At 51.0% G+C, this 69,595-nt stretch overlaps 7 protein-coding genes across 7 annotated transcripts; all 7 read left to right on the top strand.

The window, feature by feature from the left end:
- The first annotated feature begins 17,915 nt into the window (after nt 1–17,915).
- On the top strand, nt 17,916–29,736 carry LOC138355059 (putative mediator of RNA polymerase II transcription subunit 26). The gene is made up of 2 exons (XM_069309772.1): nt 17,916–18,344; nt 29,383–29,736. The coding sequence occupies exons 1-2, from the start codon at nt 17,916–17,918 to the stop codon at nt 29,734–29,736; spliced, it is 783 nt and encodes a 260-aa protein (XP_069165873.1).
- Nucleotides 29,737–30,812: 1,076 nt separating this feature from the next.
- On the top strand, nt 30,813–31,445 carry LOC138355058 (putative cyclin-dependent serine/threonine-protein kinase DDB_G0272797/DDB_G0274007). The gene has a single exon (XM_069309771.1). The coding sequence runs from the start codon at nt 30,813–30,815 to the stop codon at nt 31,443–31,445; it is 633 nt and encodes a 210-aa protein (XP_069165872.1).
- Nucleotides 31,446–31,709: 264 nt separating this feature from the next.
- On the top strand, nt 31,710–41,752 carry LOC138355057 (platelet binding protein GspB-like). The gene is made up of 6 exons (XM_069309770.1): nt 31,710–32,233; nt 32,582–33,445; nt 34,960–35,628; nt 37,070–37,738; nt 39,180–39,848; nt 41,290–41,752. The coding sequence occupies exons 1-6, from the start codon at nt 31,710–31,712 to the stop codon at nt 41,750–41,752; spliced, it is 3,858 nt and encodes a 1,285-aa protein (XP_069165871.1).
- Nucleotides 41,753–43,455: 1,703 nt separating this feature from the next.
- Nucleotides 43,456–50,171, top strand: LOC138355055 (platelet binding protein GspB-like). The gene is made up of 7 exons (XM_069309769.1): nt 43,456–44,152; nt 44,243–44,532; nt 45,111–45,766; nt 46,649–47,425; nt 47,468–48,196; nt 48,239–49,125; nt 49,261–50,171. Exons 1-7 carry the CDS (start codon nt 43,456–43,458, stop codon nt 50,169–50,171), a joined length of 4,947 nt encoding a protein of 1,648 aa, XP_069165870.1.
- Nucleotides 50,172–50,467: 296 nt separating this feature from the next.
- Nucleotides 50,468–50,992, top strand: LOC138355054 (ras-interacting protein RIP3-like). The gene has a single exon (XM_069309768.1). It carries the CDS (start codon nt 50,468–50,470, stop codon nt 50,990–50,992), a length of 525 nt encoding a protein of 174 aa, XP_069165869.1.
- Nucleotides 50,993–51,015: 23 nt separating this feature from the next.
- On the top strand, nt 51,016–54,725 carry LOC138355053 (ice-structuring glycoprotein-like). The gene is made up of 4 exons (XM_069309767.1): nt 51,016–51,195; nt 51,399–52,118; nt 52,479–53,716; nt 53,843–54,725. The coding sequence occupies exons 1-4, from the start codon at nt 51,016–51,018 to the stop codon at nt 54,723–54,725; spliced, it is 3,021 nt and encodes a 1,006-aa protein (XP_069165868.1).
- Nucleotides 54,726–55,564: 839 nt separating this feature from the next.
- On the top strand, nt 55,565–59,605 carry LOC138355052 (osteocalcin 2-like). The gene is made up of 3 exons (XM_069309766.1): nt 55,565–55,747; nt 55,842–56,297; nt 59,483–59,605. Exons 1-3 carry the CDS (start codon nt 55,565–55,567, stop codon nt 59,603–59,605), a joined length of 762 nt encoding a protein of 253 aa, XP_069165867.1.
- Nucleotides 59,606–69,595: the final 9,990 nt, after the last annotated feature.

The raw sequence follows: 69,595 nt of genomic DNA, 5'->3' as shown, positions 1-69,595 counted from the left end.
ACAACACCAGCAAGTACAACACCAGCAAGTACAACACCAGCAAGTACAACACCAGCAAGTACAACACCAGCAAGTACAACACCAGCAAGTACAACACCAGCAAGTACAGCACCAGCAAGTGGAGCACCAGCAAGTGGAGCACCAGCAAGTACAACACCAGCAAGTACAACACCAGCAAGTACAACACCAGCAAGTGCAGCACCAGCAAGTACAACACCAGCAAGTGGAGCACCAGCAAGTGGAGCACCAGCAAGTACAACACCAGCAAGTACAACACCAGCAAGTACAGCACCAGCAAGTGGAGCACCAGCAAGTGGAGCACCAGCAAGTACAACACCAGCAAGTACAACACCAGCAAGTACAACACCAGCAAGTACAACACCAGCAAGTGGAGCACCAGCAAGTACAACACCAGCAAGTACAACACCAGCAAGTACAACACCAGCAAGTACAGCACCAGCAAGTGGAGCACCAGCAAGTGGAGCACCAGCAAGTACAACACCAGCAAGTACAACACCAGCAAGTACAACACCAGCAAGTACAACACCAGCAAGTGGAGCACCAGCAAGTACAACACCAGCAAGTACAACACCAGCAAGTACAACACCAGCAAGTACAGCACCAGCAAGTGGAGCACCAGCAAGTGGAGCACCAGCAAGTACAACACCAGCAAGTACAGCACCAGCAAGTACAACACCAGCAAGTACAACACCAGCAAGTGGAGCACCAGCAAGTACAACACCAGCAAGTACAACACCAGCAAGTACAACACCAGCAAGTACAGCACCAGCAAGTACAACACCAGCAAGTGGAGCACCAGCAAGTGGAGCACCAGCAAGTGGAGCACCAGCAAGTACAACACCAGCAAGTGGAGCACCAGCAAGTACAGCACCAGCAAGTACAGCACCAGCAAGTACAACACCAGCAAGTACAACACCAGCAAGTACAGCACCAGCAAGTGGAGCACCAGCAAGTGGAGCACCAGCAAGTACAACCCCAGCAAGTACAGCACCAGCAAGTACAACACCAGCAAGTACAACACCAGCAAGTACAACACCAGCAAGTGGAGCACCAGCAAGTGGAGCACCAGCAAGTGGAGCACCAGCAAGTGGAGCACCAGCAAGTACAACACCAGCAAGTTCAGCACCAGCAAGTACAACACCAGCAAGTGGAGCACCAGCAAGTGGAGCACCAGCAAGTGGAGCACCAGCAAGTACAACACCAGCAAGTTCAGCACCAGCAAGTACAACACCAGCAAGTGGAGCACCAGCAAGTGGAGCACCAGCAAGTGGAGCACCAGCAAGTGGAGCACCAGCAAGTACAGCACCAGCAAGTGGAGCACCAGCAAGTACAACACCAGCAAGTGGAGCACCAGCAAGTACAGCACCAGCAAGTGGAGCACCAGCAAGTGGAGCACCAGCAAGTACAGCACCAGCAAGTGGAGCACCAGCAAGTACAACACCAGCAAGTACAACACCAGCAAGTACAGCACCAGCAAGTACAGCACCAGCAAGTACAGCACCAGCAAGTTCAGCACCAGCAAGTACAGCACCAGCAAGTGGAGCACCAGCAAGTACAACACCAGCAAGTGGAGCACCAGCAAGTACAACACCAGCAAGTACAGCACCAGCAAGTACAGCACCAGCAAGTACAACACCAGCAAGTTCAGCACCAGCAAGTACAGCACCAGCAAGTACAACACCAGCAAGTACAGCACCAGCAAGTTCAGCACCAGCAAGTACAGCACCAGCAAGTGGAGCACCAGCAAGTACAACACCAGCAAGTGGAGCACCAGCAAGTACAGCACCAGCAAGTACAACACCAGCAAGTACAACACCAGCAAGTGGAGCACCAGCAAGTGGAGCACCAGCAAGTGGAGCACCAGCAAGTACAGCACCAGCAAGTACAACACCAGCAAGTGGAGCACCAGCAAGTACAGCACCAGCAAGTACAACACCAGCAAGTGGAGCACCAGCAAGTGCAGCACCAGCAAGTGGAGTACCAGCAAGTACAGCACCAGAAAGTACAGCACCAGAAAGTGGAGCACCAGAAAGTGGAGCACCAGCAAGTGGTGCACCAGCAAGTGGTGCATCAGCAAGTGGAGCACCAGCAAGTACAGCACCAGCAAGTGGAGCACCAGCAAGTACAACACCAGCAAGTGGAGCACCAGCAAGTGGAGCACCAGCAAGTACAGCACCGGCAAGTTCAGCACCAGCAAGTGGTGCATCAGCAAGTGGAGCACCAGCAAGTGGAGCACCAGCAAGTACAACACCAGCAAGTGGAGCACCAGCAAGTGGAGCACCAGCAAGTACAGCACCAGCAAGTACAGCACCAGCAAGTGGAGCACCAGCAAGTACAACACCAGCAAGTGGAGTACCAGCAAGTGCAGCACCAGCAAGTGGAGTACCAGCAAGTACAGCACCAGAAAGTACAGCACCAGTAAGTGGAGCACCAGAAAGTGGAGCACCAGCAAGTGGTGCACCAGCAAGTGGTGCATCAGCAAGTGGAGCACCAGCAAGTGGAGCATCAGCAAGTACAGCACCAGCAAGTGGAGCACCAGCAAGTGGAGCACCAGCAAGTGGAGCACCAGCAAGTGGTGCACCAGCAAGTGGAGCATCAGCAAGTGGAGCATCAGCAAGTGGAGCATCAGCAAGTGGAGCACCAGCAAGTGGAGCACCAGCAAGTGGAGCATCAGCAAGTGGAGCACCAGCAAGTGGAGCACCAGCAAATGGAGCACCAGCAAGTGGAGCACCAGCAAGTGGAGCACCAGCAAGTGGAGCATCAGCAAGTGGAGCACCAGCAAGTGGTGCATCAGCAAGTGGAGCACCAGCAAGTGGAGCATCAGCAAGTGGAGCACCAGCAAGTGGAGCATCAGCAAGTGGTGCATCAGCAAGTGGAGTACCAGCAAGTGGAGCACCAGCAAGTGGAGCATCAGCAAGTGGAGCACCAGCAAGTGGTGCATCAGCAAGTGGAGCACCAGCAAGTGGAGCATCAGCAAGTGGAGCATCAGCAAGTGGAGCACCAGCAAGTGGAGCATCAGCAAGTGGTGCATCAGCAAGTGGTGCACCAGCAAGTGGTGCACCAGCAAGTGGAGCACCAGCAAGTGGAGCATCAGCAAGTGGTGCACCAGCAAGTGGAGCACCAGTAAGTGGAGCACCAGCAAGTGGTGCACCAGCAAGTACAGCACCAGCAAGTGGAGCACCAGCAAGAAGAGCACCAGTAAGTGGAGCACCAGCAAGTGGTGCACCAGCAAGTGGAGTACCAGCAAGTGGTGTACCAGCGGAGGAGGAGATAGGTAGGCAAGCGACGCTATAATCAACGAGGAGAGTGTCTGGTAGCTGGCCAAATTACCGTCTTCGTAAAAACACATCCGTGCACCAATGGACGTTAGCAAGGCGTGGCACCTTCATTACGTCTCAGACATATTGTTCGGCACATTATCAGGTTCTATAATATATTTTTTTTGTAGCTACATCAAACTATTAGAAAGGACGATATGTCGTTACGAGGCATGTCTTTACCACCAAATTTGTAAGTCGCTTTCTACTAAACTATTCATATTAATTTTCCATGAATATTGGTGGCGTCGTGCTTTCTTAAATAGATTTTACATTTAACTCATATTTCAGCTGGAGTACCAACGCAAGTGAGGCGGATACTTCCTCGACGCTCACGTGTTCCTAGCCTGATGAAACACGATTATAGGCGACTGGTACATCAACATATGGATCATTTACGTCTATTCATCTTAGAGCTGTCCTTATAGTTTTAATAATAGATAGACCTTAATACCAATTTATTTAATTAATAACATTTACTTGCATGTCAATTTATATGTGAATATTTGATTAATGTGTAGTATTGCATTATTACATTATATTGTACATTATTAATTCTATTTACTGATTAAATCCCCCAAAGTCTGTGGAGGGATTTTGTTCCTTAAATTATAATATTACAGTTCATATATTATACAGTCTTAGATTTCATTTATATTTTATGCGAGATCCATAAATCACTGGTTCTCAAATTTATTCCCGTTATCTAAAGGGTGGTCCTTCGAAGGAATTCATGATTCTTATTAACAATATTTTGAGGCCAAATTTCCTACAAGTACAGCACCAGCAAGTGGAACACCAGCCAGTGAAGCACCAGCAAGTACAGCACCAGCAAATACAGCACCAGCAAGTACAGCACCAGCAAGTACAGCACCAGCAAGTGGAGCACCAGCAAATACAGCACCAGCAAGTACAGCACCAGCAAGTACAGCACCAGCAAGTGGAGCACCAGCAAATACAGCACCAGCAAGTACAGCACCAGCAAGTACAGCACCAGCAAGTACAGCACCAGCAAATACAGCACCAGCAAGTACAGCACCAGCAAGTACAGCACCAGCAAGTGGAGCACCAGCAAATACAGCACCAGCAAGTACAGCACCAGCAAGTACAGCACCATCACGTGGAGCACCAGCAAGTACAGCACAATCACGTGGTGCACCAGCCAGTGCAGCACCAGCAAGTAGTGTTATGGCTCCCCATATAATATTATGAGGTAGTGAACCTACAGCATATCTTGAAACCATAGCCTGGCCAATAATAAATAGAAGTCTAGGGGAGTTAAAGGCTAGCAAAAACGTATTACAGTTTACTGGGTTATATAACATAAGTCACCATAACACCACAAGAAAACTACAATCTCTATAACTCACATTCTATTACTTTATCCATCTTCTTAAAGTTTTGCATGATCATCAACAGGCCTCAAAACTGGCATACACTCATCACAAGCTGGCACCAGGCTCTATCCTGGAACAGTGGGACCCTAGTGCCTATTATGATGATAATACGAATACAGGATGGCGGTGTCACAATCACTAACAAACGAGGTTGAGGAATCAATATCATACAAACCACAATGGCATCACTTAGGATCCTCAGGTACCCACCTCAATATACATATAAGAGCACCTACCACCTGGTATAAATGATGTACAACGGTAGAAATGATCCATGGTAAACACTACTGCTTAACATTAAATATCCTAGCAGTCAATTAACACAAATAAGGCCACTAAACACGGACCAGAGAGACATACCTCCACCCGACTAGGAATATCAAGGAGTAGTGACCGCCAAGGGGCCCAGCAAGCCGAGAGCGATACTGTTTCCAAATCTACCAGTCAGCTGACTTTCCTCTTTCGAATATCACAAGCTTATAAGCGTATATACAGACATTTCTTAGTAATTAACTTCTAATTCATAATATAACGAAACAAGGTTACTATACACAACCTTATATAATAATACATATCAATAAATCACTACATAATAGATTATATCATGATATATAAATAAGTCAACAGGGAATTCATATTAGTAAGACATGGTTACACTGGCAGGGGACTGTATGCAAGGGGGAAGATGGGAGGAGGGGGGTGATTAAGGGAGGATTTCAAAACATTACCGGTCAGCCGTTATACATAAGTATACATATATAAAAAGCATCATATACCAAAATAAGTAACAAAACCTTGTCTCTGTGGTATATATCTCGCAGTACTAGAATGAAAATTACTGATATACAAGAGGACAATGCAATCTGTATAAATAAAAATGAAAATGTTCGTTTGTTCATAATCGCTAATCTCCGAAAGTTCTTCACCGATTGCTTTGAAATTTTCACACAACGTTCCATTCGTACCCGAGAGGGGTTTTATATACATATTATATAGATGTCATGTCTGTGTCGGAAAAAAACATTCTTTTTTTGAAAAACTGTGTTTTTTCATGTGAATGAAATCTTTGAAACCTCTTTACCGATTGCTTTGAAATTTTGATACAACGTTGCATTCGAATAAGAGCGTGTTTTTATATACTTACTATATACACACCTCACCAGTGACAGGAAAAAACTGCAGTTGATAGTGGGAGTTGCTCCTGAGCTACCGTGCAGTGAGGACGTGTCGCCTGCTGCTCCGGTGGTTTGAGTCGGTTCTCACTACGTGAAGAGAGCCATGGGGAAGGCTCAGCGCAAGAGGGAATGGAAGCAGCTTTCGGACGAGGAAGGACGGTGGACCAATGTGCAGCAGGCCCCAAAGAAAACTGCTATCGAGGCTTTACCACTTGCTTCTACCAGCAAGTCAGCGGACGTAATGGACCTAGAGAGGACAGCATCAGTCACACACCAGCCAGTGTCAGTCAATGCTTCTCTGTCCGCAACGCTGCCGCGGGACGGCAGTATGAGTCAGGAGAGGACACCACCGGTTTCACGCCAGCCAGTGTCAGCCATTGTTCCTCTCTCCACAGCCCAGCCGCAGGACAGCAGTATGGGACAGGGGAGGACACCACCGGTCTCACACCAGACATCGCCAGCCTCTGCACTTCTTCCAAAATTCAAGATCATGCAGACCAACCACTTTCCTACAGCATATGGAGTAGTAACGGCGATGGAAAAAGAACAACCAGAGCTCAAACTTTCCATTACTGTCAACCTGAAGGGAGAAATAATACTGACACCTCAAGACCAACAGACTGCACATTACTTAGAGAAGGTAAGAGTCCTGCAGGGGAAACCTGTGTGCTTGGTAAAGCTGGACCCTTCAGAACGACGCACACGAGTCGTGCTTTTGGGATACCCACTCGACTTTCCCCTGGATCCAGTGCTAGAACACAAGCAAGTCCTGAATGCGGAACGTTGCCACACAAAAGTAGACAAGGCAGCGACGCGTCAGGTTCTGGTGACCGTCTTGGGACATGTGCCAGAAACTTTCGGTCTTGGAAATTGGGGGACTTACCGACAGAGGCCATACGTCCCGGAACCCCTACGCTGCTTCAGGTGTCAGAAATACGGCCACCATCAGTCACGCTGCACAGGACAGGAGAGGTGCGGAGTGTGCAGCCTGAGACATCCAACCAAAGACTGTATTGCCAAGCACAAGGCAAACCAGACCACAACAGCCAAATGTCCAAATTGTGGAGGCAAACATCATGCCTGGAGCACAACCTGCTCTGCACGGAAACAAAAAGTGCAGACAGCTCAGGCCAGGATCACCACACTGCCCAGCAATACATACCCCAACACCAACGTCTGGAACACTCGTGCACAGCCACAACAGCCACCCGCTCTCACAGAGCAAAATTTCCCGAATCTGTCAATTCCGAATCAGACATTACACGAAAGTGTTGCAGAAGTCCAGCAAATGCAAAAGAGCAGAAAACACTTACTTTCGGAATCTCCTCACCAGCTATACAGTTTTACCGAGGTCCAGCTGAAAACCATCGTGAAGATCATGGCAGAGACCATTATCAATTGCCTACAGATGACGCGGACCGCCTCACAGCAACAGACTCAAGACATCACTTGTGTGATAATGGACAAGATCGTGCAGCAGACCACAGTTACACGAGAACTAGACAGTCTCCGACAGGATGGAGCACGAGAGGACAAACGCCGCAACTTGGACATACTGACTACCGACAACAGTCGGATAGTCAAGACTCCGGAACATCAACATTCGCAAACGCAACTGCAAGAAGCAGTGACCACCCACGATCAACAGAATCTTCCAACACAGGAGACAGACAACAACAGCCAATGCAGTCTGATATGCAGCAACGCCAACAAAGACGTATTGAACAGCAGAGATGCACAGGTTCCACCAACACAAGAAACGGCCACGAGCAATCAATGCAGTCCGACTTGCAGCAATACCAACAACAAAGTGATGGACCACAGTTCTGCACAGATTCCAACACTGCCGGGGTTGACCACGGACAATCAATGCAGTCCGACCTGCAGCACTTCCAACAACATAGCGATGGACCACAGTTATGCACAGATTCCATCAATGTCGGGGATGACCACGAACTATCCATGCAGTCCGATTTGCAGCGACACGACTTGCGAGGCGGAGAATATAGAGGTCGATTCCGAGGAGGAGTTCTCGTAGAACAAGCAACACCAACCGAACCCGTCGTCTGGCCATTACGAATTCTGCAGTGGAACATACAAGGTCTTGGAAATAAAAAACACACACTTCAGGAGGCTGCAATCAGCACGAAAGCAGATATAATCGTTTTGGAAGAAACTTTTTTCCCAGCCACGAAATCCTTCAGATTAGCTGGATATCAGCACTATGTTCTACCGTATGAGCAGGGGAGACTAAGAGGATTAATGACCCTAGTCAGAAACACCATACCCAGCAAGAAAATAGACTCAGTTTCATGTGGGGATGGAGTAGAGGTATTAGCAGTTACAGTGAATATGGGTAATTTTGAGCTCCTCATCTACAACGTCTACAAGCCCCCTAGACGTAAACTAGAAGCAGAGGCAGTGCTTGCCTTGGCCACGCAGGAAAATTTAATTCTTGCTGGAGATTTTAATGCTCATCATCCAGAGTTAGGTGCAACTGGGCCAGCCAATGCAGATGGGCGCCATTTAGCTGCAGCTCTGCGAGAAGAACCTGAAATTACACTTCTCAACACTGGGGAACCCACTCACATTCTAGGAGGTTCCTTGATCTTACATTCATCTCAACAGCACTCCAGCAACAGGCGAAGTGGGAAGTAGACCCGGTGATCACCAGTGACCACTATGCTACTGTCACGACACTAAACCTGGCACGACCTCCTACACCTCCTGCGCAGCCTCGGTGGAATTTAGGAAAGGCCAATTGGAATGTATACCAGGAAGAACTTGAAAAATGGTATGCAACGTACACGCCACCTGAGGATTTGAACATTCACGAGACCAATCTGCAGGAAGCCGTTGCAGCTGCTGCGAACACAGCTATTCCAATCATTATCACAGGTAACACGAAACGAAAGAACTATTGGTTCTATAGTAATGACGTTAAAGAACAGACCCACAGAGTCAACATCTTCAGAAAACATCTAAAGAGAAACCCCACACCAGAAGGAAGAACTCTGCTACGAGCGGTGATATCTGAAGCAAGGCGAGTTTCTAGAGAAGTAAAGGAGGCAAGATGGTTTGAGTGGTGTCAAACTCTAAATGAACATAGTAGTCTTGGCAAGATATGGGGTCAGATTAAAACTATATCAGGTTGACCAGCCCGGCCACAGGCATGTATTCAACCATTGCAGGAGGCTGAGAGACTTGCTCTCCAATTTGCAGAAAGAACAGCTTCATATCAGCTTCCTGCAATGGTCCGAAGGCAGCAAGAACACTTAAAACAAGAGAGGATGACAGTCATTCATGAGGGCATAGCTATAAATGACGAATGTGACTGTCCCTTCACCGAACAGGAACTAAGCAGAGCCAAAAAAGGTGGCAAGGACACTGCACCAGGTGCTGATAACATTACATACTCAATGATCGCACAAGCAGGTCCTGCTGGAGACCGCAGGATATTGGACGTCATCAATGCGTCTTGGCAGCAAGGCAAACTACCGCCCTCTTGGAAGAAAGCAGACATCATACCGATTCCTAAGCCGAATGAACCTGGCAATTACAGACCCATTTCATTAACATCATGCGTTAGTAAAACTGCAGAACGGATGGTCTTAAATAGGCTACTGTGGAAGACTGGAGTCCTTCATAAACACATATTTGGCTTCACTAGAGGAGTAGGTACTGCAAACTGCATAGCAACATTACTAGGAACAGTTAACTCGGGTCCAGCTATAGTGGTCTTCCTTGATCTGGAAAAAGCGTTTGAACTTGCAAGCCCGCCAGCAATACTACACACCTTAGTTAAAAAAGGTGTGAGGGGGAAAATGCTAGCATGGATTCAAGATTACCTAAGTCACAGGTATGCCAGAGTAAAGTTGCAAGGACAAGTGTCGGACTACCACTTGCACGAGAATGGGACTCCACAAGGAGGAGTCCTCAGTCCTAGTCTTTTTAACATCCTTATGGAAAACCTTCTTACCATGTCCTTTACAGAAGGGGTTACATTGCTAAGCTATGCTGATGATCTAGCATTAGTCGTTACGGGTCCTTCACTTCTAAATAAAGCTCAAGGTGCTTTAGATAAAGTGACATCTGAATGCAGTGTTTTAGGGCTAAAAATATCTGCACAGAAGTCTAAGGCATTGAGACTAGGTGGCAAGGCTCCAGACAGGCACCTACGCATTCAGGACATTAACCTTCAGTGGGTTACACAATATCGATATCTCGGAGTGTGGATTGATTTTAAAATGACATTCAATAAGCAAATTCAATATCTAAAGGAGAAAGCAAAGTCACGAATAAATATAATGAGAGCAATCACAGGGCCCCGTCTAGGAGCGGGACACAGAGTGTTGAGAATGTTTTACATACACGCCGTTCGTTCCCTGGTTGATTATGCAGCACCTGCCTTACTCACTCTTTCTCCTGGTCAGTGGGCAAACGTTGAGGTTCTTCAAAATGATGCATTGCGAGTCATAACAGGTGCTCCCAGATGGACTAAAATCCTGAACCTAAGACTAGAGACAAAGCTAACGTCGATTGAAATAAGGATAAAGGGGATTGCTGCGTTCATGCTGACCAAGATATTGACTAGACCTCGAATCAGTTCACTTAAAGATATGATCACTGGAGCACTAACTCTGGACAGAAGAGCCTCCAATGGCAACAGGTGGACCCATTGTGCGATAAACGCCATCGATACTTTCGATATGGCAAACACAGTCACTGAGAGGGGTGTCGACGACATACATGCAGACTTTGTTATTCAAGCCCCTTGGGAATCTCTGCCAGCAGACTTTCAGATTATGGCTCTTGACGGAAAGAAGAACCAGACACATCCTCATCTGCTCCGTCACTTTGCACAGATGCATATAGAAGTAAACAGGCATCCGACAGCTTCACTTACTTCACGGATGGGTCAGTAGACCAGCAGGGACAAGAAACCGGAGCTGCGGTTAAAGCAGGAAACTCTGTATATAGTTGGAGGCTCTCAAATGGGTGTTCGACTTTACAGACTGAGATGCTAGCCATTCAAAAGGCTTTGGAACATGCTCTTGCTGAACACCGACAACATGTTATCATCCATACAGATTCGAGAACCGCCATTGAAACCTTGCAACAAGGACACATATGTGATAACATCCATCTGATCACCAATGTCTTATCATTCATGCACACACTCCAACGACAAGGCCGACGGGTACTTATCAACTGGGTGCCAAGTCATGTGGGACTATTAGGTAATGACATTGCAGACGAAGCTGCAAACCTTGCTACTAAGAGGAGGAATGTAGACATTTACATACCAGAGTCTCTCCCAGATGAAGAAAGTGATTCGAAACAGAGCAATGCGAAAGATGTTGTGACGGTAACGCGTTGGTGTTCGGCTGTTTAAGGCTAGGGGTATGGCCTCGTCACATAGTTATAAAAAAAAATAGAAAAACTGGAACTTCGTCTGTGGTAAGGTAAGGAGAAGACACACAAAACACAAGTAAAACTTTAACAATGAAATTTTAATTACGTTAAATAAATCAAAACATGAAAATATGGACAAACAAATATGTATAATAAAATCAATCAATCAAAATAATAAGAATACTTAAATGACACAATGAAAAGTTACGTTAAGGCAAAATAACAAGAAGTGCAACACAAAGGTAAGTGGGAGGTGCTGGAATATTGGCTTAAAGCCACCACCTCTCTCAGTACACGCTAACGTCTAGCTGGGAGGAGTGCTGGCTACGAAAGCACGGAACATTCTGAGGACTGATGTTGGGGCGACCCCAGACATCAGGTAGTATTGGGGGCGAGTGCAGGTGCAGCCAGACCGGCGACCAATCAGCGGAGCCGTAGCGATCAACGGGTAGTTTGGTGGTTGGAGTTCGAACAGGTGGCTGGTTGCATACGTTTCTGCTCACCCTGGCAAGCCTTGCTGGTGCTGGTGTTGTTGTCGTTGTTGGACATTTCTTCCATAGTCTTTTTATATAATTGTGAAGACGTAATTTTGGAGGGAAGAGCAGGCTCAATCTCTTGAAGGAGATTATCGTCACAACTCTCCCCCGAAGCCTGCGGTTCTGGAAGAAGTACGTCGTTATGTGGTGGAGTAATGGATGGAGTCGCTTCTACTTCATAAACTCTGGAGAGATCATGGGCTAAGATGTTGTCAGACTCTTGGTATAGCGTGTCTCCAGGTTGAATTTCTGCAGGTAGCAAGCCCATAGTAGAAGACGTTGAGATGAGAAGTGGGCGTGCTGCAGGAGGTGTAGGGTGGTGTGGTCCGTATTGATGGTGGACCGAGCACTTTTCAGGTGTGGAGTGAAGTGCTGAAGCTTCAGGATGAGGAAGAGTAGCTCCTTGCCAATTGTTCCGTAGATCCTTGTAGCAGTAGTCGCTGACAGGTGTATTCTTCTCGCCTCGTTGCTGCATCACGACACCACCCACGTCGGTACCATTGGCGTCGACATGGAGGATGAAGGGCTTATCTGACGAGGTGAGAGTGGAATTAGAAGAGGGCATAGGAGCACGATTATTATCCTGAAAGCATTTGGGAAGATCATTAAGGATTTTGGAATTAGAAAGCGCCGACTCCTTGTCAGTGCTTTCGGGAGAAGAAGCCGGGATGGTCTCACTGTGGATGTAGGGTTCTGTGAAGGTAGAACAATTAATCAAGACAGTGGGAGGAGTACCATTATATTGCTTCAGGAGGTTGACGTGGCACAGCTGGGTCTTCCGCCGCCTATCAGGAGTCTCTATCACATAATTATTATTATTCCTGCACTCTTTGACGCAGTAGGGTCCTGAAAATCTGTTTTGTAAAGGTGAACCTGGGATAGGGAAATAAGCAAGGACGAAGTCTCCCGGCTTGAATTTTCTTACTTTGCTGGTCTGGTCGTAATGAGTCTTCATTCTCACCTGGGCTTTCAATAGATTATCATGGGCAAAGCGGTGGACTCTCTCTAGAATGTGTTGAAGGTTTTGAAGAAACTGGGGCACATTCTGATGCTCACTGAAGGTGGCATCTCTGAGAGAGTCTTTGAAAGCCTTAAGGGGAGTACGGCACTTACGGCCGTAGAGCATCTCATAAGGAGATACTCCTAGGGACTCATTGGGGAGACTTCTGAAAATACACATTATTAGGTCAATCTGCTTATCCCAATCCTTCGAGGTTTCACTACAAAACTTTTTCAAGAGTGCTTTGATGGTCTGATGACTACGTTCAAGAGAACCCTGTGAAGCAGGATGATAGGGGCTGGACAATACCTGTTTGATGTTGAACTCCTCCAGTGTCCTTTTGAAGAGATCACTGGTGAAGTTGGTGCCACAGTCACTTTGAATCTCCCTGGGAAATCCGTATTGAGTGAAGATCTTCAATAGATGTTTGATAACCGTAGCAGCCGTGATGTTCTTCACTGGAACTGCTATGGGAAATCTGGTGGTAGGACACAGGATGGTTAGGATGTAGGCGTTACCTGAACTGGTCCGAGGTAAAGGACCAACACAGTCTATTATGAGTCTGTGGAAAGGTTCCGCAGGCACCTGTATGGGAATCAGTGGTGCTCTGGGAATGGAGACGTTCGGTTTGCCTGCCATCTGACATGTATGACACTGTTTTACGTACTGTTTGACGCTATTTACCATACCTGGCCAGTAGTGGTCTTGACGAATCCCATGGTAAGTCTTGTTGAAGCCGTAGTGGGAGAATGCTCCATGGGCCAGGTGTAGAATAGTGGGCCGCAGGCTGGTGGGAATCACAAGTTGTTCGGTGTTGGCCCAATCGTCCTCCTCCTTCAGTTTACTGGGTCTATATCTGCGGTAGAGCAAGTCGTTCTCTAGGAAGAACCCAGGAATACTGTCGGGTTGAGTCTCAGCCTGGAAAAACAATGGTGTTAAAGTAAGATCTTCCCTCTGCAACTTACGGAACTCCAACTTGGTCAGATGCGGGGGTAGTTTCTGAGGGTCTTGAGGGACAGCGGTAGCAGTAGAGTCAGCTGGCTGTGGACGTGCGGCTTGTGCACGGGTGGTCACGAGAACCGGAGGAGAAACTTCATCACTCTCTTGAACCTCTGCTGGAACATACTCAAGAATAGGGTTACTTGGCACAGAGTTACACACCTGGGGTTTGTCCATGACGATCAGGTTGGTCGGTTGCAGGTCTTCTGCCAAGTCGTTGCCTAGGAGAAGTTGCACTCCAGGCATGGGAAAAGGCTTTTCCCTGACGGCGACTTGGACTTCCCCGTTCACGTAGGGACAATCCAGGTGGACTCTGGCGAGAGGGTATGGAGTGGTAGCAGTGAGGTCAGTGATGAAGACTGTTTCCCCGGTGTAGACTATGTTGGGCACAGCCGACTTCAAGATGATCGATTGTAGAGCCGCTGTGTCCCTCAAGATCTTCAATTTGAAACGTCCCTCCGGATTTGAACCGTTGGCAGAGACAGTTCCAGTATACAGGTGGTTACTGAAAAGAGAAAGATCATTAACATCAACACCAACATTCATCACAGGCTTACCGGACTTAGGAGGAGTTGGTTTGGGTCGTTGTTGGTCAGTGGTTCCCTTGTATTGAGACTTACCACACTTGTCTATGGTATGTCCATAGAGTCTACAATATTTGCAGTACAGTTGTGAACCAGCTTGATCGGGGCTCACCTTCTCGTAACTGTACCACGACTTCTTACTGGAGGATGGTTCAGGTGTCAGCCGGTGGATGAGGCTGTAAGTGTCAGCCGACTTAGCACACTTCAGGTAGTCGGTTTCTTCTTTATCTGCTAAGTAGAGGCGGACAGGAGGCGGCACACGTCTCAAGAATTCTTCAACAAGCATCAGGTTGACGAGTTCTGTAAAAGTAGAGACATGTGCTGCTTCCAGCCATTTCATGAAATACCTCCGTTTCGTGTTAGCAAACTCGAGGAAGGTAGTGGTACTTGCCTTCAGGTGGTCACGGAATTTCCTTCTATAACTTTCAGTAGAGAGGAGGTAGGCGTCCAACACTGCTTGTTTCAGAGTGTAGTAGTCATTCTCAGACGCCAAAGTACTGAGTGTGACTGCAGCTCTACCTGTAAGATGGACTCTGAGAAGTGTGGCCCATTGGTCGACAGGCCAACTGAGTTGATTAGCAAGGGTTTCAAAGGTGGTAAAGAACACATCAACTTCTGCTTCTACAAAGGATGGCATTAACTTACTTGCATGTGATATATTAAAACTGACGGGAAGATTGGCAGTAGCTTGCTGGCGTTGAGCGAGGTGTGAAGTTTCTAACGTGTATTCCCGTTGACGACACTCAAGAGCCAGAGTCGCTTGTTGCTTGTCATGTTCACGTTGCATTTCCAACTCGCGTTGTTTGGTTTCAAGCCGTATGCGTTCCCGCTCCTGGAGTAAGGCAATCTCACGTTCTTGTTCTTCCCTTCGTATGGCAGCTGCTCGTTCTTGTTGTTCGAGGGCTTCCCTTTGCTGTTCGCGGGCTTCCTTTTGCTGCTCACGTTCAATCTTAGCCAGCTCTAGTTTAAGTTTCATCGTTGCCAAGTCAGTTTTATCTGCAATATAGTAAGTTTCATGAGTTTCAGAGTCTATCTTACCTTGCTCTAAATAGTAATCCAGCAACAGGTTGTGTAGGTCATTTTTGTTGGCTTGATAGGGAACTTCTAGTTGATACTCATGTGCAAGAGTTTGTAGTTCAGTCCTCTTGGCACGACTTAAAGTCCCTATTTCACCTGCTGGATTTGCACGGAAAGTTTGGAGACGAAACATGGTGAAATTAGCAAATAAAGGTACACGAATGTTCAATAATGAAATGTCAGAAACAGGACAACGTGGCAACTGGTACCTATCCTGTGTGATCTTTAACAATTAACGTTAAGTGAAAGATATTAAATTAAATCAAGGGCGCAGGAAATCTTGTACCCGGTACTCATGTAAGAGAATAAGGGCAAGAAAATCCTACTAACAAATGAAACAAAGTTTCGAAAACAAATGAAACAGTTAAATGCTTCAAAAGTAAAATTGGTAGTCCAAGGATGTAGGCATACCTTGCCAAGTCTCTATAGGACATAAAGCAAGTTTTTCCTACTGAATTTAATATGATACTTACAGAATTAGCGAACTTTTGTGCTCTGAAAAAATAAGCTAATTCCCTACCGTTGTATGTATCATCATCTCTGACTGACGTGTAGGGGTGCGAGGTGTCAACTGGTGACGAGAACTGCTGCTGAGGTCCCAATTCAGCAACTAAAGTTCGAGCTAGAGGAACTATGGCCCTCTTTGTCCTCCTACAGTCAGATTGCAGAAGATTGGGTACTCTTGACCCGGGGCAGACCACAGTACCAGGGTACCAATATGATGATCTGTCAGAATGAGAAATATTCAAGGGACATAGATGGTAAACACGAGTAATAACATGGAGGGAGAGATGACCAATTAAGAGTATGACTGAGGCCTACAGTCACCACGTAATCCAAAGTTGTCTCACCTTCACTATATGTTACTCTCGTAATGCACAATACACCGCACCTTATAAAAAATGAAATTGAATGAAAAATAGTAAAGCTACGTTAACAAAGTTAAATACGCTTACCATAAATTACCACTTATCACCAGTACCTGAGTGAAGCTCCTAGGACAGGCCCCCATATAACTTGTGACGGTAACGCGTTGGTGTTCGGCTGTTTAAGGCTAGGGGTATGGCCTCGTCACATAGTTATAAAAAAAAATAGAAAAACTGGAACTTCGTCTGTGGTAAGGTAAGGAGAAGACACACAAAACACAAGTAAAACTTTAACAATGAAATTTTAATTACGTTAAATAAATCAAAACATGAAAATATGGACAAACAAATATGTATAATAAAATCAATCAATCAAAATAATAAGAATACTTAAATGACACAATGAAAAGTTACGTTAAGGCAAAATAACAAGAAGTGCAACACAAAGGTAAGTGGGAGGTGCTGGAATATTGGCTTAAAGCCACCAACTCTCTCAGTACACGCTAACGTCTAGCTGGGAGGAGTGCTGGCTACGAAAGCACGGAACATTCTGAGGACTGATGTTGGGGCGACCCCAGACATCAGGTAGTATTGGGGGCGAGTGCAGGTGCAGCCAGACCGGCGACCAATCAGCGGAGCCGTAGCGATCAACGGGTAGTTTGGTGGTTGGAGTTCGAACAGGTGGCTGGTTGCATACGTTTCTGCTCACCCTGGCAAGCCTTGCTGGTGCTGGTGTTGTTGTCGTTGTTGGACATTTCTTCCATAGTCTTTTTATATAATTGTGAAGACGTAATTTTGGAGGGAAGAGCAGGCTCAATCTCTTGAAGGAGATTATCGTCACAATGTACAGTGACCACAACACAGCAGTTGCAACATCAGAATCTGCGGGTTGGTACAAGGATTCAACCAACTACGAACCACTTAGTTTGATGAACGGGGGCAGTAGAACAACAGAAGTGCACTTACATCGCATCAGGCTTGGATACCCATGTGCATGGGAAATAGGCTTACGGGTTCCGGAAGGTGAGAGGAAATGTCAACACTGTGGAGAACTGCCCGTCAGACCACTGGAACATTATCTAACACTGTGCACAGTTACAAACCCAGGAAGTACAGGAAGTGAACAATAAGGAAATAGATATTACACAGTATACATGCTAGTAATACATCAGATTCCTAAATGTAAACAATACATCATAATATACATATCATCTCCTATACAGCAATACGCAATACGTAGAGCACAATAATGTTTACCAAGTTACGTGACATTAGGCTACTGCTATTCACTAGATTTCCAATATATATGCACAAACGAATGTCAAAGACTTGAAATATGTAAAATGGCATTGAAATAAAATATGCATAGTTACATTAGACATACATTGGCAATACACAATTTATACTAGTATATTGTCAAAAGAAGATTAGATAAACACAATATTCGTGATACTAGGCTAATCAGCCAAGATACCACTATACAGTTTGAACACTTCATACACAAGCCACAGTATGATCATACTGGAGTATGTGGGTCATAGAGCACAAGCAAGTACAGCACAGGCAAGTGCAGCCTCAACAAGTGCAGCCTCAACAAGTGCAGCCTCAACAAGTGCAGCATCAGCAAGTACCGTACCAGCAAGTACCGTACCAGCAAGTACCGTACCAGCAAGTACCGTACCAGCAAGTACAGTACCAGCAAGTACAGTACCAGCAAGTACAGTACCAGAAAGTACAGTACCAGCAAGTACCGTACCAGCAAGTACCGTACCAGCAAGTACCGTACCAGCAAGTACAGTACCAGCAAGTACAGTACCAGCAAGTACCGTACCAGCAAGTACAGTACCAGCAAGTACAGTACCAGCAAGTACAGTACCAGAAAGTGGATCACCAGCAAGTACAATACCAGCTATTACAGAACCAGCAAGTACAGCACCAGCAAGTGGATCACCAGCAAGTACAGCACCAGCAAGTGGATCACCACCCAGCAAACACAAATCATCTACACAACGTTCGCCTATCTCTTCCCATAGGTGTGGGAATGATTTACATTGAGAATGGTGCAGGAGAGCCTTTGAGAAACTTTTACTCAAAAAATCCAAACACAAAGGTTTAATTATAAATTGTTTTTCTACAATTATTTTCTTCCAAATGTAAAACAAATAGTTTTTACATGTTTAAATATAAAATTTATGGTGTTTTTTTGTAAAATTCATTAATAAATTGTGAATGATATATATTGGATGAGTGAAACCTTTAAAATCCATTTAGTTATAATATGAACAAAAAAAAGTAGTTTTCCAAATTTTCTAAAAATCGCTCTTTTTAACACAATTTGACTCCTTATGCATTCCACTAAACACTAATATCATGTTTAAATATATAATTTATGTATTATTCCCTAAGATAATTTATATAAATTATAAAAGTTGCTGGAAAGTGGTGAGAAAGAATCTGAAAACGTTTTGTTGTCTTATATTGGCGTGTTCTTATTAACTAGAGTGAGTAAGAGTGAGCGAGAGTGGGTAAGAGTGAGTAAGAGTGACTGAAGGTGAGTAAGAGTGCCAGAGAGTGTGTAAGTGTGAGTAAGAGTGAGTATAAGTAAGAGTGAGTAAGAGTGACAGAGTGAGTAAGAGTGAGAGTAAGGGTGACAGAATGAGTAAGAGTGAGAGTAAAGTGATTGAGAGTAAGGGTGAGTATGAGAGTAAGAGTGATTGAGAGTTAGAGTGAGAGTAGGAGTGATTGAGAGTTAGTGAGAGTAAGAGTGATTGAGAGTAAGAGTGATTGAGAGTAAGAGTGATTGAGAGTAAGAGTGATTGGGAGTAAGAGTGATTGAGAGTAAGAGTGATTGGGAGTAAGAGTGATTGGGAGTAAGAGTGAGAGTAAGAGTGAGTAAGAGTAAGAATGAGAGTAAGAGTGATTGAGAGTAAGAGTGATTGAGAGTAAGAGTGATTGGGAGTAAGAGTGATTGGGAGTAAGAGTGAGAGTAAGAGTAAGAATGAGAATAAGTGTGATTGAGAGTAAGAGTGAGTAAGAGTAAGAATGAGAGTAAGAGTGATTGAGAGTAAGAGTGATTGAGAGTAAGAGTGATTGAGAGTAAGAGTGATTGGGAGTAAGAGTGATTGGGAGTAAGAGTGAGAGTAAGAGTAAGAATGAGAATAAGAGTGATTGAAAGTAAGAGTGATTGGTAGTAAGAGTAAGAGTAAGAATGAGAGTAGGAGTGATTGAGAGTAGGAGTGAATGGGAGTAGGAGTGATTGGGAGTAAGAGTGATTGAGAGTAAGAGTGATTGAGAGTAAGAGTAATTGAGAGTAAGAGTATGAGAGTAAGAGTGAGAGTGAGTATGAATGGGTAAGGGTGACTGAGAGTGAGTAAGAGTGACAGAGTAAGAATGACAGTAAGAGTGATAGAGAGTAAGAGTGACAGAGAGTAAGAGTGACAGAGTAAGAGTGACAGAGTAAGAGTGACAGAGAGTAAGAGTGACAGAGAGTAAGAGTGACAGTAAGAGTGACAGAGAGTAAGAGTGACAGAGAGTAAGAGTGACAGAGTAAGAGTGAGTATGAGAGTGAGTTAGGATGACTGAGAGAAAGAGTGAGTAATAGTGCATAAGAGTGATTGAGAGTAAGAGTGATTGAGAGTAAGAGTGATTGAGAGTAAGAGTGATTGAGAGTAAGAGTGATTGAGAGTAAAAGTGATTGAGAGTAAGAGTGATTGAGAGTAAGAGTGATTGGGAGTAAGAGTGATTGAGAGTAAGAGTGATTGGGAGTAAGAGTGATTGGGAGTAGGAGTAAGAATGAGAATAAGAGTGATTGAGAGTAAGAGTGATTGGGAGTAAGAGTAAGAATGAGAGTAGGAGTGATTGGGAGTAGGAGTGATTGGGAGTAAGAGTGATTGGGAGTAGGAGTAAGAATGAGAATAAGAGTGATTGAGAGTAAGAGTGAGTAAGAGTAAGAATGAGAGTAAGAGTGATTGAGAGTAAGAGTGATTGAGAGTAAGAGTGATTGAGAGTAAGAGTGATTGGGAGTAAGAGTGAATGGGAGTAAGAGTAAGAGTGAGAGTAAGAGTAAGAATGAGAATAAGAGTGATTGAGAGTAAGAGTGATTGGGAGTAAGAGTAAGAATGAGAGTAGGAGTGATTGGGAGAAGGAGTGATTGGGAGTAGGAGTGATTGGGAGTAAGAGTGATTGAGAGTAAGAGTAATTGAGAGTAAGAGTATGAGAGTAAGAGTGAGAGAGTGAGTATGAATGGGTAAGGGTGACTGAGAGTGAGTAAGAATGACAGAGTAAGAGTGACAGAGAGTAAGAGTGACAGAGAGTAAGAGTGACAGAGAGTAAGAGTGACAGAGAGTAAAAGTGACAGAGTAAGAGTGACAGAGAGTAAGAGTGACAGAGTAAGAGTGACAGAGAGTAAGAGTGACAGAGAGTAAGAGTGACAGAGTAAGAGTGACAGTGTAAGAGTGACAGAGTAAGAGTGACAGTAAGAGTGACAGAGAGTAAGAGTGACAGAGAGTAAGAGTGACAGAGAGTAAGAGTGACAGAGAGTAAGAGTGACAGAGAGTAAGAGTGACAGAGTAAGAGAGTGAGAGTGATTATGAGAGAGTTAAGAGTGTGAGGTGTGAGAGAGTAGCAGGCCAGGGAGGCAGGATGTGTGGTCACAGGCGAGGCCTAGGCCTCGTAATCTCTAATGTTGGTTTTTATATATATGTTGGATTTTTTGTCCTGTTTCAAATTATAATTATTTAGCAGGAATGTAATAAGATATTGCACAGTATTAATGTGACAATAATATATGCATTATTTCCTTGATAATCAAACTTGTTGTTCAAAGATAATATACAATCTTTGAAGGAAACATTTTGAGAGCGCGAGCTGGCAACACTAGGCTGGTGGGTGAGAGACATATGGTTAGTTTTGCTCAGACCTTCAGTGGTGAAGGGTGTGTCCCAGCTGGCCGCCACCCGCCGCCCACCACCAGCCGCCACCCGCCACCCGCCACCACCCACCACCAGCCGCCACCCGCCACCAGCCGCCACCCGCCACCAGCCGCCACCCGCCGCCACCCACCGCCACCCACCACCCGCCGCCACCCGCCACCCACCACCAGCCGCCACCCACCACCAGCCGCCACCCGCCACCACCCACCACCAGCCGCCGCCACTCACCACCCGCCACCCACCACCAGCCGCCACCCGCCACCACCCACCACCAGCCGCCACCCACCACCAGCCGCCACCCGCCACCACGCAACACCAGCCACCCGCCGCCACCCACCGCCACCCACCACCCGCCGCCACCCGCCACCAGCCGCCACCCGCCACCACCAGCCACCACCCACCACCAGCCGCCACCCGCCACCACCCACCACCAGCCGCCACCCGCCACCACCCACCACCAGCCGCCGCCACCCTCCACCGCCACTCACCACCCGCCGCCACCACCCACCACCACCCACCACCCGCCGCCACCCACCACCAGCCGCCACCCGCCACCACCCACCACCAGCCGCCACCCGCCACCACCCACCACCAGCCGCCACCCGCCACCACCCGCCACCAGCCACCGCCACCCACCACCGCCACTCACCACCCGCCGCTACCACCCACCACCAGCCGCCACCCGCCACCAGCCACCACCAGCCGCCACCTGCCACCACCCACCACCAGCCGCCACCCGCCGCCACCCACCACCAGCCACCCACCACCAGCCGCCACCCACAACCAGCCGCCACCTGCCACCACCCACCACCAGCCGCCACCCACCACCAGCCGCCACCAGCCGCCACCAAACACCGCCACCCACCACCGCCACTAACCACCCGCCGCCACCTCCCACCACCAGCCGCCACCAGCCACCGCCACCCACCACCGCCACCCACCACCGCCACCCGCCGCCACCACCCACCACCACCACCCACCACCACCAGCCGCCGCCGCCGCCACCACCACCACCACCGCCGCCACCACCCATCACCGCCACCACCACCACCGCCGCCGCCACCACCCATCACCGCCGCCGCCGCCACCACCCACCACAGCCGCCGCCGACACCACTGCCACCACCCACCACAGCCGCCACCACCACCCACCACCACCACCCACCACCGCCGCCACCACCAGCCGCCACAAGCCGCCACCGCCCGCCACCAGCCGCCATCACCACCACCACCACCACCAGCTGCCACCACCACCAGCCGCCACCACCACCACCACCAGCCGCCATCACCGCCACCAGCTGCCACCACCACCAGCCGCCATCACCGCCACCAGCTGCCACCACCACCAGCCGCCATCACCGCCACCAGCTGCCACCACCACCAGCCGCCTCCACCAGCCGCCACCACCGCCACCACCACCTGCCACCAGCCGCCACCACCGCCCGCTATCAGCCGTCACCGCCCGTTGCCACAGTCGCCACCGCAAGCCGCCACCGCCAGCCGCCACCAGCCCCCCCCACCGCCGATCGTCACCACCCACCACAGCCGCCGCCGCCCGCCACCGCCCGCCACCGCCCGCCACCACCCACCACAGCCGCCACCACCCACCACCCACCACCACCAGCCGCCGCCGCCACCCACCACCCGCCGCCACCACCACCAGCCGCCGCCGCCACCACCACCCACCACCACCGCCGCCACCACCACCCACCACCACCAGCCGCCGCCGCCACCACCACCCACCACCACCGCCGCCACCACCCTCCACCACCAGCCGCCGCCGCCACCACCACCCACCACCGCCAGCCGCCACCACTCATCACAGACGCCGCCACCCGCCACCGCCCGCCACCACCGCCAGACACAGCCGCCAGTGTCCGCCACCGCCGCCACTGTCCGCCACCGCCGCCACTGTCCGCCACCGCCGCCACTGTCCGCCACCGCCGTCACTGTCCGCCACTGCCGCCACTGTCCGCCACCACCACCACTGTCCGCCCGCCGCCACCACTGTCCGCCCGCCGCCACCACTGTCCGCCCGCCGCCACCACTGTCCGCCCGCCGCCACCACTGTCCGCCCGCCGCCACCACTGTCCGCCCGCCGCCTCCACTGTCCGCCCACCGCCTCCACTGTCCGCCCGCCGCCTCCACTGTCCGCCCGCCGCCGCCACTATCCGCCACAGCCGCCACTGTCCGCCCGCCGCCACTGTCTGCCCGCCGCCAATGTCCGCCCGCCACCACTATCCGCCACCGCCGCCACTGTCCGCCCGCCGCCAACCCTGTCCGCCCGCCGCCACTATCCGCCACCGCCGCCACTGTCCGCCCGCCGCCACTGTCCGCCCGACGCCACTGTCCGCCCGCCGCCACTATCCGCCACCGCCGCCACTGTCCGCCCGCTGCCACTATCCGCCACCGCCACCACTGTCCGCCACCGCCACCACTGTCTGCCACCGCCACCACTGTCTGCCACCGCCACCACTGTCCGCCCGCCGCCACCACTGTCCGCCCGCCGCCACCACTGTCCGCCCGCCGCCACCACTGTCCGCCCGCCGCCACCACTGTCCGCCCGCCGCCTCCACTGTCCGCCCGCCGCCACCACTGTCCGCCCACCGCCGCCACTTTCCGCCCGCCGCCACCACTGTCCGCCCGCCGCCACCACTGTCCGCCCACCGCCGCCACTGTCCGCCCGCCGCCGCCACTGTCCGCCCGCCGCCGCCACTGTCCGCCCGCCGCCGCCACTGTCCACCACCGCCGCCAAAGCCGCCACGGTCCGCCCGCCGCCACTATCCGCCACAGCCGCCACTGTCCGCCCGCCGCCACTGTCCGCCCGCCCGCCGCCACTGTCCGATCGCCCGCCGCCACCATCCGCCACCGCCGCCACTGTCCGCCCGCCGCCACTATCCGCCACCGCCGCCACTGTCCGCCCGCCGCCACTGTCCGCCCGCCGCCGCCACTGTCCACCCGCTGCCGCCACTGTCCGCCCGCCGCCACTGTCCGCCCGCCGCCACTATCCGCCACCGCCGCCTCTCTCCGCCGTCCAGCCTCCCCTCTCTCCGTTAGTAAATAATTATAATTGTTAGTAAATAATAAAAGAAATATAAATTATTAGATTTTTTTACCCTTAAATTGGTTTTAATATTTAAATTGAAAATAATAATATAATATAAAATATAATAAAAATAATATAATATAAAATATAATTTAATTTCAAGAAATTTAACTTTAAACACAAAGATGTGAAAAGGGTTCAGATTATTGGCTCAAACCTTTCATAAGAGATTCATATTGGTGTATGAATGGATTATGAATGACAGTAAGAGTGATAGAGAGTAAGAGTGACAGAGAGTAAGAGTGACAGAGTAAGAGTGACAGAGTAAGAGTGACAGAGAGTAAGAGTGACAGAGAGTAAGAGTGACAGTAAGAGTGACAGAGAGTAAGAGTGACAGAGAGTAAGAGTGACAGAGTAAGAGTGAGTATGAAAGTGAGTTAGGATGACTGAGAGAAAGAGTGAGTAATAGTGCATAAGAGTGATTGAGAGTAAGAGTGATTGAGAGTAAGAGTGATTGAGAGTAAGAGTGATTGAGAGTAAGAGTGATTGAGAGTAAAAGTGATTGAGAGTAAGAGTGATTGAGAGTAAGAGTGATTGGGAGTAAGAGTGATTGAGAGTAAGAGTGATTGGGAGTAAGAGTGATTGGGAGTAGGAGTAAGAATGAGAATAAGAGTGATTGAGAGTAAGAGTGATTGGGAGTAAGAGTAAGAATGAGAGTAGGAGTGATTGGGAGTAGGAGTGATTGGGAGTAAGAGTGATTGGGAGTAGGAGTAAGAATGAGAATAAGAGTGATTGAGAGTAAGAGTGAGTAAGAGTAAGAATGAGAGTAAGAGTGATTGAGAGTAAGAGTGATTGAGAGTAAGAGTGATTGAGAGTAAGAGTGATTGGGAGTAAGAGTGAATGGGAGTAAGAGTAAGAGTGAGAGTAAGAGTAAGAATGAGAATAAGAGTGATTGAGAGTAAGAGTGATTGGGAGTAAGAGTAAGAATGAGAGTAGGAGTGATTGGGAGTAGGAGTGATTGGGAGTAGGAGTGATTGGGAGTAAGAGTGATTGAGAGTAAGAGTAATTGAGAGTAAGAGTATGAGAGTAAGAGTGAGAGAGTGAGTATGAATGGGTAAGGGTGACTGAGAGTGAGTAAGAATGACAGAGTAAGAGTGACAGAGAGTAAGAGTGACAGAGAGTAAGAGTGACAGAGAGTAAGAGTGACAGAGAGTAAAAGTGACAGAGTAAGAGTGACAGAGAGTAAGAGTGACAGAGTAAGAGTGACAGAGAGTAAGAGTGACAGAGAGTAAGAGTGACAGAGAGTAAGAGTGACAGAGAGTAAGAGTGACAGAGTAAGAGTGACAGTGTAAGAGTGACAGAGTAAGAGTGATAGTAAGAGTGACAGAGAGTAAGAGTGACAGAGAGTAAGAGTGACAGAGAGTAAGAGTGACAGAGAGTAAGAGTGACAGAGTAAGAGAGTGAGAGTGATTATGAGAGAGTTAAGAGTGTGAGGTGTGAGAGAGTAGCAGGCCAGGGAGGCAGGATGTGTGGTCACAGGCGAGGCCTAGGCCTCGTAATCTCTAATGTTGGTTTTTATATATATGTTGGATTTTTTGTCCTGTTTCAAATTATAATTATTTAGCAGGAATGTAATAAGATATTGCACAGTATTAATGTGACAATAATATATGCATTATTTCCTTGATAATCAAACTTGTTGTTCAAAGATAATATACAATCTTTGAAGGAAACATTTTGAGAGCGCGAGCTGGCAACACTAGGCTGGTGGGTGAGAGACATATGGTTAGTTTTGCTCAGACCTTCAGTGGTGAAGGGTGTGTCCCAGCTGGCCGCCACCCGCCGCCCACCACCAGCCGCCACCCGCCACCCGCCACCACCCACCACCAGCCGCCACCCGCCACCAGCCGCCACCCGCCACCAGCCGCCACCCGCCGCCACCCACCGCCACCCACCACCCGCCGCCACCCGCCACCCACCACCAGCCGCCACCCACCACCAGCCGCCACCCGCCACCACCCACCACCAGCCGCCGCCACTCACCACCCGCCACCCACCACCAGCCGCCACCCGCCACCACCCACCACCAGCCGCCACCCACCACCAGCCGCCACCCGCCACCACGCAACACCAGCCACCCGCCGCCACCCACCGCCACCCACCACCCGCCGCCACCCGCCACCAGCCGCCACCCGCCACCACCAGCCACCACCCACCACCAGCCGCCACCCGCCACCACCCACCACCAGCCGCCACCCGCCACCACCCACCACCAGCCGCCGCCACCCTCCACCGCCACTCACCACCCGCCGCCACCACCCACCACCACCCACCACCCGCCGCCACCCACCACCAGCCGCCACCCGCCACCACCCACCACCAGCCGCCACCCGCCACCACCCACCACCAGCCGCCACCCGCCACCACCCGCCACCAGCCACCAGCCACCGCCACCCACCACCGCCACTCACCACCCGCCGCTACCACCCACCACCAGCCGCCACCCGCCACCAGCCACCACCAGCCGCCACCTGCCACCACCCACCACCAGCCGCCACCCGCCGCCACCCACCACCAGCCACCCACCACCAGCCGCCACCCACAACCAGCCGCCACCTGCCACCACCCACCACCAGCCGCCACCCACCACCAGCCGCCACCAGCCGCCACCAAACACCGCCACCCACCACCGCCACTAACCACCCGCCGCCACCTCCCACCACCAGCCGCCACCAGCCACCGCCACCCACCACCGCCACCCACCACCGCCACCCGCCGCCACCACCCACCACCACCACCCACCACCACCAGCCGCCGCCGCCGCCACCACCACCACCACCGCCGCCACCACCCATCACCGCCACCACCACCACCGCCGCCGCCACCACCCATCACCGCCGCCGCCGCCACCACCCACCACAGCCGCCGCCGACACCACCGCCACCACCCACCACAGCCGCCACCACCACCCACCACCACCACCCACCACCGCCGCCACCACCAGCCGCCACAAGCCGCCACCGCCCGCCACCAGCCGCCATCACCACCACCACCACCACCAGCTGCCACCACCACCAGCCGCCACCACCACCACCACCAGCCGCCATCACCGCCACCAGCTGCCACCACCACCAGCCGCCATCACCGCCACCAGCTGCCACCACCACCAGCCGCCATCACCGCCACCAGCTGCCACCACCACCAGCCGCCTCCACCAGCCGCCACCACCGCCACCACCACCTGCCACCAGCCGCCACCACCGCCCGCTATCAGCCGTCACCGCCCGTTGCCACAGTCGCCACCGCAAGCCGCCACCGCCAGCCGCCACCAGCCCCCCCCACCGCCGATCGTCACCACCCACCACAGCCGCCGCCGCCCGCCACCGCCCGCCACCGCCCGCCACCACCCACCACAGCCGCCACCACCCACCACCCACCACCACCAGCCGCCGCCGCCACCCACCACCCGCCGCCACCACCACCAGCCGCCGCCGCCACCACCACCCACCACCACCGCCGCCACCACCACCCACCACCACCAGCCGCCGCCGCCACCACCACCCACCACCACCGCCGCCACCACCCTCCACCACCAGCCGCCGCCGCCACCACCACCCACCACCGCCAGCCGCCACCACTCATCACAGACGCCGCCACCCGCCACCGCCCGCCACCACCGCCAGACACAGCCGCCAGTGTCCGCCACCGCCGCCACTGTCCGCCACCGCCGCCACTGTCCGCCACCGCCGCCACTGTCCGCCACCGCCGTCACTGTCCGCCACTGCCGCCACTGTCCGCCACCACCACCACTGTCCGCCCGCCGCCACCACTGTCCGCCCGCCGCCACCACTGTCCGCCCGCCGCCACCACTGTCCGCCCGCCGCCACCACTGTCCGCCCGCCGCCACCACTGTCCGCCCGCCGCCTCCACTGTCCGCCCACCGCCTCCACTGTCCGCCCGCCGCCTCCACTGTCCGCCCGCCGCCGCCACTATCCGCCACAGCCGCCACTGTCCGCCCGCCGCCACTGTCTGCCCGCCGCCAATGTCCGCCCGCCACCACTATCCGCCACCGCCGCCACTGTCCGCCCGCCGCCAACCCTGTCCGCCCGCCGCCACTATCCGCCACCGCCGCCACTGTCCGCCCGACGCCACTGTCCGCCCGCCGCCACTATCCGCCACCGCCGCCACTGTCCGCCCGCTGCCACTATCCGCCACCGCCACCACTGTCCGCCACCGCCACCACTGTCTGCCACCGCCACCACTGTCTGCCACCGCCACCACTGTCCGCCCGCCGCCACCACTGTCCGCCCGCCGCCACCACTGTCCGCCCGCCGCCACCACTGTCCGCCCGCCGCCACCACTGTCCGCCCGCCGCCTCCACTGTCCGCCCGCCGCCACCACTGTCCGCCCACCGCCGCCACTTTCCGCCCGCCGCCACCACTGTCCGCCCGCCGCCACCACTGTCCGCCCACCGCCGCCACTGTCCGCCCGCCGCCGCCACTGTCCACCCGCCGCCGCCACTGTCCGCCCGCCGCCACTGTCCGCCCGCCGCCACTATCCGCCACCGCCGCCTCTCTCCGCCGTCCAGCCTCCCCTCTCTCCGTTAGTAAATAATTATAATTGTTAGTAAATAATAAAAGAAATATAAATTATTAGATTTTTTTACCCTTAAATTGGTTTTAATATTTAAATTGAAAATAATAATATAATATAAAATATAATAAAAATAATATAATATAAAATATAATTTAATTTCAAGAAATTTAACTTTAAACACAAAGATGTGAAAAGGGTTCAGATTATTGGCTCAAACCTTTCATAAGAGATTCATATTGGTGTATGAATGGATTATGAATGACTCATGTTAGGAGTGTAAAGTTGCCACAACATCTCAAATTAGTGTTAGATACATATGTCTTGGTTATAAGTTTTGGAACCTCCCCATACGATATTGTCCACACACAATATCGTATCTGATACGATAAAACAAACGTTTCCAATACTTTCAAATACTTTCCAGATATGTTGTGGCAACCTAAAATTGTTTGCTGGGCAGCAAGTACAGTACCAGCAAGTACAGCACCAGCAAGTACAGAACCAGCAAGTACAGCACCAGCAATTACAGCACCAGCAAGTACAGCACCAGCAAGTGGATCACCAGCAAGTACAGTACCAGCAAGTGGATCACCAGCAAGTACAGCACCAGCAAGTGCTGTACAGGCAAGTGGTGCACCAACAAGTGCAATACCAGCAAGTGCACCACCAGCAAGTACAGCACCAGCAAGTGGTGCACCAGGAAGTACAGTACCAGCAAGTGCTGTACAGGCAAGTGGAGCACCAACAAGTGCAATACCAGGAAGTGCAGCACCAGTAAGTACAGCACCAGCAAGTGGTGCACCATCAAGTGCTGCACAGGCAAGTGGAGCACCAGTAAGTGGAGCACCAGCAAGTGCAGCACCATCAAGTGCTGCACAGGCAAGTGGAGCACCAGTAAGTGCAGCACCAGCAAGCACAGCAAGAACGACATCAACAAGTACAGCACCAGCAAGTACAGCACCAGCAAGCACAGCAAGAACGACATCAACAAGTACAGCACCAGTGTGATGATATCAACGCTTTCTTTGCACTCCACTCCACTCTAACCCCAAGGCATTAACTGAGACGAAGACAAAACCATCTGTTGGCGGAGGGGAGGCGTATGTGAAACGCTCCAGTTTCGTGCCTCAGTTAGGAGGTGAGGTCGATGAAGATGATCTCTGGTGAGTAATGTAACAATATCAACGCAATCTGAATTGTGCACCCAAATACTTTTCACAGTTCCCAGGAGAAAGAGTGTCATCCTATGTTCTCCTTGTATACTTTCTCTCTGCTAGCTTACTGCTAGCGGATTGTTAGAGACTTCTGCCAGGGTGTTTCTGGAGAGCGGATGGGGGGTATTGGGACATCGTGACGACACGTGTAGGACTGGCCCATGTTGAGGAAGGTGAACTCACCGGTGATTACCATTGTCCGACGACGACGTGTTCTTGAAGACAGTGGACTCACTAAGATAAGAAGAACACTTCAGATATAGAGTGAACTGTGAGAAAGCGACACTGTGTACATAGGTGAAGACATACTTCGACATTTAATATATTGGTGAAAGTGTAATTACGTCTTGATTATCCCTCTTTATTCCATGCACAATTACTTGCTACAGCAAATTCTTGATGACTTACCATCGACTTTGGGTGGGATCATAGAAGAGCCTCTAAGGTCCATTGAGCAGAAACAACCCGGTAACTGGCTCAAGCTGGCCGCAACAACCGGCAGGTGCAGTACTGGCAAATGGAGCACCAGCGAGTGAAGGACCAGCAGCGAGTGCAGCACCAGCAGCTAGTGCAGCATCACCATCAAGTGCAGCATCTGCAGCAAGTGCATCATCATCAGTGAGAGCAGCACCATCAGCGAATGCAGCACCACCAGCGAGTTCAGCACCAGCCGCGAGTGCAGCACCACCAGCTAGTGCAGCACCACCAGCAAGTGCAGCACCAGCAGCTAGTGCAGCACCACCAGGAAGTGCAGCACCAGCAGCGAGTGCAGCACCAGCAGCGAGTGCAGCTCCACCAGCTAGTGCAGCACCACCATAAAATGCAGCACCAGCAGCGAGTACAGCACCAGCAACAAGTGCAGCACCAGCAGCAAGTGCAGCACCAGCAGCAAGTGCAGCACCAGAACCAAGTGGACGACGAGCAGCTAGTACAGCACAAGCAGCAAGTGCAGCACCAGCAGCAAGTGCAGCACCAGTACCAAGTGGACGACGAGCAGCTAGTACAGCACCACCAGCAAGTGCAGCACCAGCAGCAAGTGCAGCACCACCAGGAAGTGCAGCACCAGCAGCGAGTGCACCACCAGCAGCAAGTGCAGCACCAGTACCAAGTGGACGACGAGCAGCTAGTACAGCACAAGCAGCAAGTGCAGCACCAGCAGCAAGTGCAGCACCAGTACCAAGTGGACGACGAGCAGCTAGTACAGCACAAGCAGCAAGTGCAGCACCAGCAGCAAGTGCAGCACAGCATTGAGTGCAGCACAAACAGCGGCTGAAGCACCAGAAGCGAGTGAATCACCAGCAGCGAGTAAAGCACTACGAGTGAGTGCAGCACCGACAGCGGATGAAGCACTAGCAACGAGTGCAGCACCAGCAACAGGTGCCGCACCAGCAGCGGGGGGAAGCACCAGCAGCAGGTGAAGCACCAGCAGCAGGTGCAACAGCAACAAGGGCAGCACCAGCAGCAGGTGCAGCACCAGCAGCGAGTGCAGCACCAGCAGCGAGTGCAGCACCAGCAGCGAGTGCAGCACCAGCAGCGAATGCAGCACCAGCAGCAAGTGCAGCAGCGAGTGCAGCACCAGCAGCGAGTGCAGCAAGTGCAGCCAGCAGCAAGTGCAGCACCAGCAGCGAGTGCAGCACCAGCAGCGAGTGCAGCACCAGCAGCAAGTGCAGCCAGCAGCAAATGCAACACCAGCACCGAGTGCAGCAGTAGCAGCGAGTGCAGCACCAGCAGCGAGTGCAGCCAGCAGCAAGTGCAGCACCAGCAGCGAGTGCAGCACCAGCAGCGAGTGCAGCACCAGCAGCAAGTGCAGCACCAGCAGCAAGTGCAGCACCAGCAGCAAGTGCATCACCAGCAGCAAGTGAAGCCAGCAGCGAGTGCAGCATCAGCAGCAAGTGCAGCAGCACCAGCAGCAAGTGCAGCACCAGCAGCAAGTGCAGCACCAGCAGCAAGTGCAGCACCAGCAGCAAGTGCATCACCAGCAGCAAGTGAAGCCAGCAGCGAGTGCAGGATCAGCAGCAAGTGCAGCAGCAGCACCAGCAGCGAGTGCAGCACCAGCAGCGAGTGCAGCACCAGTAGAGAGAGCAGCACCAGCAGCGAGTGCAGTACCAGCAGCGAGTGCAGCACCAGCAGCGAGTGCAGCACCAGCAGCGAGTGCAGCACCAGCAGCGAGTGCAGCACCAGCAGCGAGTGCAGCACCAGCAACGAGTGCAGCACCAGTAGCGAGTGCAGCACCAGTAGCGAGTGCAGCACCAGCAGCAAGAGCAGCACCAGCAGCGAATGCAACACCAGCAGGGAAGGCAGCACCAGCAGCGAGTGCAACACCAGCAGCGAGTGCAGCACCAGCAGCGAGTGCAGCACCAACAGCACCAGCAGCTAGTGCAGCACCAGCAGGGAGTGCAGCACCAACAGCGAGTGCAACACCAGCAGCGAGTGCAGCAGAAGCAGCGAGTGCAGCACCACCAGCGATTGCAACACCAGCAGCGAATGCAGCACCAGCAGCGTGTGTAACACCAGCAGCGAGTGCAGCACCAGCAGCGAGTGCAGCACCAGCAGCGAGTGCAGCACCAGCAGCGAGTGCAACACCAGCAGCGAGTGCAGCACCAGCAGCGAGTGCAGCACCAGCAGCAAGTGCATCACCAGAAGCAAGTGCAGCACCAGCAGCAAGTGCAGCACCAGCAGCAAGTGCAGCACCAGAAGCAAGTGCATCACCAGCAGCAAGTGCAGCTCCAGCAGCGAGTGCAGCACAAGCAGCAAGTGCAGCACCAGCAGCGGGTGTAGCACCAGCAGCGAATGCAGCACCAGCAGCGAGTGCAGCACCAGCAGTAAGTGCATCGATCACCAGCAGCAAGTGCAGCACCAGCATCGAGTGCAGCACCAGCAGCAAGTGCAGCACCAGAAGCAAGTGCAGCTCCAGCAGCGAGTGCAGCACCAGCAGCAAGTGCATTACCAGCAGCAAGTGCAGCACCAGCATCGAGTGCAGCACCAGCAGCAAGTGCATCACCAGCAGCAAGGGCAGCTCCAGCAGCGAGTGCAGCACCAGCAGCAAGTGCAGCACCAGCAGCGGGTGCAGCACCATCAGCTGGTGCAGCACCAGCGTCGAGTGCAACACGATCAGCGAGTGCAGCACCATCAGCGAGTGCAGCACCAGCAACGAGTACAGCACCAGCAGCGAGTACACATTAGGAGCAAGTGGTGCACCAGAATCAAGTGCAGCACCAACACCAAGTGCAGCACCAGCAGCAAGTGCAGCACCAGCAGCAAGTGCAGCCAGCAGTGAGTGCAGCACCAGCTGCAAGAGCAATACCAGCAGCGAGTGCAGCACCAGCAGCGAGTGCAGCACAGCAGCAAGTGCAGCCAGCAGCAAGTGCAGCACCAGCAGCAAGTGCAGCACCAGCAGCAAGTGCAGCCAGCAGCAAGTGCAGCACCAGCAGCAAGTGCAGCACCAGCAGCAAGTGAAGCCAGCAGCGAGTGCAGCACCAGCAGCAAGAGCAACACCAGCAGCAAGTGCAGCACCAGCCGCGAATGCAACACCAGCAGCGAGTGCAGCACCAGCAGCGAGTGCAGCACCAGCAGCGAGTGCAGCACCAGCAGCGAGTGCAACACCAGCAGGGAGTGCAACACCTGAAGCACCAGCAGCGAGTGCAACACCAGCAGCGAGTGCAGCACCAGCAGCGAGTGCAGCACCAGCAGGGAGTGCAGCACCAGCAGCGAGTGCTGCACCAGCAGCGAGTGCAGCACCAGCAGCGAGTGCAACACCAGCAGCGTGTGCAACACCAGCAGCGAGTGCAGTGTGGGAACCGACCTGTGAGATTTATATTTATTTAATTTATATGAATTTATATTTACGTTAATTTATATACTTCGATAGCAATTTGTATAATGATAAGTGGACTGTATTTCTGCAATAATCTCTAAATCTCACAAATCGATTCTCTACACATTAGGGGGGGTTATTAGTTTATATATATGCAGCCAATCAAACTACAGAATAGACTACATACATTGAAAAGGTTCCTTATCTTATAGTACAGCAGGTTAGTCCACCAGGTATAACTAGGGTGTAGACACCAAATTATCCTCTTTGAGGTAGCTTCCATCACCCAGTAACTGGTACACAAATCTTGCATCCTCGTCTTGACCTGTCAAAAGTGCGCTAGCTGTGAAGCCAGAATCCTAGTATATGACAGGTATTTCAGAGAAACATTGTACATGTAACAATAAAGACCTGGCTTAATTACCTTTAGTTTGAGGCTTCCACGTGATCTAACCGGGTCACCCTATATCCTGACATTAATGGCCATAAATGAATGATAAACGGGTTTCGGATAGACACTTAACTTGAATTTGTAGACAGCGTGTTGACAATGGTACACCTTTGGTTTCCATAACACTACGTCCAAGTAAATTTAACAGGAGCCGAATTTGCTCCCGTGTGAGGCTCTGGTCTCGTATAAACAATGGCTGCCCTCCTTCCTCCCTCTGACGCCTGGCTTACATTGTCCACATGTCAGAAAGTGATAGAAGGGTCACATTTACTCTACTTTAATATTGATAATTAAGTTAATTTATATAAGATGTTTTTATGATGGTAAAGTCCAAAGACTAATGTATTTAAGAATAATTCCCACCATAATAGGTGGTGAATTATAATAGTATGTGGTGATGATATCCCGTTTTCTTTAGATGGTAATTCCACTACAAGTTACGTTTTCTATGGGTAACTTGTTTATACAATACAGCTATTATCTGTATGATTATAAAATGGTGTTGGATTTTCCGACATGCAGCACCAGCAGCGAGTGCAGCACCAGCAGCGAGTGCCACACCTGCAGCGAGTGCAGCACCAGCAGCGAGTGCAGCATCAGCAGCGAGTGCAGCACCAGGAGCAAGTGCCACACCAGCAACAAGTGGAGCACCAGCAGCAAGTGCAGCACCAGAAGCAAGTGCAGTACCAGCAGCAAGAACATCACCAGCAACGAGTGCAGCACCAGCAAGTGCAGCACCAGCAGCAAATGCAGCACCAGCATCGAGTGCAGCACCAGCAGCAAGTACATCACCAGCAGTAAGTGCAGCTCCAGAAGCGAGTGCAGCACCAGCAGCAAGTGCAGCTCCAGCAGCGAGTGCAGCACCAGCAGCAAGTGCAGCACCAGCAGCGGGTGCAGCACCATCAGCTGGTGCAGCACCAGCGTCGAGTGCAACACGATCAGCGAGTGCAGCACCATCAGCGAGTGCAGCACCAGCAACGAGTACAGCACCAGCAGCGAGTACACATTAGGAGCAAGTGGTGCACCAGAATCAAGTGCAGCACCAACACCAAGTGCAGCACCAGCAGCAAGTGCAGCACCAGCAGCAAGTGCAGCCAGCAGTGAGTGCAGCACCAGCTGCAAGAGCAATACCAGCAGCGAGTGCAGCACCAGCAGCGAGTGCAGCACAGCAGCAAGTGCAGCCAGCAGCAAGTGCAGCACCAGCAGCAAGTGCAGCACCAGCAGCAAGTGCAGCCAGCAGCAAGTGCAGCACCAGCAGCAAGTGCAGCACCAGCAGCAAGTGAAGCCAGCAGCGAGTGCAGCACCAGCAGCAAGAGCAACACCAGCAGCAAGTGCAGCACCAGCCGCGAATGCAACACCAGCAGCGAGTGCAGCACCAGCAGCGAGTGCAGCACCAGCAGCGAGTGCAGCACCAGCAGCGAGTGCAACACCAGCAGGGAGTGCAACACCTGAAGCACCAGCAGCGAGTGCAACACCAGCAGCGAGTGCAGCACCAGCAGCGAGTGCAGCACCAGCAGCGAGTGCAGCACCAGCAGGGAGTGCAGCACCAGCAGCGAGTGCAGCACCAGCAGCGAGTGCAGCACCAGCAGCGAGTGCAACACCAGCAGCGTGTGCAACACCAGCAGCGAGTGCAGTGTGGGAACCGACCTGTGAGATTTATATTTATTTAATTTATATGAATTTATATTTACGTTAATTTATATACTTCGATAGCAATTTGTATAATGATAAGTGGACTGTATTTCTGCAATAATCTCTAAATCTCACAAATCGATCCTCTACACATTAGGGGGGGTTATTAGTTTATATATATGCAGCCAATCAAACTACAGAATAGACTACATACATTGAAAAGGTTCCTTATCTTATAGTACAGCAGGTTAGTCCACCAGGTATAACTAGGGTGTAGACACCAAATTATCCTCTTTGAGGTAGCTTCCATCACCCAGTAACTGGTACACAAATCTTGCATCCTCGTCTTGACCTGTCAAAAGTGCGCTAGCTGTGAAGCCAGAATCCTAGTATATGACAGGTATTTCAGAGAAACATTGTACATGTAACAATAAAGACCTGGCTTAATTACCTTTAGTTTGAGGCTTCCACGTGATCTAACCGGGACACCCTATATCCTGACATTAATGGCCATAAATGAATGATAAACGGGTTTCGGATAGACACTTAACTTGAATTTGTAGACAGCGTGTTGACAATGGTACACCTTTGGTTTCCATAACACTACGTCCAAGTAAATTTAACAGGAGCCGAATTTGCTCCCGTGTGAGGCTCTGGTCTCGTATAAACAATGGCTGCCCTCCTTCCTCCCTCTGACGCCTGGCTTACATTGTCCACATGTCAGAAAGTGATAGAAGGGTCACATTTACTCTACTTTAATATTGATAATTAAGTTAATTTATATAAGATGTTTTTATGATGGTAAAGCCCAAAGACTAATGTATTTAAGAATAATTCCCACCATAATAGGTGGTGAATTATAATAGTATGTGGTGATGATATCCCGTTTTCTTTAGATGGTAATTCCACTACAAGTTACGTTTTCTATGGGTAACTTGTTTATACAATACAGCTATTATCTGTATGATTATAAAATGGTGTTGGATTTTCCGACATGCAGCACCAGCAGCGAGTGCAGCACCAGCAGCGAGTGCCACACCTGCAGCGAGTGCAGCACCAGCAGCGAGTGCAGCATCAGCAGCGAGTGCAGCACCAGGAGCAAGTGCCACACCAGCAACAAGTGGAGCACCAGCAGCAAGTGCAGCACCAGAAGCAAGTGCAGTACCAGCAGCAAGAACATCACCAGCAACGAGTGCAGCACCAGCAAGTGCAGCACCAGCAGCAAATGCAGCACCAGCATCGAGTGCAGCACCAGCAGCAAGTACATCACCAGCAGTAAGTGCAGCTCCAGAAGCGAGTGCAGCACCAGCAGCAAGTGCAGCTCCAGCAGCGAGTGCAGCACCAGCAGCAAGTGCAGCACCAGCAGCGGGTGCAGCACCATCAGCTGGTGCAGCACCAGCGTCGAGTGCAACACGATCAGCGAGTGCAGCACCATCAGCGAGTGCAGCACCAGCAACGAGTACAGCACCAGCAGCGAGTACACATTAGGAGCAAGTGGTGCACCAGAATCAAGTGCAGCACCATCACCAAGTGCAGCACCAGCAGCAAGTGCAGCACCAGCAGCAAGTGCAGCCAGCAGTGAGTGCAGCACCAGCTGCAAGAGCAATACCAGCAGCGAGTGCAGCACCAGCAGCGAGTGCAGCACAGCAGCAAGTGCAGCCAGCAGCAAGTGCAGCACCAGCAGCAAGTGCAGCACCAGCAGCAAGTGCAGCCAGCAGCAAGTGCAGCACCAGCAGCAAGTGCAGCACCAGCAGCAAGTGAAGCCAGCAGCGAGTGCAGCACCAGCAGCAAGAGCAACACCAGAAGCAAGTGCAGCACCAGCCGCGAATGCAACACCAGCAGCGAGTGCAGCACCAGCAGCGAGTGCAGCACCAGCAGCGAGTGCAGCACCAGCAGCGAGTGCAACACCAGCAGGGAGTGCAACACCTGAAGCACCAGCAGCGAGTGCAACACCAGCAGCGAGTGCAGCACCAGCAGCGAGTGCAGCACCAGCAGCGAGTGCAGCACCAGCAGGGAGTGCAGCACCAGCAGCGAGTGCAGCACCAGCAGCGAGTGCAGCACCAGCAGCGAGTGCAACACCAGCAGCGTGTGCAACACCAGCAGCGAGTGCAGTGTGGGAACCGACCTGTGAGATTTATATTTATTTAATTTATATGAATTTATATTTACGTTAATTTATATACTTCGATAGCAATTTGTATAATGATAAGTGGACTGTATTTCTGCAATAATCTCTAAATCTCACAAATCGATCCTCTACACATTAGGGGGGGTTATTAGTTTATATATATGCAGCCAATCAAACTACCGAATAGACTACATACATTGAAAAGGTTCCTTATCTTATAGTACAGCAGGTTAGTCCACCAGGTATAACTAGGGTGTAGACACCAAATTATCCTCTTTGAGGTAGCTTCCATCACCCAGTAACTGGTACACAAATCTTGCATCCTCGTCTTGACCTGTCAAAAGTGCGCTAGCTGTGAAGCCAGAATCCTAGTATATGACAGGTATTTCAGAGAAACATTGTACATGTAACAATAAAGACCTGGCTTAATTACCTTTAGTTTGAGGCTTCCACGTGATCTAACCGGGACACCCTATATCCTGACATTAATGGCCATAAATGAATGATAAACGGGTTTCGGATAGACACTTAACTTGAATTTGTAGACAGCGTGTTGACAATGGTACACCTTTGGTTTCCATAACACTACGTCCAAGTAAATTTAACAGGAGCCGAATTTGCTCCCGTGTGAGGCTCTGGTCTCGTATAAACAATGGCTGCCCTCCTTCCTCCCTCTGACGCCTGGCTTACATTGTCCACATGTCAGAAAGTGATAGAAGGGTCACATTTACTCTACTTTAATATTGATAATTAAGTTAATTTATATAAGATGTTTTTATGATGGTAAAGCCCAAAGACTAATGTATTTAAGAATAATTCCCACCATAATAGGTGGTGAATTATAATAGTATGTGGTGATGATATCCCGTTTTCTTTAGATGGTAATTCCACTACAAGTTACGTTTTCTATGGGTAACTTGTTTATACAATACAGCTATTATCTGTATGATTATAAAATGGTGTTGGATTTTCCGACATGCAGCACCAGCAGCGAGTGCAGCACCAGCAGCGAGTGCCACACCTGCAGCGAGTGCAGCACCAGCAGCGAGTGCAGCATCAGCAGCGAGTGCAGCACCAGGAGCAAGTGCCACACCAGCAACAAGTGGAGCACCAGCAGCAAGTGCAGCACCAGAAGCAAGTGCAGTACCAGCAGCAAGAACATCACCAGCAACGAGTGCAGCACCAGCAAGTGCAGCACCAGCAGCAAATGCAGCACCAGCATCGAGTGCAGCACCAGCAGCAAGTACATCACCAGCAGTAAGTGCAGCTCCAGAAGCGAGTGCAGCACCAGCAGCAAGTGCAGCTCCAGCAGCGAGTGCAGCACCAGCAGCAAGTGCAGCACCAGCAGCGGGTGCAGCACCATCAGCTGGTGCAGCACCAGCGTCGAGTGCAACACGATCAGCGAGTGCAGCACCATCAGCGAGTGCAGCACCAGCAACGAGTACAGCACCAGCAGCGAGTACACATTAGGAGCAAGTGGTGCACCAGAATCAAGTGCAGCACCATCACCAAGTGCAGCACCAGCAGCAAGTGCAGCACCAGCAGCAAGTGCAGCCAGCAGTGAGTGCAGCACCAGCTGCAAGAGCAATACCAGCAGCGAGTGCAGCACCAGCAGCGAGTGCAGCACAGCAGCAAGTGCAGCCAGCAGCAAGTGCAGCACCAGCAGCAAGTGCAGCACCAGCAGCAAGTGCAGCCAGCAGCAAGTGCAGCACCAGCAGCAAGTGCAGCACCAGCAGCAAGTGAAGCCAGCAGCGAGTGCAGCACCAGCAGCAAGAGCAACACCAGAAGCAAGTGCAGCACCAGCCGCGAATGCAACACCAGCAGCGAGTGCAGCACCAGCAGCGAGTGCAGCACCAGCAGCGAGTGCAGCACCAACAGCGAGTGCAACACCAGCAGGGAGTGCAACACCTGAAGCACCAGCAGCGAGTGCAACACCAGCAGCGAGTGCAGCACCAGCAGCGAGTGCAGCACCAGCAGCGAGTGCAGCACCAGCAGGGAGTGCAGCACCAGCAGCGAGTGCAGCACCAGCAGCGAGTGCAGCACCAGCAGCGAGTGCAACACCAGCAGCGTGTGCAACACCAGCAGCGAGTGCAGTGTGGGAACCGACCTGTGAGATTTATATTTATTTAATTTATATGAATTTATATTTACGTTAATTTATATACTTCGATAGCAATTTGTATAATGATAAGTGGACTGTATTTCTGCAATAATCTCTAAATCTCACAAATCGATCCTCTACACATTAGGGGGGGTTATTAGTTTATATATATGCAGCCAATCAAACTACAGAATAGACTACATACATTGAAAAGGTTCCTTATCTTATAGTACAGCAGGTTAGTCCACCAGGTATAACTAGGGTGTAGACACCAAATTATCCTCTTTGAGGTAGCTTCCATCACCCAGTAACTGGTACACAAATCTTGCATCCTCGTCTTGACCTGTCAAAAGTGCGCTAGCTGTGAAGCCAGAATCCTAGTATATGACAGGTATTTCAGAGAAACATTGTACATGTAACAATAAAGACCTGGCTTAATTACCTTTAGTTTGAGGCTTCCACGTGATCTAACCGGGTCACCCTATATCCTGACATTAATGGCCATAAATGAATGATAAACGGGTTTCGGATAGACACTTAACTTGAATTTGTAGACAGCGTGTTGACAATGGTACACCTTTGGTTTCCATAACACTACGTCCAAGTAAATTTAACAGGAGCCGAATTTGCTCCCATGTGAGGCTCTGGTCTCGTATAAACAATGGCTGCCCTCCTTCCTCCCTCTGACGCCTGGCTTACATTGTCCACATGTCAGAAAGTGATAGAAGGGTCACATTTACTCTACTTTAATATTTATAATTAAGTTAATTTATATAAGATGTTTTTATGATGGTAAAGTCCAAAGACTAATGTATTTAAGAATAATTCCCACCATAATAGGTGGTGAATTATAATAGTATGTGGTGATGATATCCCGTTTTCTTTAGATGGTAATTCCACTACAAATTACGTTTTCTATGGGTAACTTGTTTATACAATACAGCTATTATCTGTATGATTATAAAATGGTGTTGGATTTTCCGACATGCAGCACCAGCAGCGAGTGCAGCACCAGCAGCGAGTGCCACACCTGCAGCGAGTGCAGCACCAGCAGCGAGTGCAGCATCAGCAGCGAGTGCAGCACCAGGAGCAAGTGCCACACCAGCAACAAGTGGAGCACCAGCAGCAAGTGCAGCACCAGAAGCAAGTGCAGTACCAGCAGCAAGAACATCACCAGCAACGAGTGCAGCACCAGCAAGTGCAGCACCAGCAGCAAATGCAGCACCAGCATCGAGTGCAGCACCAGCAGCAAGTACATCACCAGCAGTAAGTGCAGCTCCAGAAGCGAGTGCAGCACCAGCAGCAAGTGCAGCTCCAGCAGCGAGTGCAGCACCAGCAGCAAGTGCAGCACCAGCACCGGGTGCAGCACCATCAGCTGGTGCAGCGAGTGCAGCACCATCAGCTGGTGCAGCGAGTGCAGCACCATCAGCGAGTGCAGCACCAGCAACGAGTAAAGCACCATCAGCTGGTGCAGCGAGTGCAGCACCATCAGCTGGTGCAGCGAGTGCAGCACCATCAGCGAGTGCAGCACCAGCAACGAGTAAAGCACCAGCAGCAAGTACACATTAGGAGCAAGTGGTGCACCAGAATCAAGTGCAGCACTAACAGCAAGTGTAGCACCAGCAGCAAGTGCAGCACCAGTAGTGAGTGCAGCACCAGCAGCGAATGCAGCACCAGCATTAAGTGCAACCAGCAGCAAGTGCAGCCAGCAGCAAGTGCAGCCAGCAGTGAGTGCAGCACCAGCAGCGAGTGCCGCACCAGCAGCAAGTGCAGCCATCAGCAAGTGCAGCACCAGCAGCAAGGGCAGCCAGCAGCAAGTGCAGCACCAGCAGGAAGTGCAGCACCAGCAGCAAGTGAAGCCAGCAGCGAGTGCAGCACCAGCAGCGAGTGCAGCACCAGCAGCAAGACCAACACCAGCAGTGAGTGCAACACCAGCAGCGAGTGCAGCACCAGCAGCGAGTGCAGCACCAGCAGCAAGACCAACACCAGCTGTGAGTGCAACACCAGCAGCAAGACCAACACCAGCAGCGAATGCAACATCAGCAGCGAGTGCAGCAGAAGCAGCGAGTGCAGCACCAGCAGCGAGTGCAGCACCAGCAGCGAGTGCAGCACCACCAGCGAGTGCAGCACCAGCAGCAAGTGCAGGACCAGCAGCGAGTGCAGCACCACCAGCGACTGCAACACCAGCAGCAAGTGCAGCACCAGCATCGAGTGCAGAACCAGCAACAAGTGATGCACCAGAAGCAAGTGCATCACCAGCAGCGAGTGCAGCACCACCAGTGAGTAGCGAGTGCAGCACCACCAGCGAGTGCAGTACCACCAGCGAGTGCAGCTCCAGCAGCAAGTGCAGCACCAGTAGCAAGTGCAGCACCAGCAGCGAGTGCAGCACCAGCAGCGAGTGAAGCACCAGCAGCGAGTGCAGCACCAGTAGCGAGTTCAGCACCAGCAGCAAGAGCAGCACCAGCAGCGAATGCAACACCAGCAGCGAGTGCAACACCAGCAGCGAGTGCAACACCAGCAGCGAGTGCAGCACCAGCAGCGAGTGCAGCACCAGCAGCGAGTGCAACACCAGCAGCGAGTGCAGCAGAAGTAGCGAGTGCAGCACCAGCAGCGAGTGCAACACCAGCAGCGAGTGCAGCACCAGCAGCGAGTCCAGCACCAGCAGCACCAGCAGCTAGTGCAGCACCAGCAGGGAGTGCAGCACCAACAGCGAGTGCAACACCAGCAGCGAGTGCAGCAGAAGCAGCGAGTGCAGCACCACCAGCGATTGCAACACCAGCAGCGAATGCAGCACCAGCAGCGTGTGCAACACCAGCAGCGAGTGCAGCACCAGCAGCGAGTCCAGCACCAGCAGCACCAGCAGCTAGTGCAGCACCAGCAGGGAGTGCAGCACCAACAGCGAGTGCAACACCAGCAGCGAGTGCAGCAGAAGCAGCGAGTGCAGCACCACCAGCGATTGCAACACCAGCAGCGAATGCAGCACCAGCAGCGTGTGCAACACCAGCAGTGAGTGCAGCACCAGCAGCGAGTGCAGCACCAGCAGCGAGTGCAACACCAGCAGCGAGTGCAGCACCAGCAGCGAGTGCAGCACCAGCAGTGAGTGCAACACCAGCAGCAAGTGCAGCACCAGCATCGAGTGCAGAACCAGTAGCAAGCGATGCACCAGAAGCAAGTGCATCACCAGCAGCAAGTGCAGCACCAGCAGCGAGTGCAGCACCAGCAGCAAGTGCAGCACCAGCAGCGGGTGCAGCAGCGAGTGCAACACCAGCAACAAGTGCAGCACCAGCAGCAAGTGCAGCACCAGCAGGGAGTGCAGCACCAGCAGCGAATGCAGCACCAGCAGCAAGTGCATCACCAGAAGCAAGTGCAGCACCAGCATCGAGTGCAGCACCAGCATCGAGTGCAGCACCAGCAGCAAGTGCAGCACCAGAAGCAAGTGCATCACCAGCAGCAAGTGCAGCTCCAGCAGCGAGTGCAGCACAAGCAGCAAGTGCAGCACCAGCAGCGGGTGCAGCACCAGCAGCGAATGCAGCACCAGCAGCGAGTGCAGCACCAGCAGAAAGTGCATCGATCACCAGCAGCAAGTGCAGCACCAGCATCGAGTGCAGCACCAGCAGCAAGTGCAGCACCAGAAGCAAGTGCAGCTCCAGCAGCGAGTGCAGCACCAGCAGCATGTGCATTACCAGCAGCAAGTGCAGCACCAGCAACGAGTGCAGCACCAGCAGCAAGTGCATCACCAGCAGCAAGGGCAGCTCCAGCAGCGAGTGCAGCACCAGCAGCGGGTGCAGCACCATCAGCTGGTGCAGCACTAGCAGCGAGTGCAACACGATCAGCGAGTGCAGCACCATCAGCGAGTGCAGCACCAGCAACGAGTACAGCACCAGCAGCGAGTACACATTAGGAGCAAGTGGTGCACCAGAATCAAGTGCAGCACCAACACCAAGTGCAGCACCAGCAGCAAGTGCAGCACCAGCAGCAAGTGCAGCACCAGCAGCGAGTGCAGCCAGCAGCGAGTGCAGCCAGCAGCGAGTGCAGCACCAGCAGCGAGGGCAGCACCAGCAGCAAGTGCAGCCAGCAGCAAGTGCAGCCAGCAGCAAGTGCAGCCAGCAATGAGTGCAGCACCAGCAGCAAGAGCAATACCAGCAGCGAGTGCAGCACCAGCAGCGAGTGCAGCACAGCAGCAAGTGCAGCAAGCAGCAAGTGCAGCACCAGCAGCAAATGCAGCCAGCAGCAAGTAAAGCACCAGCAGCAAGTGCAGCACCAGCAGCAAGTGCAGCCAGCAGCAAGTGCAGCACCAGCAGCAAGTGCAGCACCAGCAGCAAGTGAAGCCAGCAGCGAGTGCAGCACCAGCAGCAAGAGCAACACCAGCAGCAAGTGCAGCACCAGCCGCGAATGCAACACCAGCAGCGAGTGCAGCACCAGCAGCGAGTGCAGCACCAGCAGCGAGTGCAACACCAGCAGCGAGTGCAACACCAGCAGGGAGTGCAACACCTGCAGCACCAGCAGCGAGTGCAGCACCAGCAGCGAGTGCAGCACCAGCAGCGAGTGCAGCACCAGCAGCGAGTGCAGCACCAGCAGCGAGTGCAGCACCAGCAGCGAGTGCAGCACCAGCAGCGAGTGCAGCACCAGCAGCGAGTGCAGCACCTGCAGCGAGTGCAGCACCAGCAGCGAGTGCAACACCAGCAGCGTGTGCAACACCAGCAGCGAGTGCAGCACCAGCAGCGAGTGCAGCACCAGCAGCGAGTGCAGCACCTGCAGCGAGTGCAGCACCAGCAGCGAGTGCAACACCAGCAGCGTGTGCAACACCAGCAGCGAGTGCAGCACCAGCAGCGAGTGCCACACCAGCAGCGAGTACAGCACCAGCAGCGAGTGCAGCATCAGCAGCGAGTGCAGCACCAGGAGCAAGTGCCACACCAGCAACAAGTGGAGCACCAGCAGCAAGTGCAGCACCAGAAGCAAGTGCAGTACCAGCACCAGAAGCAAGTGCTGTACCAGCACCAAGAACATCACCAGCAACGAGTGCAGCACCAGCAAGTACATCACCAGCAGCAAGTGCAGCTCCAGAAGCGAGTGCAGCACCAGCAGCAAGTGCAGCTCCAGCAGCGAGTGCAGCACCAGCAGCAAGTGCAGCACCAGCACCGGGTGCAGCACCATCAGCTGGTGCAGCGAGTGCAGCACCATCAGCTGGTGCAGCGAGTGCAGCACCATCAGCTGGTGCAGCGAGTGCAGCACCATCAGCGAGTGCAGCACCAGCAACGAGTAAAGCACCATCAGCTGGTGCAGCGAGTGCAGCACCATCAGCTGGTGCAGCGAGTGCAGCACCAGCAACGAGTAAAGCACCAGCAGCAAGTACACATTAGGAGCAAGTGGTGCACCAGAATCAAGTGCAACACTAACAGCAAGTGTAGCACCAGCAGCAAGTGCAGCACCAGCAGCAAGTGCAGCCAGCAGCAAGTGCAGCACCAGTAGTGAGTGCAGCACCAGCAGCGAATGCAGCACCAGCATTAAGTGCAACCAGCAGCAAGTGCAGCCATCAGCAAGTGCAGCACCAGCAGCAAGGGCAGCCAGCAGCAAGTGCAGCACCAGCAGGAAGTGCAGCACCAGCAGCAAGTGAAGCCAGCAGCGAGTGCAGCACCAGCAGCGAGTGCAGCACCAGCAGCGAGTGCAGCACCAGCAGCAAGACCAACACCAGCAGTGAGTGCAACACCAGCAGCGAGTGCAGCACCAGCAGCGAGTGCAGCACCAGCAGCGAGTGCAGCACCAGCAGCAAGACCAACACCAGCTGTGAGTGCAACACCAGCAGCAAGACCAACACCAGCAGCGAACGCAACATCAGCAGCGAGTGCAGCAGAAGCAGCGAGTGCAGCACCAGCAGCGAGTGCAGCACCAGCAGCGAGTGCAGCACCACCAGCGAGTGCAGCACCAGCAGCGAGTGCAGGACCAGCAGCGAGTGCAGCACCACCAGCGACTGCAGCACCAGCAGCAAGTGCAGCACCAGCATCGAGTGCAGAACCAGCAACAAGTGATGCACCAGAAGCAAGTGCATCACCAGCAGCGAGTGCAGCACCACCAGTGAGAAGCGAGTGCAGCACCACCCGCGAGTGCAGTACCACCAGCGAGTGCAGCTCCAGCAGCAAGTGCAGCACCAGTAACGAGTGCAGCACCAGCAGCGAGTGCAGCACCAGCAGCGAGTGCAACACCAGCAGCAAATGCAGCACCAGCAGCGAGCGCAAAACTAGCAGCGAGTGCAGCACCAGCAGCGAGTGTAGCACCAGCAGCGAGTGCAGCACCAGCAGCGAGTGTAGCACCAGCAGCGAGTGCAGCACCAGCAGCGAGTGCAACACCAGCAGCGAGTGCAACACCAGCAGCGAGTGCAGAACCAGCAGCGAGTGCAACACCAGCAGCAAGTGCAGAACCAGCAGCAAGCGATGCACCAGAAGCAAGTGCATCACCAGCAGCAAGTGCAGCACCAGCAGCACGTGCAGCACCAGCAGTGGGTGCAGCAGCGAGTGCAACACCAGCAACAAGTGCAGCACCAGTAGCAAGTGCAGCACCAGCAGTGGGTGCAGCAGCGAGTGCAACACCAGCAGCAAGTGCAGCACCAGCAGCAAGTGCATCACCAGCAGTGGGTGCAGCAGCGAGTGCAACACCAGCAACAAGTGCAGGACCAGCAGCAAGTGCAGCACCAGCAGGGAGTGCAGCACCAGCAGCGAATGCAGCACCAGCAGCAAGTGCATCACCAGGAGCAAGTGCAGCTCCAGCAGCGAGTGCAGCACAAGCAGCAAGTGCAGCACCAGCAGCGGGTGCAGCACCAGCAGCGAGTGCAGAACCAGCAGCGAATGCAGCACCAGCAGCAAGTGCATCACCAGCAGCAAGTGCAGCTCCAGCAGCGAGTGCAGCACCAGCAGCAAGTGCATTACCAGCATCAAGTGCAGCACCAGTATCGAGTGCAGCACCAGCAGCAAGGGCAGCTCCAGCAGCGAGTGCAGCACCCGCAGCAAGTGCATTACCAGCATCAAGTGCAGCACCAGCATCGAGTGCAGCACCAGCAGCAAGGGCAGCTCCAGCAGCGAGTGCAGCACCAGCAGCAAGGGCAGCACCAGCAGCGAGTGCAGCACCAGCAGCAAGTGAAGCACCAGCAGCGGGTGCAGCACCATCATCTGGTGCAGCACCAGCAGCGAGTGCAACACGATCAGCGAGTGCAGCACCATCAGCGAGTGCAGCACCAGCAACGAGTACAGCACCAGCAGCGAGTACACATTAGGAGCAAGTGGTGCACCAGAATCAAGTGCAGCACCAGCAGCAAGTGCAGCACCAGCAGCGAGTGCAGCCAGCAGGAAGTGCAGCACCAGCAGCGAGTGCAGCACAGCAGCAAGTGCAGCCAGCAGCAAGTGCAGCACCAGCAGCAAGTGCAGCCAGCAGCAAGTGCAGCACCAGCAGCAAGTGAAGCCAGCAGCAAGTGGAGCACCAGCAGTATGTGCAGCACCAGCAGCAAGTGAAGCCAGCAGCGAGTGCAGCACCAGCAGCAAGAGCAACACCAGCAGCAAGTGCAGCACCAGCCGCGAATGCAACACCAGCAGCGAGTGCAGCACCAGCAGCGAGTGCAGCACCACCAGCGAGTGCAACACCAGCAGCGAGTGCAACAACAGCAGCGAGTGCAACACCAGCAGGGAGTGCAACACCAGCAGCACCAGCAGCGAGTGCAACACCAGCAGCGAGTGCAGCACCAGCAGCGAGTGCAGCACCAGCAGCGAATGCCACACCAGCAACAAGTGGAGCACCAGCAGCAAGTGCAGCACCAGCAGCAAGTGCAGTATCAGCAGCAAGAACATCACCAGCAACGAGTGCAGCACCAGCAGCGAGTGCATCACCAGCAGCGAGTGCAACACCAGCAGCGAGTGCAGCACCAGCAGCGAGTGCAGCACCAGCATCGAGTGCAGCACCAGCAGCAAGTGCCACACCAGCAACAAGTGCAGCACCAGCAGCAACTGCAGCACCAGCAGCAAGAACATCACCAGCAACGAGTGCAGCACCAGCAAGTGCAGCACCAGCAGCAAATGCAGCACCAGCAGCGAGTGCAGCGCCAGCAGCGGGTGCAGCACCATCAGCTGGTGCAGCACCAGCAGCGAGTTCAGCACCATTAGCGAGTGCAGCACCATCAGCGAGTGCAGCACCAGCAACGAGTACAGCATCAGCAGCGAGTACACATTAGGAGCAAGTGGTGTACCAGAATCAAGTGCGGCACCAACACCGCGTGCAGCTCCAGCAGCAAGTGCAGCACCAGGAGCGAGTGCAGCCAGCAGCAAGTGCAGCACCAGCAGCGAGTGCAGCACCAGCAGCAAGAGCAATACCAGCAGCGAGTGCAGCACCAGCATTAAGTGCAGCCAGCAGCAAGTGCAGAGAGTGCAGCCAGCAGTGAGTGCAGCACCAGCAGCGAGTGCAGCACCAGCAGCGAGTGCAACTCCAGCAGCGAGTGCAGCACCAGCAGCGAAGGCAACACCAGCAGCAAGTGCAGCACCAGCATCGAGTGCAGCACCAGCAGCAAGTGATGCATCAGAAGCAAGTGCATCACCAGCAGCAAGTGCAGCTCCAGCAGCGAGTGCAGCACCAGCAGCAAGTGCAGCACCAGCAGCGGGTGCAGCAGCGAGTGCAACACCAGCAACAAGTGCAGCACCAGCAGCAAGTGCAGCACCAGCAGGGAGTGCAGCACCAGCAGCGAGTGCAGCACCAGCAGCAAGTGCATCACGAGGAGCAAGTGCAGCACCAGCATCGAGTGCTGCACCAGCAGCAAGTGCAGTACCAGCAGCGAGTGCAGCACCAGCAGCGAGTGCAGCACCAGCAGCGAGTGCAGCACCTGCAGCGAGTGCAGCACCAGCAGCAAGTGCAGCCAGCAGCAAGTGCAGCCAGCAGCAAGTGCAGCCAGCAGCGAGTGCAGCAGTAGCAGCAAGAGCAATACCAGCAGCGAGTGCAGCACCAGCAGCGAGTGCAGCACCAGCAGCAAGTGCAGCCAGCAGGAAGAGAATCCAGCAGCAAGTGCAGCACCAGCAGCAAGTGCAGCACCAGCAGCAAGTGAAGCCAGCAGTGAGTGCAGCACCAGCAGCAAGAGCAACACCAGCAGCAAGTGCAGCACCAGCCGCGAATGCAACACCAGCAGCGAGTGCAGCACCAGCAGCGAGTGCAGCACCAGCAGCGAGTGCAGCACCAGCAGCGAGTGCAAAACCAGCGGCGAGTGCTGCACCAGTAGCCAGTGCAGCACCAGCAGCGAAAGCCACACTAGCAACAAGTGCATGGAGCACCAGCAGCAAGTGCAGCAATGGCAGCAAGTGCAGTACCAGCAGCAAGAACATCACCAGCAAGTGCTGCACTAGCATCAAGTGCAGCACTAGCGGCGAGTGCAGCACCAGCAGCGAGTGCAGCACCATCAGCTGGTGCAGCACCAGCAGCGAGTGCAGCACCATCAGCGAGTGCAGCACCATCAGCGAGTGCAGCACCAGCAACAAGTACAGCACCAGCAGCGAGTACACATTAAAAGCAAGTGGTGCTCCAGAATCAAGTGCGGCACCAACAGCGAGTGCAGCACCAGCAGCAAGTGCAGCACCAGCAGCGAGTGCAGCCAGCAGCAAGTGCAGCACCAGAAGCGAGTGCAGCACCAGTTGCGAGTGCAGCACCAGCAGCGAGTGCAGCCAGCAGCAAGTGCAGCCAGCAGTGAGTGCAGCACCAGCAGCTAGAGCAATACCAGCAGCGAGTGCAGCACCAGCAGCAAGAGCAATTCCAGCAGCGAGTGCAGCACCAGCAGCAAGTGCAGCCAGCAGTAAGTGCAGCACCAGCAGCAAGTGCAGCACCAGCAGCAAGTGCAGCACCAGCAGCAAGTGAAGCCAGCAGCGAGTGTCACACCAGCAACAAGTGGAGCACCAGCAGCAAGTGCAGCATCAGCAGCAAGTGCAGTACCATCAGCAAGAACATCACCAGCAACGAGTGCAGCACTAGCAAGTGCAGCACCAGCAGCAAGTGCATCACCAGCAGCAAGTGCAGCACCAGCAGCGAGTGTAGCACCAGCAGCAAGTGCAGCACCAGCAGCGAGTGCAACACCAGCAGCGAGTGCAACACCAGCAACAAGTGCAGCACCAGCAGCAAGTGCAGCACCAGCAGCGAGTGCAGCACCAGCAGCTATGCAGCACCAACAGTGGGTGCAGCACCATCAGCTGGTGCAGCACCAGCAGCGAGCGCAGCACCATCAGCGAGTGCAGCACCAGCATCACCAGCAAAGAGTTCAGCACCAGCAATTAAGTGCATCACCAGCAGCAAGTGCATCACCAGCAGCAAGTGCATCACCAGCAGCAAGTGCAGCACCAGCAGCGAGTGCAGCACCAGCAGCAATGCAGTTCCAACAGTGGGTGCAGCACCATCAGCTGGTGCAGCACCAGAAGCGAGTGCAGCACCATCAGCGAGTGCAGTACCAGCAACGAGTACAGCACCAGCAGCGAGTCCACATTAAGAGCAAGTGTAGCACCAGAATCAAGTGCGGCACCAGCAGTGAGTGCAGCACCAGCAGTAAGAGAAGCACCAGCAGCGAGTGCAGCACCAGCAGTGAGTACAGCATTAGAAGCAAGTGCAGCACCAGAAACCAGTGCAGCACCAGCAGTGAGTGCAGCATCAGCAGTGAGTACAGTACCAGCAGCGAAATCACTACCTGAAGCGATTGCAGCGCAAGCAGCAAATGAAGCACCAGCAGCGAGTGCAGCATCAGCAGCGAATGCAGCATCAGCAGCGAGTGCAGCACCAGCAGCAAATGCAGCACCAGCAGCAAGTGCAGCACCAGCAGCAAATGCAGCACCAGCAGCAAGTGGACGACGAGCAACTAGTAGAGCACAAGCAGCAAGTGCAGCACCAGAAGGAAGTGCAGCACAGCATAGTGTACAGCAGCGAGTGCAGCACAAACAGCGGCTGAAGCACCAGAAGCGAGTGCAGCACCAGCAGCGAGTGTAGCATCAGCAGAGAGTGCAGCTCCAGCAGCAACGGCAGTACCAGCAGCACGTGCAGCACCAGCAGTGAGTGAAGCACTACGAGAGAGCGAAATACCAGCAGCAAGTACATCACTAGCAGCGGGTGCGGCACCAGCAGCGGGTGCAGCACCAGCAGCAGGTGCAGCACCAGCAGCGGGGGGGAAGCACCAGCAGCGAGTGCCACACCAGCAACAAGTGGAGCACCAGCAGCAAGTGCAGCACCAGCAGCAAGTGCAGTACCAGCAGCAAAAACATCACCAGCAGCAAGTGGTGCAGCACCAGTAGCGAGTGCAGCACCAGCAGCGGGTGCAGTACCATCAGCGAGTGCAGCACCAGCAGCGAGTGCAGCGCCATCAGCGAGTGCAGCACCAGCAGCGAGTACACATTAGGAGCAAGTGGTGCACCAGAATCAAGTGCGGCACTAACAGCGAGTGCAGCACCAGCAGGAAGTGTAGCACCAGCAGAGAGTGCAGCCAGCAGCAAGTGCAGCACCAGCAGCAAGAGCAATACCAGCAGCGAGTGCAGCACCAGCAGCGAGTGCAGCACCAGCAGCAAGTGCAGCCAGCAGCAAGTGCAGCACGAGCAGCAAGTGCAGCCAGCAGCAAGTTCAGCACCAGCATCAAGTGCAGCACCAGCAGCAAGTGAAGCCCGCAGCGAGTGCAGCACCAGCAGCAAGTGCAGCCAGCAGCAAGTCCAGCACCAGCAGCAAGAGCAACACCAGCAGGAAGTGCAGCACCAGCCGCGAATGCAACACCAGCAGCGAGTGCAGCACCAGCAGCGAGTGCAACACCAGCAGCGAGTGCAACACCAGCAGCACGTGCAGCACCAGCAGCGAGTGCAGCACCAGCAGCGAGTGCAACACCAGCAGCGAGTGCAGTACCAGCAGCGAGTGCAACACCAGCAGCGAGTGCAACACCAGCAGCACCAGCAGCGAGTGCAGCACCAGCAGCGAGTGCCGCACCAGCAGCGAGTGCAGTACCAGTAGCAAGAACATCACCAGCAACGAGTGCAGCACCAGCAAGTGCAGCACCAGCAGTAAGTGCAGCACCAGCAGCGAGTGCAACACCAGCAGCGAGTGCAAAACCAGCAACAAGTGCAGCACCAGCAGCAAGTGCAGCACCAGCAGCAAGTGCAGCATTAGCAGCAAGAGCATCACCAGCAACGAGTTCAGCACCAGCAAGTGCAGCACCAGCAGCAAGTGCAGTACCAGCAGCAAGAACATCACCAGCAACGAGTGCAGCACCAGCAAGTGCAGCACCAGCAGCGAGTGCAGCACCATCAGCGAGTGCAGCACCAGCAACGAGTACAGCATCAGCAGCGAGTACACATTAGGAGCAAGTGGTGCACCAGAATCAAGTGCGGCACCAACAGCGAGTGCAGCACCAGCAGCGAGTGCAGCACCAGCTGCGAGTGCAGCCAGCAGCAAGTGCAGCACCAGCAGCGAGTGCAGCACCAACAGCAAGTGCAGCCAGCAGCAAGTGCAGCCAGCAGTGAATGCAGCACCAGCAGCAAGAGCAATACCAGCAGCGAGTGCAGCACCAGCATTAAGTGCAGCCAGCAGCAAGTGCAGCCAGCAGTGAGTGCAGCACCAGCAGCAAGAGCAATACCAGCAGCGACTGCAGCTCCAGCAGCAAGTGCAGCAGCAGCAGCGAGTGCAACACCAGCAGCGAGTGCAGCACCAGCAGCGAGTGCAGCACCAGCAGTGAGTGCAACACCAGCAGCAAGTGCAGCACCAGCATCGAGATCAGCACCAGCAGCAAGTGATGCACCAGAAGCAAGTGCATCACCAGCAGCAAGTGCAGCTCCAGCAGTTAGTGCAGCACCAGCAGCACCAGCAGCGGGTGCAGCAGCGAGTGCAACACCAGCAACAAGTACAGCACCAGCAGCAAGTGCAGCACCAGCAGGGAGTGCAGCACCAGCAGCGAGTGCAGCACCAGCAGCAAGTGCAGCACCAGCATCGAGTGCAGCACCAGCAGCAAGTGCAGCACCAGCTTCGTGTACAGCAGCGAGTGCAGCACAAAAAGCGGCTGAAGCACCAGAAGCGAGTGCAGCACCAGCAGCGAGTGTAGCATCAGCAGAGAGTGCAGCTCCAGCAGCAACGGCAGTACCAGCAGCACGTGCAACACCAGCAGTGAGTGAAGCACTACGAGAGAGGGAAATACCAGCAGCAAGTGCATCATTAGCAGCGGGTGCGGCACCAGCAGCGGGTGCAGCACCAGCAGCAGGTGCAGCACCAGCAGCGGGGGGGAAGCACCAGCAGCGAGTGCCACACCAGCAACAAGTGGAGCACCAGCAGCAAGTGCAGCACCAGCAGCAAGTGCAACACCAGCATCGAGTGCAGCCTGCAACAAGTGCAGCACCAGCAGCGAGTGCAGCACCAACAGCAAGTGCAGCCAGCAGCAATTGCAGCCAGCAGTGAGTGCAGCACCAGCAGCAATACCAGCAGCGAGTGCAGCACCAGCAGCGAGTGCAGCACCAGCAGCAAGTGCAGCCAGCAGGAAGTGCTTCAAGCAGTAAGTGCAGCACCAGCATTAAGTGCAGCCAGCAGCAAGTGCAGCCAGCAGTGAGTGCAGCACCAGCAGCAAGAGCAATACCAGCAGCGACTGCAGCTCCAGCAGCAAGTGCAGCACCAGCAGCGAGTGCAACACCAGCAGCGAGTGCAGCACCAGCAGCGAGTGCAGCACCAGCAGTGAGTGCAACACCAGCAGCAAGTGCAGCACCAGCATCGAGTGCAGCACCAGCAGCAAGTGATGCACCAGAAGCAAGTGCATCACCAGCAGCAAGTGCAGCTCCAGCAGTGAGTGCAGCACCAGCAGCACCAGCAGCGGGTGCAGCAGCGAGTGCAACACCAGCAACAAGTACAGCACCAGCAGCAAGTGCAGCACCAGCAGGGAGTGCAGCACCAGCAGCGAGTGCAGCACCAGCAGCAAGTGCAGCACCAGCATCGAGTGCAGCACCAGCAGCAAGTGCAGCACCAGCTTCGTGTACAGCAGCGAGTGCAGCACAAAAAGCGGCTGAAGCACCAGAAGCGAGTGCAGCACCAGCAGCGAGTGTAGCATCAGCAGAGAGTGCAGCTCCAGCAGCAACGGCAGTACCAGCAGCACGTGCAGCACCAGCAGTGAGTGAAGCACTACGAGAGAGGGAAATACCAGCAGCAAGTGCATCACTAGCAGCGGGTGCGGCACCAGCAGCGGGTGCAGCACCAGCAGCAGGTGCAGCACCAGCAGCGGGGGGGAAGCACCAGCAGCGAGTGCCACACCAGCAACAAGTGGAGCACCAGCAGCAAGTGCAGCACCAGCAGCAAGTGCAGTACAAGCAGCAAGAACATCACCAGCAACGATTGCAGCACCAGCAGCAAGTGCAGCACCAGCAGCGAGTGCAGCACCAGCAGCGGGTGCAGCACCATCAGCTGGTGCAGCACTAGCAGCGAGTGCAGCGCCATCAGCGAGTGCAGCACCATCAGCGAGTGCAGCACCAGCAGCGAGTACACATTAGGAGCAAGTGGTGCACCAGAATCAAGTGCGGCACTAAGAGCGAGTGCAGCACCAGCAGCAAGTGCAACACCAGCAGCGAGTGCAGCCTGCAACAAGTGCAGCACCAGCAGCGAGTGCAGCACCAACAGCAAGTGCAGCCAGCAGCAATTGCAGCCAGCAGTGAGTGCAGCACCAGCAGCAAGAGCAATACCAGCAGCGAGTGCAGCACCAGCAGCGAGTGCAGCACCAGCAGCAAGTGCAGCCAGTGGCAAGTGCAGCACCAGCAGCAAGTGCAGCCAGCAGCAAGTGCAGCACCAGCAGCAAGTGCAGCACCAGCAGCAAGTGAAGCCAGCAGCAAGTGCAGCAGCAAGTGAAGCCAGCAGCGATTGCAGCACCAGCAGCAAGAGCAACACCAGCAGCAAGTGCAGCACCAGCCGCGAATGCAACACCAGCAGCGAGTGCAGCACCAGCAGCGAGTGCAGCACCAGCAACGAGTGCAGCACCAGCAGCGAGTGCAGCACCAGCAGCGAGTGCAACACCAGCAGCGAGTGCAACACCAGCAGCGAGTGCAACACCAGCAGCGAGTGCAGCACCAGCAGCGAGTGCAGCACCAGCAGCGAGTGCAACACCAGCAGCGAGTGCAGCACCAGCAGCGAGTGCAGCACCAGCAGCGAGTGCAGCACCAGCAGCGAGTGCAGCACCAGCAGCAAGTGCAGCACCAGCAGCCAGTGCAGCACCAGCAGCGAATGCCACACCAGCAACAAGTGGAGCACCAGCAGCAAGTGCAGCAATGGCAGCAAGTGCAGTACCAGCAGTAAGAACATCACCAGCAACGAGTGCAGCCCCAGCAAGTGCCGCACTAGCAGCAAGTGCAGCACCAGCAGCGAGTGCAGCACCAGCAGCGGGTGCAGCACCATCAGCTGGTGCAGCACCATCAGCGAGTGCAGCACCATCAGCGAGTGCAGCACCATCAGTGAGTGCAGCACCAGCAACGAGTACAGCACCAGCAGCGAGTAAAGCACCAGCAGCGAGTACACATTAGGAGCAAGTGGTGCTCCAGAATCAAGTGCGGCACCAACAGCGAGTGCAGTACCAGCAGCAAGTGCAGCACCAGCAGCGAGTGCAGCCAGCAGCAAGTGCAGCACAAGCAGCGAGTGCAGCACCAGCAGCGAGTGCAGCACCAGCAGCGAGTGCAGCCAGCAGCAAGTGCAGCCAGCAGTGAGTGCAGCACCAGCAGCAAGAGCAATACCAGCAGCGGGTGCAGCACCATCAGCTGGTGCAGCACCAGCAGCGAGTGCAGCGCCATCAGCGAGTGCAGCACCATCAGCGAGTGCAGCACCAGCAGCGAGTACACATTAGGAGCAAGTGGTGCACCAGAATCAAGTGCGGCACTAACAGCGAGTGCAGCACCAGCAGCAAGTGCAACACCAGCAGCGAGTGCAGCCAGCAGGAAGTGCAGCCAGCAGCAAGTGCAGCACCAGCAGCGAGTGCAGCACCAGCAGCAAGAGCAATACCAGCAGCGAGTGCAGCACCAGTAGCGAGTGCAGCACCAGCAGCAAGTGCAGCACCAGCAGCAAGTGCAGCACCAGCAGCAAGTGAAGCCCGCAGCGAGTGCAGCACCAGCAGCAAGTGCAGCAAGAGCAACACCAGCAGGAAGTGCAGCACCAGCCGCGAATGCAACACCAGCAGCGAGTGCAGCACCAGCAGTGAGTGCAAAACCAGCAGCGAGTGCAGCACCAGCAGCGAGTGCCACACCAGCAACAAGTGGAGCACCAGCAGCAAGTGCAGCACCAGCAGCAAGTGCCACACCAGCAACAAGTGGAGCACCAGCAGCAAGTGCAGCACCAGCAGCAAGTGCAGCATCAGCAGCAAGTGCCACACCAGCATCGAGTGCAGCACCAGCAGCAAGTGCAACAGGTGGTCCGTTCCCCCCCAGGGGTCCCCAGGGTGCACCTGAGCAACTCGTGCCCTATCTTAACCTGTTATTTTTTACTTTTTGTCTCGAGCTTTTTAAGATGAGTCTAAGGCATCAAGAAGGGGGGTCCCTACTTATGAAAGGTACAGAGGATGAATATTCAATAGATTCCAACCAAAAAATACACTGGTGAAAGGCATATAAACGTTTTTGGAGTATTTAATAGCATGAGCAAAATTCACGATTTGGCCCTGGGTGTTACCAGAGTACTACGGTATCAATTTGGGGGCCCCTACTTATGAATGGATCAGAGGGTGAATGTTCAATAGATTCTAACCAAAAAACACAGTTGAAAGCAAATATAGAAGTTTTTGGAGTACTTTAATGATGCTATGACTGAATACTATAGGGAGCCCTTGGCACAGCTCCATTTTCTGTAATGGTCAGAGGTGAGTGGAGAGAACGGGGCGCGATTTTATGACCATTCAGGAGCCGAGTAGAAAAATTATCTTTCCGTCCCGGGTCATGGGCCAATCAGGTGAAATTTTCCTTATTTGTCACGTGACATGACTTCGGCAATAGGGACCCTCTACCTATGATTACCCCAGTGGAGTCAAGCATACGAGGGGGGGGTCAAGATTCCTTACAAGGACCAAGTTGGATATTTAGGCGTAGTAAGCCTTATCTTAAATTTGCATGATACTGTGGGGTACATTGACATGAAGGGCGAATCATAGAACAGGATCTGCATGTGAGATGGGTCATATTAGGGTTTTAAAGAAGTTAAGATAGCTTTAAAGAGTCCTGTGTGCTTGATAGTGGGTAAATGTTCAGTCAATAATTCTGGTGTTTTTAATCTGAATGAGGGGTCCTAGTTTGTGTTCTAGTCGTAAAATGAGTTCCTTAGTATATTTGCTATGGAAAATGAGCTTTCAGTGCTCTATATAATTTGAAATGAGGTCAAGAAAGACATGTTTATGTGCGAGAAGAGTCAGGTTGGAAACTGTTTATTCCAGTCATCCCCCTTGGCTTTGCTCCATTTTCTGTAGCCAAAGTAAAGATTCCATTTTCTGTGGCATTCAGTTGATTACTGGTGAAAAAGGCATGCTTGCATTTGTATGGTTCTAACCTGTTTATAGATTTTATAGATATATTTGTCGGGCCTCAAATTAGATATTAATATGAAAAATAGCATCATATGTATGTCTATCTTTTGTAATAAACGTTACAAACATTAACATTACCTGTAATATTTCATAGAATACAAAAATAATGCTAAATAGTGGGGCCTCAGCCATATTGTGTTGGGTTTGACACTCCAAACATTAATTTGACACTTGAAAATATACTATGAAGGAAAGTTGAGTGGTTTAAGCAATTTAATATATATTAGGAATCTGATCCTTTTCCATATTAAATTGCATTTTAAACACCATAATAGTTCCCAGCTATTGTGGTGGGGGTCCCCAATAACTTCATGTAACGCTTAGACTGGCACTATCTGTTGCTATGAAATGCTTTTTTGCTATCATGCCTAAAAAAAATTTAAAAGTCGAATCCATCAGTTACCTTTTTTTATGTCAGTGGTGGTATATCAAGCGCAAAGGGTTTTTAGAAAATGTTAGACCTCCACCTTTCAAAAGATGAAAAGATGAATTCATTTTGGCATTACTATCATTACTTTGGAAGTTTTTAATGATAGCACATGCTTAAACAAACTCGCTCGCAAAAACAAACTCATTTTTGGGGGGGTTCAGCTTACACAAATAAACTCAGGGCTTTCACATTCGCGCAAAATACTTAGCCCCCCTAAACTTAAAACAGTTGCACAATCTTACTTAAACACATTGCTAAACTCTTATACACAAACAAAAACTCAATTTTTAACTTACACAAATAAACACAGGCTTTGCACATTCACACAAAAAAATGCTTAGTCCCCCTAGACTTTAACACTCACAATCTTACGGTGCTTTAATTGCCATAGCCTTCCAAACCTGCACTGGGTCATTAGTCATACATAGAATCAGGGAGAAAAAAATATCTGCTTCAATATATAAAAAAAAATACAACTCTTGAATAAATAGTCCAACCACTTGGGCTGGACGGTAGAGCGACGGCCTTACTTCATGCAGGTCGGCGTTCAATCCCCCGACCATCCAAGTGGTTGGGCCACCATTCCTTCCTCCCATCCTATTCCCAAATCCTTATCCTGACTCCTTCCCAGTGCTACATGGTCGTAATGGCTTGGTGCTTTCTCCTGATAGTTCCATTCCATTCCATTCTTGACTAAATAACTAGCATTAAGTTTTAAGTCAATCTAATATCCCCATCTCACGGCCCCCCAGAACTCTGCACATTCCTGCCCTCCAACAAATCCCAAAGCCTTGCAAGAGGCCACTCCAGTCACTCACGCGGCAATAGACATGTTTTCGCCCAACTATATTTATTTAAAATAATACATCAGATAGAAAGAGTTTCGCATTGCTATTATATTTACCTTATAAAGCCTCTCTATAAAAATGATATGCCACTGCATATTATGATTGTTTTATATTGAATATTGCATGAATACTTACGTGATTTCATAAAAAAATATTTTAATGAGCCAGGTTTGGAAGGCTTTGGTTTTACATAATCACTTACTTTTTTTCAATAAATAATAAAATTATTAACATTGACAAAGATTTACTCTTGATATTGTCTTTTAAGACTTTTTTATGTGCTATAAAGTTGTTGAGATTTTCAATACTTAGAGTACCAATCGTTAAAGTTTTTTTTTCCCCATCACAGAGAAAATCTTTCTTTCTCCCACATGTTTCATCATTTGCACTGGATGCAGAGCAACCTTCGTGCAAGTCCTGGCTCAGTTCCCCAACGTCCAAACTATTGGACATTGCAAATTTCACTAAATGATGCGGTATCTTAGTTGCCCCCCTCTAATTATAGAGATTTTAATTTCTAAACATTTGAGTGCCAAGAACAACTCTCATGCAGGCCCGCGTTCAGTTCCCGACGTTCAAGATTTTTGCTATAGTAAATGTCTCTAAATGAGGCCTTATCTCGCCCTGACCAACTGTTTTTGGCTCAATTGTAACCCATCCAGCCACAGTCTGCTGGATAGAAGGGCAGTGGGCCTGATAAAAAATAAAAACATACATTGTTAGATCAGCCTTTAAATGAAGCCGCATCTCGCCCTGACCAACTGTTTTTGGCTCAATTGTAACCCATCCAGCCGCAGTCTGCTGGATAGAGGGGCAGTGGGCCTGATAAAAATAAAAACATATAAATTGTTAGACTAGCTCTTTACATATGCTAGTTGCTTTATTTAGAAACTGCTACTAATGCGATGATGCAAGAGGAGCCAGTACACATCTATGGATCAACCAATAAAAGCAGCAGACTTCTAGATGTTACTACTGCTTAGCTTAGCCCCCCACTGGATGGGCGGCAGTGCGCAGGAAAAACAGATAAATTATGACACTAGCTCGCCACATATCCCAGTCTTGGTTTTAATTTAGAAACTGCACTTGCGGTCTTTCTCGTGCCCCATTGTTTATGTGTGACAATGACTATTGGATTTTTCAAAACTAGCTCATTAAGATTGTGAAAACTTACTTTAGCTAAATAAATTGTGTAGATTCTGACTCTGAGGCCCATTATGCATTGCTGCAGCCCTTTCCGCTTTTGCCCGCAAAATGGGATTGATTGATTGATGAAGATTAAGCCACCCAGAAGGTGGCATTATGCCGGTATGTGGTGGCCCTTTTGAGCCATTACCAGTATCAATAGCTGATACTGGAGATCTGTGGAGGTGCGACTGCACCTTGCATGAAGGGAGATGTCTTCCCCGTGGCAAGATGGGGATAGGGGCTGCATTAATAAATGAATTAAAACTAACATTCAATTATATATTCTCAAACTTATGCAAAAAAAAAACTTTACAATCACATTTGCAAACTTGCACAAATTAATTTTGTCAATTTTGTTTTGTTTTTCTTGCTTGAGCCAAAATGAATTGTTGGGTTCATTGCCAGAGTCCATTTCCCGCCGTGGTAACCCTTCCCACTACCCGCCCCACAAGATGGGTATAGGATTCATAATAAATGAACTAAACTAGCATTCAATTATATTCTCAACAAACTTATGCAAACCCCAAACAATTACATTAGCAAGCTAACACAAATTCATTGAGCAAGTTTAACTATTCGCATACTTTGCGTCATTATATAATGGAATACGAAAAAGAAATTCACAGAATTCAGAGATAACACCATCAATGAAGTCCAAGAAATACGCTTGTACTTCATTCATAATGATGCGCTGCCAGGAATCTTAGCAAAGTAACCAAAATATTTGCTTACTGTATGTAGGTGAAGGATGCACATGACTCTCCGGTTAGGCGGTTGTGGAGTGAGACCTGCAACTGCAGACTTCCCATAGTCGTAAAAATGCCTTGCATAGAGACCGTTGCAAGCCTCTTGTTGAATCACTTAGGGTGCATATATGTGTGTGAGTGTGTATGTAGCAGTGACAATCGCGTAACGAGCTTTCAAGAGATTGTCACTTGCATAGCTAAACAATATGTAGGGTTCAGTTTCCAAACCAATTATGCGGCTCTCGAACCCTTTTCCCCCGCTATATGCGGGAGATCCCTTTTATTTTCAGCTAAAATATGCATTATATTCAGGGGGAGTGGGGTTCGCCGTGTCATAGCACAACCAAAGCCCAATATACTCCCCTAAACATTCCCTATCCCATCTAAATTAAAAAAAATGCATTTCCAATACCCAATATACAGCCAACGCATATTATACAACATCCCCAAGACCATTTCATATGAGTTAGTGCTGCACCCCTCCAGGTAATTTCATCAAATTAAAGACAATTTCTACCATTTTTACCTAAATTTTGTTGTGTATGGCACAACCAAAAGCCCAATTTCCCAAAGTTAACCTCTATTAATTATGGGTTTAATGGCCATTTTTCTCAACATCAGTTCAAACACAACCCAACCTCATATAAATGGATTTGAAGTCCATTTGTACACATGATAATGTGTACAAATGCCATATCTGTATCATAAAATAATCAAATTTTCCTTAACCTAGCCTATAACCCCCCCCCCCCCAATTGGGACAAATTTGTGTTAAATTTGTGTTATATTAAGCTAATGTGAAAATATATCCCTACTTTAATTCTTTAATATCCATAATTTGCCAGAATTTCGAGGGGGGGGGGGGGGGGTCATAGGCTAGGTTAAGGAAAATTTGATTATTTTATGATACAGATATGGCGTTTGTACACATTATCATGTGTACAAATGGACTTCAAATCTATTTATATGAGGTTGGGTTGTGTTTGAACTGATGTAGAGAAAAATGGCCATTAAACCCATAGTTAATAGAGGTTAGGTTGGGATGGATTGGCTGTGTCCCAAGAATAAGATACCATATATGGAACCAAGATCTTGGTATCAGAGGTATGGGCAAGGGCGGTTGGGTTGATGCAAAAACATCGCTTTCCCCCAAAAAAAAGAAGGTGCAACAATTAACGTCAGGTCAAGGCAGGTTAGCTTCAGGGTTGTTGAGTCCATAACCAACATTGACAGGAATATTCGGCAAAGATCCAGGCAGGTTAGGGTACAGGGTAGTTGGGTTAATATCCAAACAAACACTTTTCTAAGAATATAAAATATAATATTTAACAAAGATCCATAACTAACAAATAAAAAAACAGCCGAGAATATTGGACTGCATACTGAAAATGCGCCTTAAATTTGCAGTATATGTAATAGGTGAAACTTGGTCAAATTGGGGCTTTGGTTGTGCTATGAAATGGTAAACTCGGGTAAATTTGGCGGGAATTGGATTAAATTAGAATAAATTGGATCAAATTAGGTGGAATTTGGATTAAATTGGGATAAATTTGGCCTTAGTTGTGTGTTAGGTTAGGTCTTGTTTCGTAGGACTGAAGATATATAAACATCTGGATATTTGGAAATAGCTGGATGGACACTGCGCTATTACTATGAAATGGTCTTGGGAATAAGGCGTGACATAGGACTCCTGGATATTAGATATTGAAAATGCACATTAAATTTATGTCGGATAGGTGAAACTTGGTTAAATTAGGCTTTGGTTACGCTATGAAACGGACAAACTCGGGTAAATTTAGTGGAAATTGGATTAAATTAGGATAAATTGGGGCAAAATTAGGTGGAAATTGGATTAAATTAGCATAAATTGGGGCAAAATTAGGTGGAAATTGGATTAAATTGGGATAAATTGTCATAAATTAGGTGGAAATTGTCGTAAATTGGGATACATTTGGCTTTGGCTGCATTAGGATAGGACTGGTTTCCTAGGAGTGATGATATATAAGCACATCTTGATATTTGGAAATAGCTGGAAGGACAATGCGCTATTACTATGAAATAGTCTTGGGAATAGGGCGTGACATGGGGCAACTGGATATTGGATATTGAAAATGCACACTAAATTTGTATGGGATAGGTGAAACTTGGGTGAAATGGGCTTTGGCTGTGATATGATTTGACATATTTTTCCCTATATTTAATAGGGAATTGTAGTAGTATATTCTGAGCCAATATCAGATGAAACATTTATATATTATTAGATAAGGACCAAGGCTTAAATACCTGGGTTAAGTCGTTCATTCGTGTTCTAACCGGAATTACTTAGATAAGATTTCGGAAAGACACTTCCCTTGTGGTTGCTGACAGCGTGTTGATGATGGTAGAAGCACTAATTTGATCTCTATAACACTTCATCCAAGAGAATTATAGGAGCGGAATTCGCTCCAACTACTCGGTCTTTTTTTACAATGGCTGACCTCCCTCCACTGATGCTCCTGGCTCTCTTTATCCAATGTCAATAAGTTATAGAAGGGGTAACATTTACTTTGTTTTGATACTGATAATTAAATTAATTCAAATGAGATGTTTTTATGATATTAAAAGTCCAAAGACTAATGTATTAAAGAATAATTCCCAACAGAATAGCTGGTGAATTTATAGCACTATGTGGCAATGATATTCCATTTTCTATTAATGGAAAATTTCACTACAAACTACATTTTCTATGGGTTAACTTGTGTATACAACAGCAGCAATATTATCTGCATATTGTATTTAATATTAGTATATGGTGTCGGGTTTTCCAACATAATTTTCCGGGGGTGGGGGGGGGGGGGGGGGGCGGGTCTGCTCACGTGTCGAAGTCATATTTAGAACTGACGAACACCGATACTCCTCCTTCAAATTATTAGATTAATTTGATGTTAGTAGTTAGTAATCACACATTTGTGCGTCTGTTTGTACAGGACGGATGTCCAATACTGGAGTTGCAGGGGTTAGAAGTCTAATGCGATTTCATTTCCCTATTGACTCTTTGGAGGCTAAAATTCTAACCTAATTACATAGCAACCCAGAGGACTGAATGTGATCAAGTACTACAGTCAAGTATGATTCAGGGACTGCAGTGAGATCAGTGACATTAGATGTAACTTGAAGCTTGTTCAGGTTACTGGTCACTGATATATACACACTGAAGCCCATGGAATTCATCTTGATTAAATAATAAATGTATCAAAATCAGTCGTCGGATTAATTGGGGTTTAGTTTAGTTAATTGATTCAGAGGATTGAATAGTCCATCATTAAAGTCAAGTATGGTTCTGAAACTGCAGTGGATTCAGTGACATTGGTCGCTTGTAGCTGTTTAGACTACTATTCACTGATTTGCCACTGAGGCCTCATGAACTCATCTTCAGCTTTAAATGATGATATTAAGATCAACCTCTGTTGTTACAGTCGGCTGTAATCTCCTTAGTATAATGCTACTGGAGATATATAATCAGCTGACAAATTTAGATTTCTACTGGTATTGTTTATCTGCAGGCATAGGTTTCCTCAGGCTTAATACTGGGCCTGAGAGTAATTTGCCTCCTGCAGAATTTAGCGTGGTTATGCCCTGATATTTAGTAGGGCTACCGATGAATCGATGTTAGTAGTCTGTGTGAGGAGATGGTTCACCAGCTCACTTACAATAGTGCTCTTATGCCTGTGGGAGCCAGTACACTTGTTAAGTGCACTTGTTAAGTGGGCGGACTTAAGTTTGGTAACCAGCAACCGAAACATCTAGTGTTTGGGCTCATGTGAGAACCCCAGTCATCAGCAGTCCATAAATGTTACCCTGGCCGGGGGTGGCATGTCTGTGGACAGTGCTAGAGCTGATAGCATCATCTCATTGTATGGCTTTGAGGCCAGACTCAGCTTTGCGCGGGAAACAGCTAGGCCGCCGGCGTGGGTGACATGTGGGCTCCCGCGCTCACTAGCCACTTGAGTCGTTGTCATGGAAACCAGCCACCATCTTAGTAAACATCTTGAGCCGCCATGTTACAGTTGCCCTAGGGGCTATGCTACACCGTCGCTGATTAGATGAGAGGGGTAGGCCGCTGTATGCCTTCCTCTCATTGGTTATTTCGAGAAGGACGCGGGGAGAGCCGGTGTAGCCTCATTCTGAACTCAGCCGCCACCTTGTCAAGACGCTCTCTGTACTCAATTCGGCCAAATTGAAGTATAGGGCGTCGTGGTGGCTGGACTACTCAACTGCTGATGCTTCTTGCTTCACCTACGACAACGGTCGTCACAGAATCCGGCCGAAGTCGTCGCTTGGAGGGGTTTAAGACATTGTTATTCAGGGGGTAGAGGTACAGTGATCTGGGATCGGGGGAAATGTGCATACGAGCAGCAACAGACTCGTAGATCCCATACCAGTGATGATTAGACTTGCTAGTGCTCTGTAGCAGTCGATGGGAACGGGGAAATTCGTGTCAGTGTTAAGGCAAATTTCCCATGTTTTTTTTGTGAGACGCTATCGTTGTGCGCGTCACCTGGGTATGAACGCTTCACTTCACCGGTGGGTCGAGGGTGCGAACTCAGCCGTGTTGAGTGGGAGGAGTTCGAGTGTGCGCCAATCTTTTCGAATAAATACTACTACCGCTTACACCACCCGGAGCGAGCCAGCCACCGGAAGCGGGGTGCCTGATGTATGGGAATGGTGTGTAAAGCCGGCAGTATGAATGAGTAAGTACCTATGTGTGTATTTCTGGTGATTAGTAGCCTCTAAAGCTTGAATTCGAGGTCAAGTGTTCCGTCACATTGTCACGCAGCACCTGTTCAGGTGGAGTGAATTGTGGGCGAGGAGATTAATCACCTTTGTTGTCATCTTGTCAGTCCAGAGGGACTTAAGTCTGGTGTACACAGACGTACAGTGTGTGTGTGTGTGTGTGTGGGTACACACGGGGAACAGAATATACATAGATTAGCCAAGGACTGAGAGGATGTCCATGTAATAATTCTTTTATTTCATTGTGGTAATCATTTTTGATCGTCCGTGGGACGGTAGTGATATCATTTCCATGTGTGGTCTTGCAGGTGTGGAATTCCAACACTGAGCGTTCAGGTATGAGTAACGCCAGTGATTCCTTGCAATGATTATTGTGGAGTGTGCCACAGTGTGGCTTAAATTTCTTGTATTGTTCCCAGGGCCGTGACAAGTGTGATTTACATAAATATATATTGTGGTTGCAGTATTAATTAACGTAATTTTGGTGAGTGACGAGGCCGTCTTAAGAGACCGCCCCCGCTCTGTCGAGTAACGTAACTCTGGAGAGTGTTTATCGGCATGCGTGACCGATAAATCACTCACCCATGTGATTTAAGGAGTGTGAGATTCTCCTTAGTGTTCCCAATAACGTTTGATAGCTGTAGGCTACATGTGTCAGCAGTAATTATAATTATATATATATATATATAATCGTAGTGTCACGGTGCCCAGTGTTATTGAGTTATTTACTGTGAGGTGATTGAAATATATTGACCTGTGTTCTAGGGGGTTATTGAGAGCATGGGGTCATTTGCAACAGTAAGTAAGTAAGTGTGTGCAGTATCCTAATATTTGGAATTAGAGTACTTGCCGTGTGTGTTATTGCAAAGGGGTTGTTATTTGATGGTGATTGTTGCTAGTGTTGAGCAATCACCGTATGTGATTGCAGTTTAGTAAAGTCATTGTGGGGCAGTGTTCTAGAGGGTTCATGTCCTGTATGTTATTTTACTAGGTTCTGCAGTATTGTCATTGCAACCGGATTGTAACGTAAATCACTGTGATTTGTTAGTGTGATTTGTCATTGTCGTGGGGGAACTCGGCTGTAGACGAGTACTTGGATACAAATATATTCTCCTGGTTATCTGGTAGGACATCGAAGTCCAGTATTCAGTGAGGTGATTGTGAGGCAATTAATATAATGTAACCAAGGGAACGCCCATTGCTTTAAGAGAATTTGTTCTTTGACAATTGAGTAACGTAGAATGCGTTTTGGGTTATATTTACTTTGCTGCAAGCAGCTACGGTAGTCTCGAGGAGCCTAGCCATCAGCCAGTTAAGAATTAGAGTATTGTCTGTCGTAATTAACGGTCAGTAGGGCCGGGTAATTGACGTGTTTTCAGGAAGTCAAAGTAATTAACCTCAATCCTGTTTGATCGACTCACACGAAGGCTACATGTTCCATTAACGTAATGACGTTATCTGCCCGGAAGTACCGGCACTTGATTGACTCGTGGGAGGAGTAGCGTCATTTTAGAATAACGTAAACGTGGGGCTATTTACTGTTATTAGCCACCTGAATTGGTCTGAGTATGGAAGGCTTAGACGAATTCATACCTTAATGTAAATTGTTGAGCCAGTGTGAAAGGTTGCGTATTTTAATTGTTTAATTATTGATCTTGAGGATAGTAATTAATTACTCTAAAGGTATCACGAGTGATTACCATTCTCTTAGCACTTTGGACACTGTAAATCAGAGTTTACCATCGCGAGTGATTAGTAACCGATTAACGTAAATTAACGTAACTAGTAAAGAGATTAATCAGCTGTCTGGTAGTACAGGGATTAATGGGATTTTCTCACTGATGCTCGACGGGTAGTGTTGTGTAATTTCCGCGTTACTAGTGACAGTTGTAAGAGTTGTTATTTAATGTAAATGTCACCTTGTTATTAACGTAAATGTTATTGTGTTATTAACGTAAACAATTGGTATTATTGTTGATCGTCCGTGGGACGGAGTGTTAACGTAAGGAGTAATTTGAGGAAGGGTGCTGGAGTTGCAGTGAACCCATTAGTTATTGTTGTCATTGAAAGACTACTGATTTGATTGCATTGCAACCGCTATTGCAGGTGTAGACTGCACTGAGGCGTAGAACAGTTAGGAGGTTACTGGAGACGTTGTTGGAAATTTCCAACACCGAATACAACACTGTTGTATTCTCATTAATTATTACTAACTCTACTAATTATTGTAGTAAGTAAAATTAACACCACGTAGAATTCTCATGTACTAATAATTTCATCTGTGCAGTAGGCTAGAATTCTCACGTCATCTGACGCAGTATTGCGTCAGATTTCATTACAATAAACATTATATCCAATGTATCTGAGAATTAAATTCGATTCTCTATAACCAAGGCATTCTGTGTGATAATTAATTACAGATAAATTGACCTCCAACTAAAAGTCGAATAGAGCGTTGGAGTCATAGCGATTATCTAGTAATAAAAGTTAACGTCACGAGTGAATGCCATGGGGAGACATTAATTCCTCTCCCTTATACGTTTACTATCACTAAATTGGCAATAATAATATTTCCCTCTTCTAAATAATAAACCCGTCCAGTCTCCAATATTTCAAGCATAATGCGAGAAATACTAATATTTATGACAATAATTTGTTTAATGAACGCAGGATGCGGCGTGGGTGAGGAGGAGCAAGCCAGTACACGTGGAGGGAAGCTCTGAGGCAGACCTACCCGTATCGTGCTCACGAGGCGACGCCATTGCCCAGCCATCAGGGTAGACGTTATCCATCCTCAGATGAAAGTCGCCACTGTGAGGCGTGAACAACCTTGCAGATAATATCTTCAACTGGTGCTGGTGTAACATAAGGAACCTTTTAATCTGGTTCCTGACTACACGTGACCGGCCAGTGAAGCGCGCCATTATCCAGGATAGGCTGAAGCCAGACCTGGGGACGCGAATTTCGGCAATCTTAAAACTTATACAGTGAACATATTAGCTAAGTATCTTCTCTTTATTTGATGCATCTGGTAAAGTGTAGTGTAGTAGCTGGGTGATTGACCGTGACGACGCATGATAACACCAAACCACAGGTGATTCCCTATTATCACCTGTAACTCTTAATTTCTTGAATATAGAGATTCAGTAGTTTAATTAGTTGCTACTGTAAATATTTGTCTTGCAGCACGTGAGAAGAATTCTCCCTGCCGCCTGCTCCCATGTTAATCCATCCCATTCGTCAACCAGCCGAGCCCAGGGGATCAGAGGAAGCGTCGTGGCTTACATAAAGGAATCGTCTTTAAGCTAAGATTCTTTGTATTCATCATGAAATTTCTGAATTACTTACATGCAGAATTCCTCTGGATTAACATGTGTTTATTGTGACTATCATTATTATACTTATAATCTATGTTCCCATTCATGGTAATGACATTAGTTCACTATAATTCATAGGATTAGCTTATTATAATTTGGATTAGTGAACGAACCACACTAGTTCCTGGACGTACTGACTTCCAGTAATAACCCCCCAATGTAGGTGTTTGCGGGTTTGATTCATTTAATTATACAGCCCATTAATTATTTCTATGATCATATTCTCTAGTATTTTATCCATAGTTACTGGTTCATCTAGGAATTATCTAATGATCAGAAATTCTCAGTTTCCCTCTTTACTATAAAAGCGGGTGGTCCTTCATAATTTAATTTTGCTGCATTAATATTTAAATAATCAGACTCAAGCCCCAAATGTCC

Source organism: Procambarus clarkii, chromosome 65 (genome assembly GCF_040958095.1).
Source record: "Procambarus clarkii isolate CNS0578487 chromosome 65, FALCON_Pclarkii_2.0, whole genome shotgun sequence".
NCBI lineage: Eukaryota > Metazoa > Arthropoda > Malacostraca > Decapoda > Cambaridae > Procambarus > Procambarus clarkii.
The sequence above is the reverse complement of the archived record's forward strand: the minus strand, read 5'-3'. Positions and strand labels throughout refer to the sequence as shown.

What these genes read in the sequence shown, in the direction of transcription:
- LOC138355055 (XM_069309769.1), top strand. Translation starts at nt 43,456, where the DNA reads ATGCACCAGAAGCAAGTGCATCACCAGCAGCAAGTGCAGCACCAGCAG. An exon ending in GCAAATGCAGCCAGCAGCAA is followed by an intron (nt 44,533 to 45,110) that starts GTAAAGCACCAG and finishes CAACACCAGCAG; the next exon opens with CGAGTGCAGCACCAGCAGCG. An exon ending in GAGTGCAGCACCAGCAGCAA is followed by an intron (nt 47,426 to 47,467) that starts GTGAAGCACCAG and finishes CATCTGGTGCAG; the next exon opens with CACCAGCAGCGAGTGCAACA.
- LOC138355054 (XM_069309768.1), top strand. Translation starts at nt 50,468, where the DNA reads ATGCAGCACCAACAGTGGGTGCAGCACCATCAGCTGGTGCAGCACCAG.
- LOC138355052 (XM_069309766.1), top strand. Translation starts at nt 55,565, where the DNA reads ATGGCAGCAAGTGCAGTACCAGCAGTAAGAACATCACCAGCAACGAGT. An exon ending in CAGCGAGTGCAGCACCATCA is followed by an intron (nt 55,748 to 55,841) that starts GTGAGTGCAGCA and finishes TCCAGAATCAAG; the next exon opens with TGCGGCACCAACAGCGAGTG. An exon ending in AAGAGCAATACCAGCAGCGA is followed by an intron (nt 56,298 to 59,482) that starts GTGCAGCACCAG and finishes TCCCCATCACAG; the next exon opens with AGAAAATCTTTCTTTCTCCC.
- LOC138355057 (XM_069309770.1), top strand. Translation starts at nt 31,710, where the DNA reads ATGCAGCACCAGCAGCAAGTGCAGCAGCGAGTGCAGCACCAGCAGCGA. An exon ending in GCAAGTGCAGCCAGCAGCAA is followed by an intron (nt 35,629 to 37,069) that starts GTGCAGCACCAG and finishes TCCGACATGCAG; the next exon opens with CACCAGCAGCGAGTGCAGCA. An exon ending in GCAAGTGCAGCCAGCAGCAA is followed by an intron (nt 37,739 to 39,179) that starts GTGCAGCACCAG and finishes TCCGACATGCAG; the next exon opens with CACCAGCAGCGAGTGCAGCA.
- LOC138355059 (XM_069309772.1), top strand. Translation starts at nt 17,916, where the DNA reads ATGTGGGTCATAGAGCACAAGCAAGTACAGCACAGGCAAGTGCAGCCT. An exon ending in AGCAAGTGGATCACCAGCAA is followed by an intron (nt 18,345 to 29,382) that starts GTACAGCACCAG and finishes AATACTTTCCAG; the next exon opens with ATATGTTGTGGCAACCTAAA.
- LOC138355053 (XM_069309767.1), top strand. Translation starts at nt 51,016, where the DNA reads ATGAAGCACCAGCAGCGAGTGCAGCATCAGCAGCGAATGCAGCATCAG. An exon ending in AAGTGCAGCACCAGAAGGAA is followed by an intron (nt 51,196 to 51,398) that starts GTGCAGCACAGC and finishes GTACATCACTAG; the next exon opens with CAGCGGGTGCGGCACCAGCA. An exon ending in GAGTGCAACACCAGCAGCAC is followed by an intron (nt 52,119 to 52,478) that starts GTGCAGCACCAG and finishes GTTCAGCACCAG; the next exon opens with CAAGTGCAGCACCAGCAGCA.
- LOC138355058 (XM_069309771.1), top strand. Translation starts at nt 30,813, where the DNA reads ATGCAGCACCACCAGCGAGTTCAGCACCAGCCGCGAGTGCAGCACCAC.